Source organism: Emys orbicularis, chromosome 12, assembly GCF_028017835.1.
Source record: "Emys orbicularis isolate rEmyOrb1 chromosome 12, rEmyOrb1.hap1, whole genome shotgun sequence".
Lineage (NCBI taxonomy): Eukaryota > Metazoa > Chordata > Testudines > Emydidae > Emys > Emys orbicularis.
In genome coordinates, this window is record NC_088694.1 from 10,750,311 (window position 1) to 10,821,230 (window position 70,920).

Below are 70,920 nucleotides of genomic sequence, written 5' to 3' on the forward strand. Positions count from 1 at the left end.
TTCCAGACAAAGGTCTCCGCATACTTCACACACATCAATTACTATAGCCTCACAATACTTCTGTGAGATAAGCATTCTGCCCATTTTACAAGTGAGGAAATGACACTCCAGAGAGGTTGTGTGATTTGGGAAAGCCACTCAAGAAGTCGGTGACAGAGCTGAGAACAGAAACCATGTCTCCTGACTCCTGGTCCTGTGCCTTAGTCACCAGATCATTCTACCTAATCGAGACTGCAAGCTCTAATTTAAACTATTTGCTCTTTGAGGCAGAGAGAGTGCTTTTACGTGTGGGTTTGTTTGGTTGTGTGTGGGGGGAGAGGGGGTTTGAGGTACCCACTCCTAGCATATTTTGGGGGAGCACCCAAAGAATTGGTACTAAAAATCCAACCTCTGTTGGGACATTCCGCTGGGTTTTTAACTTCAGACAGTGAGGCTGAAGTATCTGCTTGTGGCTCACTCTGAACTCGTTGAGTAGAACTGGAGCTAGTAGTAAATCCTTAATACCTTCATGGGCCCCTTATGGTTTGAGATTAACTGGAAGGTGACCTAAAGCCAATTTCTGTCTTCACATACTATTGAACAATTTCCATTAGCTTATTTTATTTTATTTTACTTATATTTCTGTGATACTCATCACAATTGGATCTAAATGTCAGTGAAAATTTCCTACAATTATAGATACGGTGGTCAAATTTAGCCCTGCGCTGGAAAATCTGTTTGTTGAGTAACAGCAGAGAAACCAAGTTTCCTAAAGCTTTAACAATCAGCTTGAGACTGGATGATGGAAGGAAGAGAGTATTAGTATACATAAGTCACATGACATTGTGATTTCTACCGCAGTGAGACATGGGCTGTGAGGTGACATCCATTATGATTTTCCCTGTGGATTTTATGCAGTTTGTGGCCAGTGAAGCTGTGCAGGTCACAGAACCATTACTTGTGCCCCTGTCAGTTCTGCAGTTCACCTACAACTCTCCCTACATGACGCTGCAAAATGGAGCATTCTGCAGTACATGGGCCCATATGGCTCCTTTCCATGTCCCTTCTACATTTTGGCTTTGCGGTGTTAACAGAACATGGCAATTCCATTGCACTTTGGCCATTTTGCTGCCAGAAAAGGGAAGGGGACAGGATTTCATCCAGTATACGCAGGTAAAGTAAAGGCTTCTGATTGCATAGTAGCTCTGACCTGCAAATCCACTTATTTGCAAGTCCTGACTCTTGTCTGAGCAGAGACTGACAGTCATACTATTTTTTTTGTGGTTTGGTGATGTGCATAAAAGAGATCTAAAAAGGAGACCACCGTCCTTTTCATGTGTGTCCTAAGGCAGCATTCAAGATCAGGTCTTTATGGGTGGACACCGACTAGTGCCAGATAAAGGGCAAGCTGCTCGTGGGGGCAGTACGCTGAATCGAGGGATAAAAGGGGACGATCCAGTAGGGCACGTGCGACCTGTCCGGTTTTGGATGGACTGGGCTGGGTTCTACACGTATGCCCCGTTCAAGGCACTGTTTGGAGACTGCTGCCCACACTCTCCCTCACACCCAGGATCAGGCTGGACCCATCAGCGGATGAGCAGGAGGATCCCAGAGAGGGGCTGCCCCCCAGAGGGCCGGGATCTTTTTGGGACTCAGCTGATGACAGCCAGCTGAAAAGTCAGCTCCAGTCCTGCCCTCTTACAATGGACCCCGATTTCTGCCCTATGTTGCTGAGCCCAAGTCTCACCATAAACCCAGGCCTGGACTAAAGAGTCAGATCCCCATGGAGGGAACTTGGGCACATAAGTACTTGTCTTTACAATTTATTATTTATTGGTGGTGGTGGTGGATGTCAGCTACGAGCCCCCTACTCCCTCCCACCCATCCCCCTTTTGCTGCTCCAGAAAGGTGTCCGCCAGGATGATGCAGTCACAATCTGTGCCCACCCCCCTCCTGCAGCAGATTTGAATAATGAAAATTCAACAGTTTAGATAGTGCTTATAGGAAAAGAAATGTGGTTAGTTTCCATAAGATATAAATGCACAGTGCGTGCCAGGTTAAGGCACAAACAATAATGCTGCCCATTGAAGTAAATGGCTGTAACATGCATTGTAGTTGACAGTGTAGTTTTAGCTGTCAGTCAAAGGAAGAAGAGCTCTGTGTGGCTCGAAAGCTTGTCTCTCTCACCAACAGATGTTGGTCCCATAAAAGGTATTACCCCACACACCATGCTCCCCACTATATCTTGCAAAGGCCTTCCACTCCTGCAGTGCTTCTGGGGAGACCATCCTGGTGAATAACTTCAAAGAATATCTCTGGGGTCTCCCCTTTGCCTTTCTGAGTAAGAGCATTCTTTGCCTCCTAATGATCCACCTCAGTGTAATGTCATGGAGAGCGAGGACCACCCAAAGGAAATCAGGAGTAAGCTGGGTCTTCCAGAATAAATGGACCAACCTCCACACCGTTAATGTCCACAATGACCCTGGGGCTAAACAGTCCTTTTCCCATTATTGTAAATAGCACTACGTTTTTTGAAAGATCCTAGTATCATGGACCTTCTCAGAACACCATTTAGGTCTGTACATTTGCCACAGTGTTCCACGGGTCCTTTCAGCACCATGGAGATCTAACCCTTTCTGGTTATAAATTGCGCACCATGGGGAGAGGGGGGTGGATGGGCGATAAGCACACGGGTTCCATCAATTGCCCCAACCAGCTTGGGAACCACATGCATACAAATCCATCAATAATCTCCTGAGCATTACCCAGCTTGGTGACCTAGTTAGCACCTTATCCATACCGTAGCAGATCTGCATGAGAATGGGCCCCAACAGTTGATCTCCCCATGCCAAATTGGTGGGCTACGGACCAATAACATTCTGGGGTGTCCAGCTTCCAGATAGCAATGGTGGCCCACTTCTCCATGGGTAGAAGGCACCACATATTGGTATGCTGTTGTTGAAGCTCCAGGGTCAGTTCTACCCAGATCTCAAAAAAGATAACCAGTTCTCTCACCAATGCTCGTCATCCCACCTTTGCAGAACGATCATCTCCCACCAATCCACACTAGTTTCCTGGGCCCAAAAACAGTTCTGTCTGCTGTGTAGGTGTTCCAGGAACTGGGCCTTTTGTTCCCACAGCTCGGCATCCTACTGGTTTTACGTCTTGTCCTGCTGCACCACCTCAGAGTATCCTCCTGCTGCCAGAGGAGCTGCTGCTCTTGTCATAGAATAGTCTGCTCCAGCATCATCTGCTCAATGGTGCAATAGGCAAAGTCCAAACTGGCTCCAAGTGTGATAATACAGCCCGTGTGTATTCGTGCTTGTCGCCATAGCAGTGCGGAGCATTGTGGGGCAATGCTGGCCGACAAACATTCAAAAATGGCACAAGCCAGCTCAGAAAGGAAGTATGGGGTGGAGACAGTGGTTACAAAGGGTTTTGGCTTTTTTTAATTGAATCCTCCTGGCTTCCACATAGCAAAAACAATACCAGGATGCAAGCTGCTCAGTAGCAAAGCAAAGGACCATGGGACACCTCCAAAAAGCACCAAATTGCTTTTTGGAGGTGTCCCAAATTGCAGCAAACTGCTGCTGTGTGTTTACACACTGCAAACTGGAAACAGACCAGGAGTTCTGTGTGCACACTGTTGGTGCAACTCGTGTACCGCGGGTTACCAGGCGCGCAACAAAAAGCTTCGGCTTAAACCCTGCTACAGACACCCCCTAAGTGACAACCTTTTGTATTTATTTTGCATCAGAGTAATTTTTGTCAGCTAATAACAAGGTTGATATGTTGTTAACTGTCCTGGCTTATCAGTAAATAAATTAAGTGAAAGCATCAGATCAGAGACATACCTGTTCCGAATTCCTTCCTTTCCACAAATAAATCCCAGGGGTCTTACAAAGATCACATGCCATCTTTGAGCTCAGTGATGTTGTGGGGAATTGTACTGCTTGAATATGACCTAAAAAGAAAAATGTCATTTTTGGAACAAAAAATATTGTAATAATAGAGTGTGGGGGGGTTTCAGTATCACATGAGATTACTATACATGAAAGCAGAGTTTTGGCTGCTGCCTTGATATTACAAGCTCTTGGTAATAGAAAAATCATGCTACCATACAAGGCTTATGGGATGATCAGCATACAACACTTTACTGCAATCCCTACTGGAACTCTGCCATCAACCGCAGAAAAAGACCCATTATGCCTTGTTACGCATGGGGGGAAATATCTAGCCCTCCCCCCCAGTGAAGCGGTCAGAGAAACAAGAAAAACCATAGCTTAGAATGAATAGTGATACACTCCCTCTTCTTTTGTGTTTTTAAAAGGCAAGAAGTGAAGCGGGAGGGGAAGGTCATATTATATTGCTTGAGCTCCAATGCAGTCTGTTACTTTAGTAAGTTAATAATGCATATGAAGCTATATGTGAAGCAGAGCATCAAACTGTGTAAGCCATAAGTATGGTACTGTCCAATGAGCAACAGGCTTTTGTGCGCTTTGTTTCCATTCTACATTTGTACATGAAAATTAAAGGAAAATATCTGGAAAATAAATCTATAGCATCTGTCCAGAGTGTCCCCAAATCACATATTCTGAGTAATGCTTACTCACGGGAGTCCTACTGTATGTTCCATAGCTCCACATACCCACTGTGATCAAGGCAGATGCAGGGTTGAGGCTGTACAAATTTTAGGAGATTGTTATTTTACTTGAAGCTCTTCTATTTCTTTTAATCTCTTCAGCAAGACATTGGCGGGATTAAACTGTAGAAGATCAGGCAATGGATTTATTTTTCTTTGTGTTACGCATTCATTGCACATTACCAGCATAAGGAGCCAGATTCTCAGTTACTCTGCATCCTCTGTAGTCATTTACGCCAGTGCAAGGTGAGTGCAAAGTGGATGTGAATCGTTGCCATTCTGATTTGTACTCATTTTATTCTAACGTAAAGGGTCAGGGCAATTAAGAATCAGGCCTAGGGTTTTCAGCATGAATTACATGCTACCACTGCCTTGCACCTTGTGTAGTCATTTACACCTCGTCAAAGTGATGTGTAATGCTACCACTATGATTTGGTACTGTTTTATGCCCATTTTGCAGAGATGTAATTGTGCAGGGCAGTGGAGAATCAGGCATACTTAATATATACACTCTGTAAAAAATAATGTGTACGTCCCATGTACGTCTATACTTTTTCTAGTTAAATAGCTGAAAGGCTGATTAGGCCTCAACTGGAGCATTGTGTCCAGTTCTGGGTGCCACATTTCAGGAAAGATGTGGACAAATTGGAGAAAGTCCATAGAAGAGCAACAAAAATGATTAAAGTGCTAGAAACATGACCTATGAGGGAAGATTTAAAAAAATTGGGTTTGTTTAGTCTGGAGAAGAGAAGACTTAGAGGGGACGTAACAGTTTTCAAGTACATAAAAGGTTGTTACAAGGAGGAGGGAGAAAAATTGTTCTTCTTAACCTCTGAGGATACGACAAGAAGCAATGGGCTTAAATTGCAGCAAGGGCAGTTTAGATTGGATATTAGGAAAAACTTCCTGTCAGTATGGTTAAGCACTGGAATAAATTACCTAGGGAGGTTGTGGAATCTCCATCATTGGGGATTTTTAAGAACAAATTGGACAAACACCTGTCAGGGAAGGTCTAGATCAGGGATCGGCAACCTTTGGCACGCGGCCCACCAGGGTAAGGACCCTGGCGGGCCAGGCCAGTTTGTTTACCTGCCGCATCCGCAGGTTTGGCCAATCGCGGCTCCCACTGGCCGCGGTTCGCCGCTCCAGGTGAATGGGGGCTGTGGGAAGCAGCACGGGCCGAAGGATGTGCTGGCCGCCGCTTCCCTCCGCCCCCATTGGCCTGGAGCGGCGAACTGCGGCCAGTGGGAGCCGCGATCGGCCGAACCTGCGGACGCGGCAAGTAAATAAACCGGCCCGGCCCGCCAGGGTGCTTACCCCGGCAGGCCATGTGCCAAAGGTTGCCGATCCCTGATTTAGATAATACTTAGTCCTGCCTTGAGTGCAGGGGACTTGACTAGATGACTGGACTCGAGGTCCCTTCGAGTTCTATGATTCTATGAAAGTGTTGTATGTGAAATGCCTTGTAAAATTGGGATGATCAAGTTTACCTGGTACTCGGACGCACTGAGGTGCTTTGCAGATAATTAATATGAAGTCAGGAATCTAAACAAGATAGAACATGCACAGCAGGGAGCATTTATTATTTTTAAAGGGACGTATTAAGCTCTGATGCTGCAGCCCTTCCTTGTAGGAGTAAAGATTACTTGCATGAATAGTTTTCTTGAAGTAGATGTGGGAACTGACATGACTAAGGATCATTCCAGGGCTTGGTTCCTTATTTTGGTGGATTCTGGTTATTTTTATCGTCTTATTATTTCCTGTTATGAACTATTAACAAAAAGCCTAATTGTATCTCCCTGGTCCACTTACAGAGGGGACCCTCTATCTGTGGATATCACACACACACACACGCACAGATGGAAGTAAGGACTCACCCACCTCTAGAGGAAAACCTCCTGTAGACTCTGTGGACAGGCTACCTTGGGGCAGCTGTTGGCTGTGGGAGCCCTGGAAGGGTAGCACCAATACAGCTGTGATGCCATTAGGGTCACAGAGCCAGTGTGGAGACACAGGACTTCCTTCAGCTGACCCTGTGCCGACTGATCCCCTGGGATACACAGGGTTTGGAGTGAGTCCTGTAGCCTGTTTTATGAGGGCAAGTCCTGTCCTTTTCCTTGTGGAATGACTAGCAACAATTCTCGATGAGAAGAACTTCATCGAGATTTCCTCCTCCTTCTCCCACTCCCCCCACCATGGATTTTCCACACAAGAGCCGTGAATGGACTAAGAGCTATTACACATACTTTTGAATAACCACAAAGCCACCTTCTGAAGCATGTGTGCAGCTCTGGTTCACCTCTATGTTCAGACCACATACCTGCATTCCAGCACAGAATTTGGCTCCCTGGAACAGTTTTGACATGTATTTCATTGCAACCTGGTGCTCACTTCGAGCAAGGAAAATGAGGCAGCTTGAGTGAAATGTCACGTTGAATAAAACGTGATGGTTGCGGGGGGAAGGAGGGTGAGAATTATAATTTGAATTGCCTGAAATGGAAAGGGAAAAAAAAGGAAGAAAAGTAAACCAATCACTTATAAACAAAAAAAATCTGAGAAATGTAATAAACAAAATTTACAAGTGAGTGGATGGAACAGATTAAACATGCTGCTTTTTTTTTTTTCAAATCAAATGTCTTTGGAGGATCCTCTGGAACAATTTAAAATTCAACCAGAGATGTTTCATAAGACATTCTGAATCATTTTTTCTTCTCTTGACTTGATGGTATATAATGATTTTAATCTGTTCTACTTTTCTTTAGTCCCTCTGCCAATCTTCAAACTAAACTGATATAATTGTGAAGACCAGGGCCGGCTCCAGGCACCAGGCAACCAAGCACATGCTTGGGGCAGCACCTGGTAAGGGGCGGCCAATCTTGGGGTGGCGGGGGGGCAGCGGTCCGGCGGCGTGGCATTCCGCAGGGGGGGGCGCGCAGGGGGGGCGCTCCGGCGGCGCGGCACTCGGCGGGGGGGCGGCATTGGGCGCGGTGCTCGGGGGGGGTTCCGGCGGCGCGGCGCTCGGGGGGGGGGCGGGCTCCGGCGGCGCGGTGCTCGGTGGGGGGGCGGCGCGGGGCGCGGCGCTGGGGGGGGGTTCCGGCGGCGCGGCGCTCGGCGGGGGGGCAGCGCTTTTTTTTGCTGCTTGGGGCAGCAAAAAAGTTAGAGCCGGCCCTGGTGAAGACTACCATTTTCTTTCACTTTCATTTAGCAACATATGCAAATATGCACATGGAATTGCTAAGGCTCACAAATGCTTCTAGGCAGAAGTTTTTGAAGAAGCTTTTAAAGTACAGTTTTGCTCTGAAAAATAACAATAAATAAGTATAGCTCTTTACTCAACAGATCTGCCCCCTGAGTGCATTCAGCATCAGATCTACTGGCTTCAATGACAAAAATAAGTTTTCACTACTTTTACTCCTCTTAGCTGTATTGGCTCCACCAAGCTAACAGAGAAGGAACTGGGCTCTTGTGCATCATCCACAGAATTGTTTACAAAGTTCCAGTCATCTCTGTGCAACGCCATTGAAGACAATGGATTTACACATGCATCAGAGGGCATCATTCGAAGGCAGTAGATTTATTTGGGGGGAGGGATAGCTCAGTGGTTTGAGCATTGGCCTGCTAAACCCAGGGTTTGTGAGTTCAATCCTTGAGGGGGGCTATTTAGGGATCTGGGGCACAATCAGTAATCAGTACTTGGTCCTGCTAGTGAAGGCAGGGGGCTGGACTCAATGACCTTTCAAGGTCCCTTCCAGTTATAGGAGATCTCCATTTATTTATGCAGAGGTAACTGAGAGCCCAGTGTGGTTTGCACACCCTTCATTATTGATGAAGATAAAAGAAGGAAAGAGACCCACTTTATGCTGAGAGCCCAGGCTGAATTTGCAAGGCTGGCAGTTAGGAAAAACATTATTGTCACTTGTAAACTGAGCACATGTGATACAGAAATCATTGACATACAGGAAACGTGGAGCCCCACAATGTCATTTTTACAGAACGGTTTTTCAGACTAGACCTGCACTTTAAGAAGATACCAGGCCAGAATCTTGAAGTCTGTGGACCTATCCTGACTTATACCAGCTAGGACTCTGACCCAATCTCCAAATCAGTTTTAAACTGTTATCAAGTTTCTCCCATTCAGGGTAATATCATAGGGTTGTCAAGCCTTTAGGATTGTCCTGGAGTCTCCAGGAATTAAAGATTCATCTTCAATTAAAGATTACGTCATGTGATGAACCCTCCAGGAATACGTCCAACCAAAATTGGCAACCCTATAATATCTCTTCTGAAATAAGAGATTAATTCTATAGTGCTTCAACGCTGTTTAAAGGCTGGATTGCAGCATAAGTAAGGCAATATATGTCCCTAATGACACAGGAAGAAGGGAGGAATTAGGTTAGAGGTAGGGCCAGATCATCTGCTGGTATAAATCTATCGAGCTTTATTGATTTCATTGGAGCTATGCTGAGTCTCACCAGCTGCTGATTGGGCTCAGCGTTCTAACTCAGGGCAGTAGGGGTGGTGTTCGAAAGACCAAGAGAGGTCAGACCTGCAGTTAGCCTGGTAACTCTGACACTTAACACCTCACAGAATCAGGCTCTAAGAAAATATGTTTTGACAGGAACTAGTTTTTTTGTCTGGACATAGCAAAAGTGTGTTAAATCCAATCCCTCTATCCCTACCTAGCCTTTAGCAAAAAATGAGGTCCTGTAAACTATGTAACTGTGTATTAAACGGTATAACTAGGTCCCTAGTCAATTTAGAGCACCTTTTAAAGTGAATTTAATTTAGTCCCTATTGAGTAGGGAAAGCATTTTTAAATGGCGTTAGCGAAGTCCATTTTTAAATATGGGTCCGTCTATAATCGGTATTTTCTTAGGGCCAAACCAGGCAGTCCCCAAACTCCACTCACCTTGAATTCAATGGTAATTTTCTGAGTAAGGACTGTTGTATTTGACCCTTACTGTGAACAGGACCATAGCAAATAAGAAGCCAGCTTAATAACTGGATATGAGACTCCCAACAGAATGGCCAGTATCAGATGCTTCAGAAGAACGTGCTAGAAACTTCATGTCGGACAATTCTGAAATAACCAGTCCATGCGGAATTTCCTTCCTAAACCGTGTCAACTAGTGGTAAGTCATCAGCGCTGCACAGGTTAGTAGTTATCAATCAGTTCCTAGTTGAGGGTTGGCCATGTAAAACAACCACCATCTCAGTTGGCACTGCTTGGCCCTTATGTGGCAGTCTCAGCAGAGAAGCCAGGGACACTGAGCCATTGAGACTGAAATATCCTTTCTTCCCTAATGCAGCTTTGAGACATATTGGCTCATTGTTGTGGGGAAGCTTGCACTGCTGCTGCCCATGCTACATATACTCTGGGGAGAAAGAACTTCACTCTCCAGACAGTATTTTGCCGCCCCAAGCATGGCAGTCAGGCAGCCTTCGGCCGAATTGCAGCTTGGCGCACTGGTGCCTGGAGACGCCCCTGTCTCCAGAGCTCTAAGTCTGGCTCCTTTCAAGAATTGTAAGAGCCCCATGCTGTCACTTACTCTTGTCTATTAACACCTTGCACTATGAATAGTCCCATTGAAATGATGGATGAAGTTATTACTCAGCGTAAGTCAGGGTGGCAGAATCTGTCCCAGAACAATTAAAGATGAGATCCTCTTGTTTTTTGTTGTTTTTTATTTTTTTCATATGATTTCTATTTAAAACCCAAAGTCTGAGAAATGAAAACAGCCAGTGACATACATTTAGATCTCTTATCTCGGCCATTTAGAGAGTGCACTATAATAATGGCCTGTAATATTCTTCCCTTTTAAAAAAATATTGGATTCATTTTTGCACAAATCAAGTCACTTCCTACTTCATGTGATATTTATAACTGAAGGGAAATGCTGATTAAAGCACATGTCAACAATCTTTAGGAGACCTTTTTTGTGGCTACAGCTGGATTTTTGTGTGTGTGAGTGTGTTTTATTATGCTTATAAATCACTTCTGTTTCACTCCAGAAATATATAGGAATGACCGGCCAGAAAAGACAACAGAAAGCAATTATCTTCTGGAATAGGTGCTCTGTAACAAGAGGAAAATGCCAGAGAAGGCAATGAAAGAAGCTGTTTTATAACTACTAGTTATAAAACAACTCCCAGCCAGCAGGGTTACAAAACAATTTGGCTAACACCAAAAAAATTGCTGTGGGTAGAGTCTGGGATGATCATGAATAAACCAGTATAAATAATGTTTATACATGTTATCACCTCTCCAAAGGCATCATTCTAGCTCTATCAATGGGATTCACAGCATCCCTGTGCCCTCTAGTGGCTGATAGGCAAATAGATCTGTTTTCAAATACTGTACAGTAAAAATTAAATGAAGTACACCTAGTTAACATGACATGACATGAGTTATGTCGGAGGATAGTGAATAAGCATAGATTTCAGGCAATATTGGCCTCATAGCATTGACTAAGGAGGATTTACAGAGAATAACTTACAAGGCAGACTGGGAAGGCAGAAAATTCAGACTGAAGATCAGTGTGGCAAAGACAAAAGTCTGTGGCAATAGGAAGACGGGGAAGAGGCATAGATAAAAGTCGGAGACAAAGAACTAGAACAGTGGAAAAATTTGTGTCCATTGGAGGTTTAGTATCGAAGAATGGGAATTGTGAAGATGACATAAAAAGGAACCTTGGACTAGCTGCTGTTGCATTTAGAAAACTCTGTAAGATTTGAAAATCTAAAGACATTTAGATAAAAATCAAAATCAGTGTATATGAAACAATTGTCATGGCAGAATGTTGGAGTATGAGGAAAGCTGATGAATATAAGATGTTGACTGTAAAAATGAACTGGCTGAAGGGAATATTGAGACTTTCAACACTGCAGAAAATAAAATGTAGTGATAAGAAAATGGCTATGGCAAGAAATTGATTTAAGAAAGATAACTGCAATGGTTTGGACACATGTCAAGATTGGACTCAGAAAGGATGCCATACATGGTGATATACTGGAGTACAAGGAACTTGAAATAGGGAATCATAGAATCTTAGTACTGAAAAGGACCTCGAGAGACCTTCTAGTCAAAGCAGGACTAAATATTATCTAGACCACCCCTGACAGGTGTTTGTCTAACCTGCTTTTAAAAATCTCCAATGACGAGATTCCATGACCTCCCCAGGCAATTTACTCCAGTGCTTATCTACCCTGACAGCTAGGAAGTTTTTCCTAATGTCCAACCTAAACCGCCCTTGCTGCAATTTAAGCACATTGCTTCTTGTCCTATCCTCAGAGGTTAATGAGGAAAAAATGTTCTCCCTCCTACTTGTAACAACCTTTTATGTACTTGAAAACTGTTATCATGTCCCCTCTCAATCTTCACTTCTCCAGACTAAACAAATCCAATTTTTTCAATCTTCCCTAATAGGTCATGTTTTCTACATCTTTAATCATTTTTGTTGCTCTTCTCTGGACTTTCTTCAATTTGTCCACATTTTTCCGGAAATGTGGGGCCCAGAACTGGACACAATACTCCAGTGGAGGCCTAATCAGCGCGGAGTAGAGCGGAAGAATTACTTCTCCTGTCTTGCTTACAACACTCCTGCTAATACAGCCCAGAATGATGTTCGCTTTTTTTGCAACAGTGTTTACACTGATGACTCATATTTAGCTTGTGATTCTCTGTGACCCCCAGATCCTTTTCCACAGTACTCCTTCCTCAGTCATTTCCCGTTTTGTATGTGTGCAACTGATTGTTCCTTCCTATGTGGAGTACCTTGCATTTGTCCTTATTGAATTTCAACCTGTTTCCTTCAGACCATTTCTCCAGTTTGTCCTGATCATTTTGAATTTTAATTCCATCCTCCAAAGCACTTGCAACCCCTCCCAGCTTGGTCTCATTTGCAAACTTTATAAGTGTACTCTCTATACCGTTAGGAAGACCGAACGTCTAGTTAACTGTAACATGAAACCATTTTAGATTGGGGGAAGATTCAGTAGTTAATATCTGTACAGTGCTTTGGATATGTAAAGCACTATTAAAGTGCTAAGTGATACTTAGTTTCAGTTTATTAAAAAATATATTTAACAATGTCAATAAAACAAAGTCCTCAATGACTGAGTAATGATTGAGGTTTTGTATGTGTTTACGTGTGCAAAACCGACATCAGACATTCAAGCCAGTAAAGAGCAATAAACAGGAACAGCATAAGAAACAGTAATGACAATTATCAGAGGGGTAGCCGTGTTAGTCTGAATCTGTAAAAAGCAACAGAGGGTCCTGTGGCACCTTTAAGAGTAACAGAAGTATTGGAGCATAAGCTTTCGTGGGTGAATGCGTCTGATGAAGTGGGCATTCACCCACGAAAGCTTATGCTCCAATACTTCTGTTAGTCTTAAAGGTGCCACAGGACCCTCTGTTTCTTAGTAATGACAATACGTTCTATAGCATGTTTTAATTGTAGTGTGCTTCAGAAACTAAATTAAGCCTTAACACCTGTGTATAACCTTTGTTCGGCCCTGCTATGCATTTACATTATGATGCTGTTGTCAATGACATGATCATATACTGTTTTTTTCCCCATGGGACTCCTGCCTCATCAGTGCACAGGATGGACACAATCAAGAGGCAGAGGCAATACTAAATCTGGCATTTCCTAACTTTTGAATTCTTGACATTGAAACCTAAATAACATTCTTTTAGTATAGTTTTTAATGAAATGTATATCTATATATCTGTTCAGAATCCAGCATTTGTAGCACCACAGATACCTGACATGGAAGTCAAGTATCAGAGGGGTAGCTGTGTTAGTCTGGATCTGTAAAAAGCAAGAGAGAGTCCTGTGGCACCTTTAAGACTAACAGATGTATTGGAGCATAAGCTTTCGTGGGTGAATACCTACTTCGTCAGACGCAGAAAGCTTATGCTCCAATACATCTGTTAGCCTTAAAGGTGCCACAGGACTCTCTGTTGCTTCTAACATGGAAGGCATCTATCACTCAGTTGATCAATATCCATTTAATATATGTCCGCTACCTAACTCCTGTACTCTCTCCCGTTTCCAGTACCTTTCTAGTAGCTCTTCCATTTGTGAAGAGCAAATAACAAAACCCACTGCTGAGTGCTGGAACTCTAGTGCCAACTGCTTAATGCCAGGTGGAGACAGAGGACAACTCTTCAGGAAACCCTCCCCTGTCACGAATGAAAAATACAATTCTGCAGTGAGACAGGCTGTTTGCTTGGTGACCCCATCCCAAAATAGAGAACAAAGCTTTATGAATTACACGAGTGACCCTGTAGTTGACTATGTTCCTCTGAGTAAATATGGGCCATGAACCAGGACACAGTGCATTGTTTCAGAAAACAATACTGTGCTACAAGCTGAAGAAGATCCAGCCCTCTACAATCCTCTTGTCTAGGGAAGGTTTCAGAGTAGCAGCCGTGTTAGTCTGTATCCGCAAAAAGAACAGGAGTACTTGTGGCACCTTAGAGACTAACAAATTTATTAGAGCATAAGCTTTCGTGGGCTACAGCCCACTTCTTTGGAGCCTCTCTCCTCCACAGAATGTTTTGGCTTGGCATTCAGGCTCCCTCAACATAGAATGCAAATACAAAGAACAGCAGTGCTCAGTGTCAGGGCCAGCACCATGGGTTTGAAGAAGTGAAGGATTTTCCATGCAAAATTCCAGCTCAGCTGAAGAGCTGAGAAGATTCCTTGCAACTGTGATGATTTTCACTCAGTATTAACTCTGCTGCTCATAAAGGTAATGTGCAATCAAGAGCAAGGACCCTAATATAGACTCTCTTATTAAACTTACTTTTAATGTTCTCACTTGTTAGAAGCTTATATTTGATAGGAAAGATTTAGCTTCCAACAGTCTGCAGGCTCCATACAGGTGCTTAAATGCTATGAGGATAGGTGCTCAACAATGCTGGAAATAGATGGCTTGATTACATAGCAATGGATTGGTATCTGTATTGATTTATATGTACCAAATACAACTACAATTGCCCATCCAGTGCTCTGGGCACCTATTCCATACATTAAAAATGAGCTCACATAAACAAAGGACTGCCCATACATATCTCCATCTCACCCCACACCCTACTTAACGTCCTTATGAAAAGATGGGCTTTGTCGCCCAGGTGTAAGCCATTTCAAGTTGAAAGGAAATATTGTTTTGGTGTTTTCAGTTCCTGGTAGCCTTACAAATGTTGTTCTTCGAATGCATTTTTAAAAACTGTTTTGCCAATATTTAGTATGTTATGTGGAGCAATTTCTGTACTGCTAACCCAGGCAGGCAAAAATCATGAATTAGGGCCAGAAGAATCATGAGATAGTCTTAGAAATCATGGGATTTTTAACAAATGATAAATGTGACATTCTTTTGATTTCTGAGCTTTAGAGTGCATTTGGGTTATATTTTCTGGCCTTTCTCTGCAACTGTGAAGAACAGAAACTTGCTTAAACAAAACAAAGCCCACCCCTGAGCTTCTCATGAAATAACATCTCCAGAAGTTGGAGCTTTGAGAAAAAAATATTAAATATCACAAGGTTGGTGATAAAATCATGAAGATTGTTAATACTGCAATTAATTTGCCCAGGACTGAAAAATAATATTTTAAAAAATATATTATATAAAATTACAGCACTTAGATCCTGGCCCTGCAAAAACTTAAGCACATTCTTCATTTTATGCTTAGGAGCAGTCTCATTGATTTCAACTGGACTATTCAAGTGTGTGCACAAGTGTTTGCAGGGCCATGGCCTTAACATGTATACAAGGTAGTCTGTAACTGGCCCCTGGAGAAGTGTCTTTCCCCAGGTAATTCCGGTTTGTCATATTTCCCAGTTATGACCACTTGGAGAAACCACTAAATTTAATTATAATCATAACACTTATTTCACCTGTAGATCTCAAAGCATTTTGCAAAGATGGGTAAGAATCATTATCCCCATTTTGCACGTGGAAAAACTGAGGCACAAAGAAAGAAAATTAGTTGACAAAAGTTGCACCATGAATCAGTATCAGAGACAGGAACAGCCCCAAGGTCTCCTCACTCCCAGGCAGTTGCTGCCTAACATTGATATATAAATATAATTGTGATTAGAAATGTGCACAGGCATCAACAGATACTGGGATTTTCAGTTTTGATGTCATGGGTTTGCCTGTCCTAGAGTGAGGGATGAACTGTGACATTCAAGTCCAGGATTGGATTCTGATTCCTTAAAATTTAGAATTGGGATTTGAGACTGTAGAACTCAGGACTGGCCTCAAAACTGAGAACTAGTTCTGGGTTCAGATTCCAACCCTACCCCTACACTGTTTGAGATGCTGAGATTCAGGGGTTTGGTCCATTGCTAATAATAATGAGTAGTACAATAGCTTTTAACCTGTCGCACTGATTCCCAAACACTTTGCAAAATATTAATTCATTCATCAGAAAAGGAATTTCTCTGCCTTTATGTAGGTTTATATAGTGCATTAAGTTGTGCGTTGATTCAAAGCATGTGTGTAAAGATCTGTAATTTATTGCTCTGTAATAAATCAAAGCAATCTTCCCTAAAGCGCTGTTCATTCCTTGGCCTATTTCTAAATCTAATTATATTATATTAACATTAGGCACAGGCCTGGAACAAGATTTGGATCCTTTTTCTGGCTCTGTGATTGACTTACTGTGTGACCCTGGGCAAGTCACTGTTTCCCTCTGTGCCTCAGTTTCACAATTTAGAAATCAGATGTGGGGAGTCTGACTTTAAGGCCTAAGGTCATATGACCCTGGCCTTCTATATAAAGGGAGCTTTTAGAACTAATTTGTGTTTCCAATGCTAACTGGTGAGGGGAGAGAGAGAGTGAGTGAGTAGAATCTACTGAAGGTCAGAACTGAGATCCAGACATATCTCTAGATCTACAGCCTTATTGTAGTGCCCTGAGCCAGTGGAGTGCTGCCAATCTGGTCTATTTATTTTATTTTAGCTGGTTTCATTAGAAAGTTATCAGGGGTCCTGGAACACACAAAAACCCTTAATTGTGGACATCCATGTTTTAATATAGGTATATTTTGCTATTGTATTAGAAATAAAACTTAGTACTCACTTAGTACATATGTTAATGAATCCTAAAATACTCGTTTAGAAGGTTTTAATGCCTTTGGGCAATCTCTTACAAAATGTTCTTAAATAATAACTTGTCTACCTAAAACTACAGAAGTGCAGCTTAGTTTCTGGCCAAGCTTTGGTCTGTTTGATATCTATAAAGTACTTGTTAGAGCAGGTTTATGTGTGACTGGTGTGCCTATTTTCTTGTTAAAGCCTCAGCTCTTGTGAAATGCATGTGTCTGATTAAATGAGATCTGGTCTAACTATCTTACCAGGTGTAAGTGATTGGGTAAAATTGCTACATGCTCATGATGACTAATGGAGGAACATAGCAGCTTGCAAAGGATAGCCTGAGATTTCAATGTGATTATAGATATCCAACTTGGGACACTTTAAAAGGGCCTGATTTTTCAGAGGGAGGGTGCTGAAAAATTGGGGCTGTTCTAAAATTAGGCACCCAAAATCAGTAACCACTTCTGAGAACAGCATGGAGGCCAAAGAATTCTAGTTTCATCCTCTTACCCCCTTATATCCATGCTAATAGGAAACTTCCTGAAAGTGAGATGTTAGGGTGGGGGTTGGGCTGTGGCAGGCATTTAAATCAGAGGGGCAATGGAGAACAGTCAGGTGAAGAGAGCAGTGGACTATACAGACACAGAAGAAAAAGATAGTCCCTGCCCCAAAGAATTTTTAATCTAACCTTGTCTCTTGGATTTTCACTGTTGAAGTTGTCTCCAAAGCCAATGACTGTAAGCAGCTCAGATGTGGACCAGAAGAACATGAGAAAATATTTGAGTAGTTCCTGCATTTCAGTGTTTGCCTGCAAGGGGCCGTCTTCTCCAACAATCAAGAATATCATAAGCAAAGCCAAAGCAGGATCAGAGTCTAAGGGTATGTTACTTACTCAAACCATAGCTGGACCCATCCCACAGGTTATGTGGAGTTGGGAATTTTCCAGTTCCCAGACATCCTGAAGGGGTCACCCACTTGCCAAAGAACTGCTTACAGTCTCAACCATAACTTCAAAAAATATAGAGTCAAGGTAGTGGAGCTGAAATTGGTCAAGGAGTAATCCAGCAGTTATTTGGCCAGTGACTTCTTTGGTGGTGTGAGGGTGAAATAGGATTCTCTACTTTCATTAAAAATCTGGTTGAGACTTGACTGGCTCTGAAAGCTTCAAATGTAGGCACTAGTCCTATAACTTCCACTGTTAAGGAGTTTATGTGCACCAAGAAGCTTATGAAATACTTTCATTGCTTAAAAAAACCTGTAAGCTAGGTGACAACAGCAGAAGTAACTGAAATAAGGGTGCTTTTTCACCTGGTCAAAAGTAACCTAGCTGAGCTCCAACAAACCGGGCAAGGATAAGCTGCTCCACCCTGTCAATAACTCAGTTTCAGTGGGTTCCTGAGCAAAGAAGTGTTGCTTCCCAGTTCATGGTCTCTTATTTGATAAAGAAATGCAGAAACAATACAAATGTCAGTAATACATAAAGGGCAGTTCAGCCTTAAAAAGAACTCTCCGTATTTAATGGTACAAAAGACATAGGACCTTCTACAAAGATACAAATGAGCCTTTGAAACTTTTTTTTAATGGTGTGTTTATTCCTAGTCAGCTGGAGCTCCATGTACCAAGGGGCAGAAATTGGCCCAGAGATAATTGATGCTTATTGTACTCCACACACCTTTAGACTGATTAATAAAATTAGGTGCAATTTTCCTTTAAGGACAGTCTGATATTCCCCTTGACTCTTACGTTAAACATGCTGGTAGTTTCAGTGATCATCTTCCTATTCAAGGATGCAAGAGTTGCCTGGGCATGCCAGCTTCTTCAGTCCCTTTCCATCATGAGATAGCAATAACTGTTTTTCCTCTGGGCTCTGGTCATTACTCACCCACCCCTTCCATCTTCATCCTATTGTTTTAAATTGCACTTTATTGCCACCACAATTAATGGGTGACATGATGTCTAACACTATGTCCAAACATTCCTAGGGCTGTCTGTTTTCACTGTAGAATTCCTATTCAGTGAAGACTTCCTTCCCCCATTCATCCATCCAAAAGCTCTCAGATCCACTCTACAAGCTACAGCATAAAAAGACACAATTTCTGTTCTAAAGCTGATGCATTTGTTTTACAGACAAGGAAGATGGTTCAAAAATGGACACCAAACGTACCTCTGTTTCTCAGCTGCCCAGGTAACTATTCAGAAAATATCTCAATATGCTGTTTCTGGAGCATTAATATTGTTGCTGTATAAGTCTCCAGATCATCCCAAACCTCTAGATACTACAAAACTACTAGCTTTTTTCTGTGTAAGAATTGTCTTGCCGATTTCCTGAGTTGGGTTTAAAAGATACAGATATTTAAAGGGCCTTTCCCCTAAGATATTTAGAACTCTCTATATCTTACATTGTAGAGAATAGTATCTAAGGCCTAGATTTTTCAGAAATGTGCATATGCAAAAGTGCAGACACGTATATGTGAAATCATGGCAGATGTGAGCATGAATGGGCAGTCAAGTATCCAACTCTGCATTTGCATATGCAAATTAAGCACAACTGAATATACAGGTGCATGTATGACCTTGATAACCTGAGCCCTATTTTTTCAAGTAACTTGGTGATTAGAATTGAGTCTACCAAGACTTTATTTATACACCTTTACTTTGCTAAAATAGTAGGACTGTTTTAGCATGGAGGGCTTATACTGGGGAAAGGCTCTGTTTTAGGCTGTGTTGACTGTCTTCAGTAACTTTGTCTACCCATTCACTTATATTCTATCGAATAGCTAAATGTAGTCAATAGGAAACATAACAGGTTGAAATATACTGACACCTTCATGATAGGGCTAAGCAGGTGCAGTGACATCTGTTTTACACTAAGATTGAATTTGACTGATATTTCTCCATTTACTGGGAATTACTAATGTTATAACTTTAATACTGACTCTTGTACTGCATGCAGGAAAATGTGGGGCATTGATGACTTTGAAATTGGGCGGCCACTTGGGAAAGGTAGATTTGGAACCGTTTATTTGGCTCGTGAACAAAATACCCACTTCATCCTAGCCCTAAAAGTCATCTTCAAGTCTGCCCTGGAGAAATCACAATTGGAGCACCAGCTCCGAAGAGAAATAGAAATTCTGAGTCATCTCAGGTAAGAACCTGTGCTGAAAGTAAATAAAATAACCATGGTTTCAGAGTAGGAGCCGTGTTAGTCTGTATCCGCAAAAAGAACAGGAGTACTTGTGGCACCTTAGAGACTAACAAATTTATTAGAGCATAAGCTTTCGTGGACTACAACCCACTTCTTCGGATGCATATAGAGTGAAACATATATTGAGGAGATCTATATACACACCCATACAGAGAGCATGAACAGGTGGGAGTTGTCTTACCAACTCTGAGAGGCCAATTAAGTAAGAGGAAAAAAAACTTTTGAAGTGATAATCAAGATGGCTCAGTACAGACAGTTTGATAAGAAGCAAGTGTGAAAATACTTACAAGGGGAGATAGATTCAATGTTTGTAATGGCTCAGCCATTCCCAGTCTTTATTTAATCCTGTGTTGATTGTGTCTAGTTTGCATATCAATTCCAGCTCAGCAGTCTCTCGGAGTCTGTTTTTGAAGTTTTTCTGTTAGCCACCTGCAGGTCTGTCATAGAATGGCCAGACAGGTTAAAGTGTTCTCCCACTGGTTTTTGAGTATTATGATTCCTGATGTCAGATTTGTGTCCATTAATTCTTTTGCGTAGAGACTGTCCGGTTTGGCCAATGTACATGGCAGAGGGGCATTGCTGGCACATGATGGCATATATCACATTGGTAGATGTGCAGGTGAACGAGCCCCTGATGGTATGGCTGATGTGATTAGGCCCTATGATGATGTCACTTGAATAGATATGTGGACAGAGTTGGCATCGGGCTTTGTTACAAGGATAGGTTCCTGGGTCAGTGTTTTTGTTCAGTGATGTGTGGTTGCTGGTGAGTATTTGCTTTAGGTTGGGGGGTTGTCTGTAAGCGAGGACAGGTCTGTCTCCCAAGATCTGTGAGAGTAAAGGATCATCTTTCAGGATAGGTTGTAGATCTCTGATGATGCGCTGGAGAGGTTTTAGTTGGGGGCTGAAGGTGACAGCTAGTGGTGTTCTGTTATTTTCTTGGTTGGCCCTGTCTTGTAGGTGGTGACTTCTGGGTACTCGTCTGGCTCTGTCAATCTGTTTTTTCACTTCAGCAGGTGGGTATTGTAGTTTTAAGAATGCTTGATAGAGATCTTGTAGGTGCTTGCCTCTATCTGAGGGATTGGAGCAAATGCGGTTATATCTTAGAGCTTGGCTGTAGACAATGGATCGTGTGGTGTGTCCTGGATGGAAGCTGGAGGCATGTAGGTAAGTGTAGCGGTCAGTAGGTTTCCGGTATAGGGTGGTATTTATGTGACCATCGCTTATTAGCACAGTAGTGTCCAGGAAATGGACCGCTTGTGTGGATTGATCTAGGCTGAGGTTGATGGTGGGATGGAAATTATTGAAATCATGGTGGAATTCCTCAAGGGCTTCTTTTCCATGGGTCCAGATGATGAAGATGTCATCAATGTAGCGCAAGTAGAGGAGGGGCGTTAGGGGACGAGAGCTAAGGAAGCGTTGTTCTAAGTCAGCCATAAAAATGTTGGCATACTGTGGGGCCATGCGGGTACCCATAGCAGTGCCGCTGACTTGAAGGTATATATTGTCCCCAAATGTGAAATAGTTGTGGGTGAGGACAAAGTCACAGAGTTCAGCCACCAGGTTAGCTGTGACATTATCGGGGATACTGTTCCTGATAGCTTGTAGTCCATCTTTGTGTGGAATATTGGTGTAGAGGGCTTCTACGTCCATAGTGGCCAGGATGGTGTTTTCTGGAAGATCACCGATGGATTGTAGTTTCCTCAGGAAGTCAGTGGTGTCTCGAAGATAGCTAGGAGTGCTGGTAGCGTAGGGTCTGAGGAGAGAGTCCACATAAATAACCATGGAGTGGGACTTACAGCCTGAGGAATGCTGGTATCCCTGGCTGACTTAGTCTTTGCACCCTCCACTTTAGCAAAAGCCAGACTGCAGTTCATTCTAGACCACCCTAGTGGCAAGCTCAACAAACTGGAGCCAGTCTTCTGGGTTGCCTTTTTGGTGATACAGAGAAGTGGAAAACGTGATTACCTTACTTCAAAAACAACTTAACCTGAATTGGTGAACTTGAGAGGTGGGAAAGAAGGTAGTCCTGCTCATTAGTTTGTCATATGGGTGAGGAAAATCTCTGAGATCTATCCCTACAAACTAATTGCTATCCTCTAAGAAATATACGGCAAACAAAATGGTGTGCTGCTGGTGGGCCTCACTCTCCCCCCACGCCCTCAAGAAATTGTTCCTTTGCCTTTTTCAGTTGTCTACTTAAGGCTAGAATCTTGAGGGTCCTAATTCTGATCACGGTTCAGTTGTGAACTAAAGATCTCATTGGGAAAGCTGAGATGCTGAGCTTGCTGTCTTGATTTCTAACGTGGTTCAGTTGTGCCAATCTCAGCATGCTTCTGACTAACCTAATTCCTGACTGTCGCAGTTACAAGGCTAACTGTGCCTCTGAGCCCTTCTCTGAGCTGAGTGCACCCCCTCAGGTGTTAGGCCTTGTGCCCTTCTCCCACCAACTCCTAGGCGACAATACCCTGTGTATTGTCTGTGCTCACCCCAACAGGTCCAAGTAGGTTTAGGTACCTGTGGTTCTTCCCTTTTGGGAGCTTGTGACTAGTGGAAAGAATTTAATCTTAAGAGCATGAACAAAGCATAAGACAAAGGTTTGTTAAAGCAATAAAAGGGCTACCTACATATCTGTCTTGCCTTAAAGGCTTGCTGTCCCTTAGCAGAGACCTACCCAGACACTCAACTTCTGGAGCCTGGCTTCACCCTCCCTCTCTTGAGTGACTCTTTATCCAGCCCCAAGTCTTATTGTTCTCCTGTGTTTTCTGAGCCTAGTTAAACCAATTCAGATAGCTCAAGAAGAGTGGGGGTAGTGACATTAAAGTCCATATTCCTGGGTGCTTGCTGAAAGTCTGTTATCTGGGCAATTGTCCTGGCTTCCTGCATTTCCTGACAATCCTATTATCAAATAAACTCAGTGCAGTAAACATGCCAAAAGGCAGGTCACATACAGCATTCATAAATTGTCACATAGCCGCTCCAAATCCATCACACTAACCCTGGGAGGAATTTTCTAGCCTTCCTCCGCCAGACCTCTGAAATAACAAGCACCATTTCTACAGCATGGCTTCTACTCCTGTTAAATCAGCAGCCAATGCTACTTAACGTCAGTTGTCCTATTGTCCTTCTGTTAGTAATGTATCGTCTGTTTTTTACGTACCTGATCCATTTAGTCACTAGACCAACTAAACTATGGGATTATTATTTTCCCACATGTGCAAGCTTTCATAACACTCCTGATCCAACTGAATAGGAATGTGGTGGCGTGAATCAAGAAACTAGCTTAACATCTGGCTTCAGTGTTGTAATACTTGTTTGATTTTCAGCTACCAAACGTGACCTTTCTGGCTTTTTTAGGCATCCAAATATTTTGAGATTTTATAACTACTTTCACGACAGAACTCGGATCTACTTGATGTTGGAATATGCTCCAGGAGGGGAGCTGTACAAAGAGTTGCAAAAACATGAGCATTTTGAGGAGACTAGAACTGCCACGGTGAGTAAAGTGTTGATGCTCCTTATGTTTTGTGAAGGGGAATGGAATCTCATCTTGGAACTACTATAATGTATGCACTGTAGGCATACGCTCTGGGTTTGTATGCAGAACAAATCATCTTGCCTAAGTAAAACTAGTTGGAAATACCTTGCTCACAAAGTGTCTCGTGTGACTGCCAACGTTCCAGTTCCTGGATTGAGCCAGGAATTGCCAAGATGTGGCAAGGCTTCTTTCTAATCTTCAAAGGTTCAGTACATCCATCCCTGGTTTTATATAGTACTACCATTAGCTTTCTACGCAACTCTTACAAGCAATATCAAAACAAACATGGTAAATATCAAACCAAATCACTCACTGCTGAGCCACAACAAGGTTTGTATTTAACTTACTAAATGGCTAAATCATATTTCCTATAGAAAACCACTACATAAACTGTGTTTGACTGTATAATTCTCTTGGGTGTGGCACATTCTGCAGTATGTAGAAGAAATATCTGATGCTCTGATATACTGCCATGCTCAGAAAGTGATCCACCGAGATATTAAGCCTGAAAACCTCCTGCTAGGACTTAAAGGGGAACTGAAGTTAGCAGACTTTGGCTGGTCCGTGCATGCTCCGTCACTCAGGTGAGTCTGACTCCTCTTTTCAGTTGTAAGACCACTACTATATGGACTCAGTCTCTATTCGACTGTCCTGTATTTACAGCTCCTCCACTGACAACATTTTGGTAAAAATCTGTCTAATATCCTAATCCTCTCATCTTGATTCACTGATGCCACATAATTGTCTCCAAAGAAATGAACTGTGGACAATCATTGGATTGTGACACCACTGATGCTGAGCAAGGAGGAGCAGGATTGGTTCAAGGTTGTGTGGTCCCTTGAACACTGAAATGAATCCTCCTGGCTTCTACAAAGGCATGAAAAGTATAGTCCTTGTGCCCTGCTTTGCTTCCCCTACATGGTCCTTGAGACAGCATGAGCAGAGAGGTCTGTCGGCAGCCCCAGGACCAACAGCTGAGAGAAGCTCTCCTTCAAGGCTGGCTATCTCTACACCTTGACTGGCACTTTGAGGAAAGAAAGCAAAACCGTGCATATGGCTTTTCTTAGATATTAGAATCTTTATTTTTTTCCAAAGATTCTTGCGACACAGACTATAGTCTGTAATATTACTGTCATGGAGCCATATAAGTGCCTCTTGTCTGTCTTGAAGCACTAAGAGAATGTTTTTGACTCTGCAGCCCAACCCCTCATGTAGCTTCTGTTTGACCTAATCTAGATCTCTGGCTTCAGGAGTTATGTCTAGTCCCCAATCAAAACTACTCCTTTAGACTGAAACTTAAGAAATTGTATGCACGGAGTCACCCAGCTTGCATACACAATTTTGAAAGTTTGGGCCTTAATTGGTCAAAAGGTTAATTGCTGGGTAAGTAAAGCACTTCCTAGGATTGAGACAGAAGCTAATCTACTTTCCCCACACCTAGGCCACAAAGCTGACATCCTACCTCTAGGGCAAAATCTTCAAAACAGCTCAGATTCTAGTCGGTCCAAATCCGGCCCGTAAAGTTCTAAATTGGGTGTGGATGTGCGTAGTAAATCAGTTATTGATAAATTTACTCTACCTTATTTTAATGCAACAAAATGACTGGTGATTTTATTTTTTAAATAGGAGGACAACATTTTGTGGCACGACAGATTACCTTGCCCCAGAAATGATTGATGGGAGAACCCATGATGAAAATGTTGATGTCTGGTGTGTTGGTGTTCTATGTTTTGAGTGTCTTGTGGGGTATGCGCCATTTGAAGCACCCACCCGCAATGAAACATACAAAAGAATTGCAGAGGTAAGCTTTCCTAAATCCATGGAAGAGGTTACTTGGTTTTGAGAGCAAAGAAAACCACCTCCCACAGGCAAACAAATAATTAGGCTCGGAAGGATTTTTTTTTTTTTTTTTTTAATCAGGGAAAGCTGATTTCATGGTACGCACAAACTAATGAAATAATAGCTTAATTGATGACAATCAAAGTTTACAGATAGGCAAAGTACGAAAAATGCTGCTTGAGAACTTTGTGTTTTAAGGATATTTACTTTGTATATTTTGACTGATGTTGACAACTTGTGTTTTAATGGTTATAACACTTTAACTTTTTGAATCTCGCCATCTGTCATTAAATAATTGTCTGATTTCCCCTCCCCCCCCAATTTTCTGCAACTGTGAAAATTTAAATTGATAAAAATGGAAAAAAGCTTAAACATTTGATACTTATTGAATTATATAAAAAATCAAATTCTGGCAAGCCTACAAATAACCTAATCATATAAAAGATTAGACTAGGAACCCACAACTGTCAGCACCACTGATAACCAGGCCAATAAATTCTCTTCTTTAGAATCAGACACTGCTTGGGTTTTGATTTTGTTGGCCTCAAACATGACTGGTTAAAGCACTGTCAGAGTGCATTACAGAGAACTGGGCATCCTGTTTGATACCATCTTGTTTGATACCATCTCTGTATTCATTAGGATCCCTGACATTCCCAGTTAAAATCTTCAGAACAATGTCAAAATAACATTGTTTATTACGAGAAAATCCTGGTTACTTTTTCTTGCCCTTACCATTTCCCTCTTCAAAGTCTGTAGTTGAGCAGGGTTAGATAAAGATGCCTTCAGAGTACATGGACTCATTCTTAAATCAACAAGAGTCCTTAAATAGTAATGTGAGGCACTCCCTTTTACTGAAGCACTCATCAATTATGCTACCTAGTTACTAAAAATAGCACGAACACATACTATGGCACTTCAACTGGCAATACATATGGCAAAACTGTTAAATCTAAATTAGTGTTGGATGTGTTTCAGACAGCTGCTCCTTTTTTGTACGGAGTTTGGGGTGAAAAGTGGTGACAAGATTTAAACTACCTAATTTGAAACACTGGATCATCTTGGATATAGATTTGGGGCCTTGTCTTGTACCCATATATCTACTGGAATTTTGCCATTGATTTGGATGAGAGCAAGACTGAGGCTGTAATTTCTTTTCTATCTGCAAAATTGACATGGTGGAGGGGGATGAACAAATGTAGATAAATATATTGAAGACTAGGGATACAGATACAAAATGTACCAGTTGGTTCTAATACTGGCCTTATTCAATGAAGATTACTCTCCTTCATTAATTCTGTCTTCCACACTGCTCAGTACAAAACGACTCTTTAAAATTAAGCAGCCAACCAACTTATTCCAGTGAACACTATCAGCTAGTGTCCTTGACTGTGTGACTCTAATGTGCACACTGTATCACAGATAATTGGAAGAGTATGTATTATGCCCAGAAACATCGATCTTATTTTGCACATTAATCAGGGTTAAAAGTATATCGGATAAAGTTCTTGTGATTAGATCTATTCTGTGGCTGCTCTGACAATGATCTGGTATAGGAGACGTTACAATGTAATTCTGGAGCACACAAAGAATTTTACTTTGTGAAATTCAGTTGTTGTCATCATAACCCAACTATACGCTATCAGACTTGTATGCATTCCAAATCTTAACTGTCAGTAACAGTCTTGCATTTTCGTAGTCTTTTTGAAGACACTAATTTACTATCATGGAATTACCTGGCTTTGGTAATATTGTTACATCACTCATTACCCATTAAGCAGTACTTTTTGTAGCTGTGAAGACTACAAAAACTTAGCACACTAGACACCGAGCAGTTGTCAAGACCACAGTCTATTGTGCTGACCAGTGCTGTCTCCTGTGTCAGTTTGTCTTATAGTTCGATTGCAAGCTTTCTCGAGCAAAGACTATCTTCCCCAACCCCTTCATTCTGTTTGTACAGCACCTAGTGCATTGGGGTCCTGGTCCATGACGCAGGCTCCTAGGTGGTATTATATTATTCATTGTACTTGCATCATACCTGTTGTTACCTTGTGGAACTAATGTTCTTTTTTTCCTCTCCCCCTCCCCCCAGGTTAAATTCACATTTCCCCCATGGATGCCTGATGGTGCTAAGGACCTTATTTCAAAAACACTTAAGCGCACTCCTTCTTTGAGGCTGTCTCTCAAAGAAATAATAAAACATCCCTGGGTTAAGAAGAACTCAAGGAGGATTTTCCCACCAGTTTATAAAGCAGCTGAACAATAAACTCGTACTTCCAAGAAAAGACATTCTCATTCTGGAATATTGACTACTTGTGCTTTTTTGAGATGGCTGGATTTTTTTTAATCCAATTAGGATTCAGTTTATCAGAATGAACAGGAGTGGGGAGTATTAGATTAAGGTAAAGAACTTTTTGTGATGCTGGAAAGAAAAAAACACTAGTGTAGGTCTTATGGCTTAGGGTAGAGAGGTGGTGGGGAAAATAGCTTGTCCTCAATGTAATATTTAAATGGATAGGGGTTAATTCACTTTTAGCAATAAAGCAGGTGCTGTCACTAACTATAGTCGTTTGCTTTTTGTATAAATTTAATTTGATAATTGGGCTTTCCCTCCCCCCGTTCAATCTGATGTTTGAATACAAGCTTTGAGAGCACCTGCCACCTTCATGCTTAGGAGCAATTACGATGCAGGAGGTTCCTTTTTTTAACCTATGCGTCATGTGTGGAGTCCATTAACTTTGCAGTAGGTAACCCCCCCCCCCCTTTGCCTCTAGTTTGCACATAACGCTGCCGCGAGAGGACAGGGGGGGTTGGCTGTATAAGAGAGCGAGTGAGCGAGCTGTGCTGCAAAGCGCGGACTGGACAAGTGCTGCCTGCCCGCCTCTGCAGCGCAGGGCCCGAGCTGGTGGTAAACAGCGAGTCCCTTACACTGCAGCGTGCACCCCCTCCCGCTTCAGTGCAATGCTGAAGGTACTTGTCTCCCCTTCCACGCTGGGCCCCGCGTGCCTGCAGGCCAGAGGATGCCCACTCGCCTCCCTCCGCCCCCAGCCAGGCCAGCGTGGGAGCAACACTCTCTGTGACTCAGCGGGAGTCAGTTCCAAGACTGCGCAGCCGCAAACGCGAGAAACACCCACGATGGCGGCGCGGAGGGGGGGGGGGTCTTGCAGGGTTAGCCGGCCTATAGGTACGCATGCGTCCTGAGTGCAATTATGGCACGAGACAGTCGCCGGCGCGCGCGTCTGCCTGGGGAGGGGCGCCAGCGCAGCACGTGGCCAGCTGCGTGTCCTCCCGACGAGTGGCGCTTCCCTTCTGATGTCACACTGACGCAAGAGCGTAAGATTGGAGACGGGAGTCTCCCACCCACCCCCGTCCCCCACCAGCGCCTAACTCTCCTCACGGCGCAGGCGCCGCCGCCGGCTCTGGCTTCCATTCCATTCGCAGGGACGGCAGGGGCGCCGCGTAAGGGGGAGACGCGCGGCCGCAGCACCGCCCGCCCGCCCCGGGCCGGTCACCGCCGGCACCATGAAGTTCTGGACCTCGGAGCATGTCTTCGAGTAAGGGCTGAGCGAAGGGGGGCAACGGCCGCGGGGCCACGCGCGCGCTGTGCGGGGGGTGAGCGACCCCGGTCGGGCCTGGGCCCGCGTGGAGAGGCTTGTTCCCCAGCCGGGGCGGTGTGAAGAGCGACCCGCGGGCGTTGGGACGGGGGGGGCGCCGCCGGCACAGCAGCTGCCGCTCTGCGGAGGCAAAGCCCCTGCCCAGGGCGCTCCCTCAGCGCCGCGGCCCGGAGACCCAGGGCCCGGGGAAGCGCTTGTCAGAGCAGCGCTAGCAGCCTGTGGCGGGGGATCCGCGAGGCCGGGGGGCCCGTAGCTAATTGTGGGTGCGGGCTAGAGCGCCAGACTCCGATGAATGAGGCGGGCCGGGGGATCTCGCTTATTGGCCCAGCGTCTCTTGGGGGAAGCGAAGAGCCTCGAGCTCGGCGGAGCTGCAGACGAGCTCTGGTGCTGGAAAGCTTGTCCCTTCCGCCAACAGCCGTCAGTCCAACGAAAGAGATCCCCTGGCCCGCTTTGTCTGCCTCCGGAAGTGTTTAGGCGCAGGACACTCGTGTCTGGCAAACGCTGTAGAGTCATAGGAAGACATATCTCCCCCCGCCGCTCGGCGTTGTTAACGTCTCAATGCAAGCGCCTTGAAACTTTCTCAACGGTTTGGGACAGCCGTGAAATTATCATGGTCTTACATAGTTGTTAATTCAGGTGGGGCAGTGGTTCTCAAACTCCATTGCCCTGCGACCCCCTTCTGACAACAAAAATTGCTACACGACCCCAGGAGGGGGGACCGAAGCCTGAGTCCGCGTCAGTCCCACTGCCCCAGGTGGAGTGGGGGCGCAAAGCCTGAGCCTCACCACCCCGGGCAAGGAAGGGGTCAAAACCCACACCCAGGGGCTTCATTTCCAGCCAGGGGGCCTGTAACCTGTGCCCCGCTGCCTAGGGTTGTGGGGCTCTGGCTTCCCCAAGCCCCAGCAAGTCTAAGCCAGCCCTGGTGACCCCATTAAAATGGGGTCATGACCCACAGTTTGAGAACTGCTGTGTTACAATAAAGCCAATAATTAAGAAATCTACGATACTCTGGTATTTCACAAATAATTGTTTGGTTTGTTTATGTATTGTTTCAACTGAATATGTTTTGTACCTGTATTTTTAAAGCAAACTGTAAACTGCATCTTTTTCATGATGTAATAGAAAGTATGACAAACTAATGTATGTAATTTATAAATGTGTTAATTTTGATTTATTTTGTCAGCCACCCCTGGGAAACAGTTACAACAGCTGCTATGCAGAAATACCCAAATCCCATGAACCCTAGTGTGATTGGAGTTGACGTACTAGACAGACACATAGACCCCAGTGGAAAGTTGCATAGCCATAGACTGCTCAGTACAGAATGGGGGATGCCTTCTATCGTAAAATCAGTAAGTACATTATTACAAGACTTGAGAGAGTACGTATGAGTTATCTCATTTTTATAAATAATCAAAACCGTAGATAATTTACAATCCAGCTCTTTTTGGGACAACACAGGGCCTGGGGGATCATACGTACTGCACAATTCCTTAGTGCCATCCCACGTCCCTATCTCCTTTACAATTATTTATGTCCTTGTGACACTAGGAGGGAGCAGTAACTTTACCCACCCTCAAGCACAGAAGCTGCTCTTCTATCTAATTCTTGCTTTGTGTAGGCAGGTGGAGGTAAAGCCCAATATGACCTTTCATGTCTTTGCTTGCAGCAACAACTCTTGTATCTTATTGCTTGGTTACTGCTGCTGCTTTTCAAGTAATCTGGTTAACAGCTGTTCTCTTAAGGTGTCCTAGTCCTAAAAATGGCAAATTCGTATTGGATTGTCAGGTACACTGACATTCTTGTACTATGGTTTGATCCTTGAAGAAGTTTTGTAGTATACTTTGGTCCTGAAAGGTACATAAATCATTCCTAATGTATTACCATGGCTTTCCTCATGATGTTTCTTTATTAGCTTGGTGGAAGAACCACATGCTTCCTTATTATCAGTTTTAAATACCCCGTAAATCAAGATTGGATCCCATTGTTGCACTTTACATACACATTGTCAGAGACTGTTCTTGCCCCAAATTCAGTCTGACTAGACAAGGCAGACAAAGGTTGGGAGTAAGGGAGTAGTATTATTTCCTTTTAATACCTAGTGCTCCTATTTTATGTTCTGGAAGAATGAGGTTGGACGTGGGAAACCATGCCACTTATTTCTCATCTAGTTGAGAAAATAGCATTCTTTTTTTTTGTGATATTACTTTTAAATGTTGAACAGAATTCTGTTTTGTAAGCAGTAGATAATATAATATAGTTTAGACTGTTGCATACTTTTCCAAAGTTTAAAAGGATGTTAACTTAAATCACATTTCAGTATAAACTGTTTTACCTGCAGTTGTTAAAAGTAACACAGTTGCAATAACTGAAAAGAATTATAGACAAATTATTTTATTTTTCCCTGCACATTTGACAACTGTCTATGGACAAATTCACCCTTTCCCCTGCATAATCATTTTTTACAGCATAATGGGTGAGAAGTTTTTTTAATAAGAGCATGTGGTTTTAAAACTGTCAGAGGGAAGAACAGTGGGACTTCTAGCTTTTTTTTTAATTGATAGATTTCAAACTGATGGTCTCCTTTTAAATAAATTGAATTAAATTATACCTATTATTTTAAGCAGGAAATAAATACCAACTTTGTCATTTTAAGGCTAGTTGCATTTCTTACCCTTTATTCAGTATAGTAATGTTTACTTTGATATTCCATAGTACACCTCTACCTCGATATAATGCTGTACTTGGGAGCCAAAAAATCTTACCGCGTTATATCGAACTTGCTTTCATCTGCCGGAGTGCGCAGCCCCGCCCCCCTGGAGCACTGCTTTACTGCGTTATATCAGAATTCGTGTTATATCAGGGTAGAGGTGTATGTTGAAATGAAAGGAAAAAAGTAAATACAAATCTTTAAACTTTTCAGAATAGTTATTGCAGTGTGTTTGTGTGTATAATCTTGGGTGTCTTTTTTGTAGCTCATCGGTGCTTGCAGAACAAAGACATATGTTCAGGAACACTCTGTAGTTGACCCTGTGAAAAAAACAATGGAACTTAAGTCAAGTAACGTAAGTATTGTAATTTCTTTAATCAATAATGCTAAGAAGTCATTAGTTGACTAACATGTTTAAATTGTATAAACAGTTTGAAAGAGAGAGTTTTATCTTGAAAATAGCATACCTCATATTCTCAACAGCCTATTGTAGTAAAGGAACTTTTTTGCCAGCTTTGTTATGAAACACCTGCACTAGAAATGATTAGTGATTAGCATATACAAAGCATCCCACTTGGTTTCAAAAATTATTTTGTAGTATTGCTGCTACCTTAATGTGTAGTATTTTGCTCAGTACTGTATATCGTTTGTACATGGTCATTGTTAAACCCTGGGTTTAGCAGGCCAATGCTCAAACCACTGAGCTATCCCTCCCTCCCCCCCCCCCCCCCCCCCGACACTCCTTGACAGTCCATGTTGAAGGACATAAGAAGAAAAAGTAGTTTAGCAAGCTTGAACTTTAGGATTTATTTCTTTTGTGTATGTGTATGCCATTTTTGTTAAATAGTATTTCAGCTGTAATTTTAGAATAATAAATTAGAATACCACATTGAAGGATGGTGTTTAAAATCAGATATTTGAATGTTAAGGTCTTAGGTTGTTCTAGTTGTGTTTATTTCATCTTCTTAATGAATTTTTTTTTTTTTTATGTGATGACAATCTAACTCATTTTATTCCATAGATTTCATTTACAAATCTGGTATCAGTAGATGAGAGGCTTATCTATAAACCACATCCTCAAGAGCCAGAAAAGTAAGCACATGTATATTTGTCTTCAAGATTGCACCTTAGAAGTGTAAAATAAATTTACATTATCCTTAATGGCATTGCTTCCGCAAATCCCCACTGTGAGATTGCATGTCCTTCCATATGACAGTGGAGTCCATTTCAAAGCAGCTGTTCAGGGAGTGAGCATATGCCCCTCTGTATCAGCATTTTAAAATGAAGGGTATAAAAATCCCCGGTCTCCCAACTGTGTCTCATTTCCAGAGTCCTGTGTCTTTTACAAATATGAAATAAAATGAAAAACAACATATAAAGCAAAAAACTCACCCTGCAGCTATGGCTTCTGTCCCATGGGGCTGGGCCCAGCTTCTTGCTCTGGGGTGTTGCGACTTGGTGCATGGTTTCTCAGTGCCATTTCAGGTTTGGCCCGGCCGCCCCTCTGTCGTCGTGATGCCACTGCCAGGTGAGTGCAGGGTAGGCTTGCTCTGTGACTTCCCTCGGCAAGACCCATCACCCCTCCCCCCATGTTGATAAAATGGATAAAATTAAATAACAAAAAATTGAAGGAAAATAAAATGAAAAACTGTTTAATAAAATAAAAGGAATTTCATGGGTCTCTACTCCTTTTTTTTTTTTTTTTCTTTCCCCCCCTCTTTCCATCAACCTGAGTGCACACAGACCATACACCTCTGTCTGCATCTGGATTTCTTTTAGAATGACTAAAGTAATTGTAGATCAGATTAGCTGCTCCTATTGGGAGAGCTGTGTTATCATTTTGTAGCTAGTAATATTCCACAGCCCCCTCCTGGAAAATTGTTGCTGCTAGTTAGTCGCTCTCAGTGGGAATATGTCCTGGCAATGTCATAAGGGAGAAAGAGAGGTGACTTCTGTTCTTTGAATGTATTCCCTCTGCAGATCCATGTTGACCCTCCCTTTTACCCTTTACTATGGAGAATTAAAGGATTCGAGAAGAAGTAAGGGACATTTGTGGGTGGGTGGGAATTACTGTATCTTATTTCTGGAATGCTGGAACAGAGAATCATGCACACCCAGCCTCACAGCAACATAGTCCATTTCAAAACAATTAGCCATTGGGGGGAGTATGTATATGCTTTTCTGTTCCAGCATTCTAGAAGCAAGAGAGAGAAACAATTTTGCCAGGTAGATCTGTGGAAGCAGGGCATTGGGGGGGGGGGAGGGGGGAGCTATTTTTATAAATAATACTCGTTTTTATAATGTGAAAAAATAGTCATTTTTTTTCTTTACTCAGAACCATTTTGACTCAAGAAGCAATAATCTCTGTGAAAGGTGTCAGTGTCAGCAGTTATCTAGAAGGATTAATGGAAAACACTATCTCTTCCAATGCGAATAAAGTAAGTATGACTCCTACATATATGTTCTTTATGATTTCTGGCTTCTTGATTTGTGATTCGTATTACATTTATAAAAAGCAACAGAGGGTCCTGTGGCACCTTTAAGACTAACAGAAGTATTGGGAGCATAAGCTTTCGTGGGTAAGAACCTCACTTCTTCAGATGCAAGTAATGGAAATCTCCAGAGGCAGGTATAAATCAGTGTGGAGATAACGAGGTTAGTTCAATCAGGGAGGGTGAGGTGCTCTGCTAGCAGTAGAGGTGTGAACACCAAGGGAGGAGAAACTGCTTCTGTAGTTGGATAGCCATTCACAGTCTTTGTTTAATCCTGATCTGATGGTGTCAAATTTGCAAATGAACTGGAGCTCAGCAGTTTCTCTTTGGAGTTTGGTCCTGAAGTTTTTTTGCTGTAAGATGGCTACCTTAACATCTGCTATTGTGTGGCCAGGGAGGTTAAAGTGTTCTCCTACAGGTTTTTGTATATTGCCATTCCTGATATCTGACTTGTGTCCATTTATCCTCTTGCGTAGTGACTGTCCAGTTTGGCCAATGTACATAGCAGAGGGGCATTGCTGGCACATGATGGCATATATAACATTGGTGGACGTGCAGGTGAATGAGCCGGTGATGTTGTAGCTGATCTGGTTAGGTCCTGTGATAGTGCTGCTGGTGTAGATATGTGGGCAGAGTTGGCATCGAGGTTTGTTGCATGGGTTGGTTCCTGAGTTAGAGTTGTTATGGTGCGGTGAGTGGTTGCTGGTGAGAATATGCTTAAGGTTGGCGGGTTGTCTGTGGGCGAGGACTGGCCTGCCTCCCAAGGTCTGTGAAAGTGAGGGGTCATTGTCCAGGATGTGTTGTAGATCACTGATGATGCGTTGGAGAGGTTTAAGCTGAGGGCTGTAGGTGATGGCCAGTGGAGTTCTGTTGGTTTCTTTTTTGGGCCTGTCTTGTAGCAGGAGGCTTCTGGGTACACGTCTGGCTCTGTTGATTTGTTCCTTTATTTCCTTGTGTGGGTATCGTAGTTTTGAGAATGCTTGGTGAAGATCTTGCAGGTGTTGGTCTCTGTCTGAGGGGTTGGAGCAGATGCGGTTGTACCTCAGTGCTTGGCTGTAGACGATGGATCGTGTGGTGTGTCCGGGGTGGAAGCTGGAGGCATGAAGGTAGGCATAGCGGTCGGTGGGTTTTCGGTATAGGGTGGTGTTAACGTGGCCATTGCTTATTTGTACTGTGGTGTCCAGGAAGTGGACCTCCCGTGTAGATTGGTCCAGGCTGAGGTTGATGGTGGGGTGGAAGCTGTTGAAATCATGGTGGAATTCTTCCAGGGTCTCCTTCCCATGGGTCCAGATGATGATGATGTCATCAATGTAGCGTAGGTAGAGAAGGGGCGTGAGTGGATGAGAGCTGAGGAAAGTATTACATTTAGTTTACTTTTGAAAAAGATACAGCAGGGCTTCTCAAAAGGGATCATAGTGTGAATCACTTCTTAAAATGCAGATCCTGTCATAGGCATCTCCACACTCAACCTCTCAATCCTGATTCTGCACCTTCCCTAGCATAACAATAGCACTTTGTTAATATTGTCCTAACATTTAAGATGACAAAAGGAAAATAAGCACGTTTTAGCATGATGGGTGTGGCTGCTTGATCACATCTCTCTGTGAACCTTTAGGGTTTTTTCCTCTCATTGACTGTATATTTATTAGTACCAAATATCCCCATGCTGCCTGGGCTAGCATCTCCAGGTCACTTTGAACTTTGGTTCTGTTCTATATGTTTACTATTCCTCCAGTTCAAGTGCCATCCAAAATTTTACATCCGGCAGATGTGAAGCAGATGCAAAAAGTTGCTTCTTTTTAGTGCAACTGGTCAGCTAGCCTCTGGAAATCCAAACAGGTCATGGACTGCGCTACAGCAGTTGGGAAGCATAGGCTTGACAGAAGCAACTTTGCAGATCATAATTTAAGCACCGCTAAACTAAAGAAAATCTTTTTTAAAAAAATGAAAAGCTGCACTTATTTCCTTGGTACTTTGGTTGTTTGCTTTATTTGTTGAAACAGTGTGTGTTGAGGTCTCATTTAATTTACATCTTGAGTTTTATAGAAAATAAATTCTTCAACTTTGGTTTGCTAAAACTTAATTTATTAGTTATATGAATGGTCTTCGTCACCCCAGCTTTTGATATTGTCATAGAATACAGAACTTTGGGACAGACAAAATGAAAAGGCAGTAAATATAAACCTAATTAAAGAAAATACTACTTCACATAGTATTCACCTCAGTGCAAAGATGCTCTGCGCATTGTTTCATGTGACAACTTAGGTATAGTTTGTTTTTTAAAATGGGGAATAAGGGACTTGTAAGGCTTTGTGTGGGCCTCCTGCATGGGGATAAATTTCAGCCATAAAATATAATCCATTATATTTGCTGGTGCCAGAGACAAGAAGACAAAACTGGATAATTTTATTGCCATTTATAACAATTTTATCTATGGCCCCTCTAATATTTCTCTTATGGTTTTTATAATAGTGCCCATCATTTTAGTTATGGGTGTCTCCCAAAGAATGTGAAATCAAATCTATGAACAGATAGAGACCTAATTTTCCTCCTTGCCTTCCCATCTGTCAGTCACGTGAATTTTTTTAAACTGTTTTTATGTGAATGTTCTCTTTTCTCATTGTTGTACTATTCATTTTCTGATTTTTCTCTTCCTTTTTTCTATACCTTTTTCCTTGTCTTCTTCCTTGTGGTTTTTATTGCAGCTGTAGGAGAGAGAAACTGAAGTGAGTTTTCACTTAATTCTGAAGGCTGTAATATTTGTGATAATTTTAATCTCCTGTGGCGTAAACTCTGAAGCCTTGGTCCTGTTCTTGAGAATGCCCTGTTTCCTCTTTCTCAGTAGCTTCGTCCTTGATGTTGACAGCATCATAGTTTCTAAGGACTGTCATTGTACAGAGAATTTCTCTCTTAAAAAAAAAAAAAAAAAAAACTAGGGCCAGTTTCAACTGTTTTGTTCTAGAAAATATGATGCCTGGCCATTTACTTACAAACCTTTCCTTTCTTCATAAATATTTGAATAAGTGTTGTTGTTTTTTTTAATTGCAGGGCCGTGAAGCATTGGAATGGGTAATCAGTAAATTGAATGCTGAAATTGAGGAGTTCACAGCTTCAGCAAGAGGAAGCATGAGGACTTCTATGGCAGCAGCAGCATTTGTAGAGAAATAATAGTGAATACAGTTATATCAATTAATAGGTCTAAGTGAAATAAGCAAACTAAAACTTCTCTCCAAGTTGAAATATATTTATTCTTATATTTGTTATTTAAAGGCATATTTGTATATTAGGTAGTTTTTAAATTAAAACTTGGAGAGAAGTTACAAATTCTTGTGACTGAAGGTTATGTGCTGGGGCTTCACTAACATGTTAGTTCCATTGGACTGAACGTTTGTTTCAAATGAAATAACCTCCTAACATTCAGAGCTCATTCCTGTATTTAATGAACACTTATATAAAATAGTTTTTATCCTAGGTAAGGTTGCAGATGTTGCGGGAGATTGACATGTTAGTGAATCCTACTTGGGTGGAATTTAGTGGTTTGATTCATGGACTCTACCTCTTTTGGGACCAAGCCCATAATTAAGCAAAATGGCTTGTTCTAGCAAAGTTGGTGTTATGTTTGTCTTGGGCAGTTGAATGATATAACTTGATTTAGATGGAAGTTTTATTACTTGAAGTCTGAAGTATAAATGAATGTTTGTATAAAAATACTTGTTTTGATAAACTGCTGTTAAAAAGTTATTGGATAGCTGAGCTAAAACGGTACTTTTAAAGTTAACTATATCCATCAAACAGCATCTTAAAACTCACAATAAAAGTCATAGTTTTGAATAGTGTACTTACCTGCTGAGGCCCAAGTTCTGTCCTTAAATATGAAATTGAGTGTTACATGCCAATAACTGAGGGAAGAATTTAGCCCTATGTGCTTATTTATTTTTCATCCACCATCACAATACAAAGGAAAACAACCTCTATGTAGAAGGGTACTGTAACCACATGTGCATTTTAACATGTAATGTTGTAGACCATTAAAGCTTCATAGAAAAGTAGAAATGTATTTTGAAATTCAGAAGAAAAACTTCCTTGATGATGATAGAGGAACTTTATAGAATTGTAGAAGTGAGACTGAGATACTTCCTCATATGTTTACAGGAGTTGTTACATTGCTAAACATGTTTAAAATGTTGCCTAATCATGCTTCAAAAATACTCATTAAGCATGGCATCATGGACTATTTGGCTGTCCTTTAATTTAAACACAGTATTTTGCATTTAATTTTCTATGTAATGTTTTGTGTGCCTCTTTTATATCTTATTGAAATAATTGTCTGCTTACAAACAAGGCTTTTAAATGAAAGACAGGAATCAGAATTTAGAAGAGGGTTCGATAATCTTGTCTCTTGGTACTGGCCACAGATTCTTGGTGCTGTCTCATTCTTGAGTTCCCACAGCTTATCGTTAACTGTCAGATTTTTGCCAACTGTACTGAAGTCAAGTGCCATATTACTCTGCAGATAATTCCATTGGAATCAGTGAATCAATCTCATAAAATAAGGTCTTGTCTACACTAGCTTGCCTACATGGCTTGTGTAATCATGGCACAGCTAAAAAACTCACCTCCACGAGGGGCGTAGCTACCAGCACTGGTGCACTGTCTGTACTGGCACGTTACAGTCTGAAACTTGCAGTGCTCAGGGGTGTGTTTTTTCACACCCCTGAGCTAGAAAGTTGCAGCACTGTAAAGTGCCAGTGTAGACAAATCCTAACGCACCCTTCAGTGTGGGGGAAAAGTGCAAAATGTAGCATTAAAGAAACTGCACTGATGATTTACTGGTCGGAAATCCTGACTTCTGGTGCCATAAGGGTCCATTTGGCATTTCAGACCTAATCCTAATCATATGTTGTTTTGTGTCATTTTTCAGAATATAAGATGTCACCTGTTTAGTATTTTCTGTTATGCCATTTTTCTGTGATACTAAAGTTGCATATTGAATATTGTGTGTTAGTGACACAAAACTAGATCTTTTCTTAGTTTAGCAGTGCTCAATATAGTGGGAACACAAACTTCACTAAGATTTTATATAGAAGTATGTGTGTGTATAATGCAACAAGAAAATTTAATATTTTTTCTACTTAAAACCTATGAAATTTTAATTAGAGACTTTGTTAGTACATTTGTAAAAGCAACTCAAATCCGTTAGGGTTTGTGGCTTTTTTTACACATGGAGATTGTTCATACAACTGAAATTATATTTCAACTAAAGATTAGTAAACCTTGCTACTTGATAAAATTTCTGTAGTCATACTGTATCTTGTGATAAAAGTTGCAATGCTCAAATTAGTGATTAGAAACTTTTTAAACTTGTACCTTTTCTCTTAAACCTAGCTTAATTCTGTGCTTTTTAAACTCAGTATACATTTTCCTCATTTTGCTGCGCTGTGGACCAACTAACTTGAACTGGCTATATTTAGTAGGCACTTGAAGGATTTTGATTTGTTTCGTATTTATTCAGGCTTTTGTGCTCTTCCTGAGCAGGGTAGTGCTTTTGTGTGTGAATTTTTTTATTTTAAATAAAATTGTGTCTGAGTGTTGGCTAGTTTGTAAGAAATCAGTCAGGTCATGAGATCCTATATGCCCTTTAGAGTAACAGGCAATTTGAAGGCTACTGATTCTTTTCATCACTGTTCTGTAGCGGAGGGAGAGCACTGAATGCAGGGGAAGAGACACTCTGCTTTTTAATTTACTCATTAAATAGCATATCCCCAAATTTACAGAGGCACTAATAAGTTAAGCACAAACAGTTCCTATAACCTTTCTGTACTGCCAAGTTTCTTTTCTGTAAGACCACCATGCATTAACCTGCAGCCCAGTTCCAAGTCCAATGGAGTCAGTGCATGTTTCTTTGCAATATCTGCTCACCTTTCTTGGGGTTAACGGAGGGAACTGAGGCCATAGGGGCAGTGCAGCCCTTTCTGCTCTGAGCTTGTTGTGACCTCCACCAAGAACTACTTTCCAGAAATTTCCCAAAGCTCTGTGGCACTGGGGGTAACATCCTGCAAGTGTGACTAGGGAGCGGCAACACTATGAACCACAGTTACCATAGTAACCTGGTTCTTTTTTTTTATACCTGTTTGCTTTCTCTATCACCGTGGCATTAAACCCTTGGGTTATAGAAAGCTGGCCTGGGACCCAGTTTCTTAGTTCCTAACCAGTCTAGGAACGTGTTTTTAAAAAATGTTTTAACTAGTAGGCTGGCCAGACTTAGAAATAGGTTTAGGTGAAACCATTTTTAACTGCTTTGAAAGGTTGGCTTATTCACATGGTAAGGCCATTCATGGGAGAGGGAGCAAGGAAGGAGGTTGGTAGACTTTTCACCATTTTCAGTGGTTTGCTTTGGATCTAATGGGCCCATTTCTGTCCTGTGGTAAAGCTGTTTTTGTGCCATGCCAACTGTGCAAAGCAGTCCTAAATAGTTTACCCAGCTAATGGATGATTTCCTTTGCTTAGGAGAAATACTGGTTGGTGCAGAGTCTCCAGAGTGGCTCCTGTGCCACTTCTATCCAGCCCCCAAGGTAGAGAGCAGACAGGGCACCCCTGTATCTAGCTGACCCACAGCTATTTGAATAGCCTCTGGGGGATGTCAGCAGCTGTCTTAATTTACAGCAACCCTGAAGCTGGTTTATGCTGGATACTGCGACTGGCACACAAATGACTTTAGGCACAAAAGTGACTTAAAGCCACTAGGCTGACTAGGGTTTGCTTTGAGCATAGCGAGGAGGATCTGGTCCAGAGTTTAAAATTCCTAATTTGAACCAGGAAATCAGGTATCCTTAATAAAGAGCCATATTGTGCTATCAGTTTTTAAGCAGATCACCATTATTGAGTTCAGTAGGAGTTCTGCTTCAACGTTGCTGCATTATGGATTCAGAGTAAATTTTTAATGTAGGAGTTGCCAGATCCTAGGGACGTAGTGGTCAAATTTATCATCCTAGATAGGCCCCAAATCACTTTTCTCCTACTCAAAACTATACACTACAAGTCTACACTGTTACAAGGGAATAATAGTTCAATAGCAATATTGTATGTATACAACAAGCAAAAATATACCGAGTCACTCAAAGCCTGCCAGACAACTGTACACTGGCTGTGTGAGTTTTATAGACAGGCCCTCAGAAGGCAGCCAGAAAGAAATTAAGATAGGCCAGAGCCCATTCTGCTTGTTGTTGGTTCCTCAGTGTTGTGTGCTCACTGTCTGCTTTGCAAGTACATAACCAAGCCTAGCATACTATTATTGCCACTTTATATTTGTCTTCTCTGCTATTTTGGATGCAATACTGTCAGATTTTTCCTGTTCTGTTTCCATAGCATACCTTCTAGCACAGGGGTTCTCCAACTGGGGGTTGGGACCCCACGGGATCATGAGCTGTCAGCCTCCACCCCAAACCCCAGTATTTATAATAGTATTAAATATATAAAAATGTGTTTTTAATTTATACGGGGGGTGGCACTCAGAGGCTTGCTATGTGAAGGGTGACCAGTAAAAAAAGTTTGAGAACCACTGCGGCCTGTACTGAGGATTCCTGTTTAGAGAGACCCAATAGAGTTCTAGTGGATTCTTTAATGTGAGTGAAGCCCACTAGTGCTGCTGTAGTTAATCTTATTTGAAATTTACATTTTAAATTAAATTTGGGAATATGATACATTGGCCAGTTTAATCTCAGGTCCTACTGAAATTTACTATCTAGGTTGTTATCCCACTGCTATTATTTTCAACAGAATTTTATAATCTGTTCAATGAGTTTTAGTCCCCACAATAGGTTAGTGCACAGTACTTATAGAGCAGTGTTGTGGGGAATGTTGCTGAGGTTGAGAGTTCAAGCCTTGCTTGGTGCATCAGTTTTTTTAAGTAAATGGCTTCTGCTATTAATTTGGGGGGGAGGGATAGCCTACTAAACCCAGGGTTGTGAGTTCAATCCTTGAGGGGGCCATTTAGGGATTGTGGGCAAAAATCTGTCTGGGGATTGGTCCTGCTTTGAGCAGGGGGTTGGACTAGATGACCTCCTGAGGTCCCTTCCAATGCTGATATTCTATGAATACCTTTAACTGGTCATACTAGCTAATCAAGGATATTGCCTTTTAAAATCATGCTCCTACTGTATGGCTGAAGGCTGCAATGTGTATTTAAAAAAATAATAAAAGAGCAAAACGGTATTTTTCTTTGGGTTTAGTGGGATAGTTAATCTAGTGTTTTGGGGGTTTTTGTTTTAGTAAACAATTTCACCGTGGATGATGTTTTCTCTTTCCCCCCCCCCTGCATCATTTACATAGGCTTTAGGGTGGGTATCTAATCCAGGGTTCCCGTGATGGAGTTTGCCCGCCTCAACTTTTGGGGTTTCCACATAAGGGTGGCTCTAGCAAACCCTCAACCCTGCCGCACCCTCCAACATGGAGCCCCCTTCCATGGCATGCATGCAGCAGCTGTGTGCAGCTGTCTGCCCACCCACCCATTTGGGTCTTAAATGGTGCAGAAAACTTTGCATTTGTCCTCTGCACTGGGGTATAATTCATCCTGCATTAAAATCTTTCTAACCGAGTGAAAATACTGCTCTTCTGAAAGAAGTACAGTACATATCAATTCACTATCTGAACAGCTAAAAGTAAAGCTATCTAGCCTACCACAATGCAAATGACTGAACTTGCTATGACAGCAAAGTCAGTTGTATTTGTCAGTACAAATATTAAAATACACCCTTAATTGGTTCATAGACACTGATGGAAATGAAATACTTGCAAAACTAAATCCTAGTTTACTTAGGAAATATTATCCATTGCTGACAGTGGGTGTTGGCATCAGTTCAGCTATACACAATTTAACTGCAAGTGGAGACCAGAACAAGCTGTGTTCAGGCTATTTTGGAAGATCTGCTCTGAGCAAGTTTCAACCACCATTTCCTAAAAGAGTGCTAAATAACTTGTCCTGTCTAGGCTTGCCATTAAACAGTGTATAGCTTAACCCATTCCTGAGAACAGTCTAATGTACAGAAAGTCTAAGAGTCTAAATACCTAATTGCATCCTTTGAAAACTACCAAACACTGATGGGTATCCCATTCAGAGGAAAGATCAACCTGCTGCCAACGTTCAGAACCAGGTTTATGACTGAGTGGAGGAAGTGCATGCAAGGAGGTCTCGTGAAAGCTGTCATTTCAGAGCTCCTCAACTTCACAGTTAGAGGCTGCTCTTTCATTGGGAAGGAGTTGTCTTTTTCCCTCTCTCAAAGCACTTTGGGTTAGAGCCACAAAAGGACGTATGTCCTTAACTGCCATTTTAGGCACCTAAGTCCAACATTTAGGTGCCACTGAGATTCTCAAAAGCTCCCTAACACCTAAATTCTCTAAGCACCAGCTGTTTTTGCCAGTAAAGTTTCCTAGGAGCCTGTGTTTCCACTGGTGGGTATGTGCAAAGCTGCCCAAGTCCTCAAACTGTTGAACTGCTTGATGCCCTAGCTCACAGATAAGCCCTAGTGGGATGCTCACACAAAGGTTTTCCAGTGGGGCCCAATTTGGTAGGTATGCTCAGACCATACCTAATCTGTACAAAAGGCAGCCTTAGGGCAACCAGATCAGGATTTTTTAGGGGCTGAGGCTATGTCCCAGAATACCCAATAGCTCAATGGTTAGGGCCCTCACCTAAAGGGTGCGAGGCTGTTTTCAAATCTGATTTGGAGCAGGGACGTGGGTCACCTACAGTCCAGGTGAATGCCCTAACCAGCAAGCTATTGGGTTGTCTGGAGTGGGGCTCGCTCAATCTTTCCTGTTGAAGCTCTTCCCTTTGTACAAATAATATTCATTGAGACAGAACGAAAAGAACACTCCACGGGATGTAGGAAACCCCAGTTCAAAACAGGCAGATTAGGAACTTGAACCTGATTCACCTACATCCCGGGTGAGTGTCCTAACCACTAGTTGTAACTATTAGTTGTAATAATTGGGGAGTGGCTGGGGCAAGGGTCAGGCTCTCTCTGGTTTTTCATAATAAAGGGCTGTCCTGATTTAGGCATCAATCCAGGAGAGGGTTCACAGCTGTAAATCCCAAGTGGTGATGTGCATCTAGCTGCTGTAGAGGGGTAGGGCTTAGGCCACTCCCCTCTTGGCATTTCCTACTTACTAGCTTAAGTGGCTCCCCGCTCATCTTGCTGGCTTCTGTGAACCCCTTGGTGCCTAACATTCCCCATGCATTGTATAAGGAATCTAATTCAGGGCTGTGGATTCCATTGGGTGGCAGGGTACCTAAAAGCTACATCACGCCTAAGTCCCTTCATTGATCTAGCCCTGGTAGCTTCTTTCTACATTGTGGGTATGTCTACACTGTAATAAAAAGCCCAAGGCAACAAGTCTCAGAGCCCAGGCTGATTTGAGCTCTATCTGCAGGCCTAAAAATAACAATGTAGCCATTCAGGCTTGGTCTGGAGTCTGGATTCTGAGACCCTCTCCTATTGGGTTTCAAAGCCCCAGCTCCAGGATGAGCCAGAATAACTACACTGCTATTTTTAGTCCCATGACTCCAAGTCTGTTGACCGGGGCTCTGAGACTTGATGCCACGGGTCTTTTATTGCAGTGTAGATGTACCCTTTCACATAAAACCTAATGCTTCTAACTGAGTGTAAATTTGTGATACTCTCTCTGATATATGCAATATACCAATACGTGATGCTGCACAGAGAAAAGGCTAGCTTGGGAACGCTTAGTAGCCCATCAGAGTTCTTCCTTTATTATTATGCTATCAACTAGAGGTCATAAACTCAATCATATGAGTATAGTAAATAATTTTTCCCGCAAACAATGGGCCAAATCTTGTTCTCACTGAAGTAAATTGGAGCAGGATTGAGCCCAGTGTGAACTTTAAAGAAATTCCTAGAACTTTGTAGATTTCAAAGACAGAGAAAGAAACTTGTTTTGTTTTATGGCCCTGATCCTGCAAGCAGCTCCACTGGGCAAATCTCCGTCAATGTGGGTTCTATGCAGGTATAGTGGTCTGCTCCAATGGAGAGGCTTGCAGGATCAGGGCCTATGTTTGTAATGTAAACATATGGGGCTACATATACAGTTGTTAATCTTCGTAAAATTCCAGTGAAAAGGGGAGACATCTGATTCGCTGGCAGCCTTGGGATTTTTTGGCTTGTTTTTTGTCTTATTTTTCAATTTATTTAAAATAAATATGAAGTAATGTAAAGATTGTACAGCCTTTGTTGCTTTCCTATCAGCTGGCAGGTTCGCTTCAAGCTGAGCCAGTGCATGTTTGCTGCTTCTCCTGTTGCTGTGGTTTGTGCTGAAATTATTCTTTTAAACAAACCAAACATTGAGGAAACTAATGGAAGTGGTGTTTAGTCACAGGGGAGTTGCACAATAAAATGTTCAGCTGGGGTGTGAATTTTATTTGGGGCTAGACTAGTGTTTTGTGGGCAGTGAGGTGGGGAAATTTCAGCTTTGGGCAGCGGCTTCTTTTCTGTGGAGTAAGTTTATGAGCTTGTTGCTGCTGTTTGTGTCTTCACTGGATTGCATTCATCATCCCTTGTCAAAGATGTCTGGACTCTGGGATTGATGTTTTTATATTCCCTGCATTGAAATTGAGATGAATAAGTAACCTGCTTCTGACTTAAGAATTTTTAAAACCCTTTTCCTCTTCAAAAGCAGCTATGTCCCAAACCACTAAGAGAATGTAAAATATAGAAGCAGTAGCATGGCTTGAGGTGAAGAGCTCAGTTTACAGCAACTTGAAGAGTATCGGGTCCTAAAGCCATTTACATTCTGGAGCATCAAAAGAGCCTGGCTTGAGTACAACCATATTTGAAAACAAGCACTGTTCTGCTTAACTCAGAGCTGTGTTACAATTATGCTTGGGCATAACCATGTTTGCAGACAGTTTTAAACTTATTTACAACTAGTAGTAGCAGCAGCATGGTCTAATATATAGGACGTCGGATTGGGAGTCAGGGGACCTGGGTTATAATTCTGATTTTGCCACTGTCTGATTTTAGACAAGCAGCTTTATTTCTCTGTGCCTCAATTTCCCCATCTGTAAAATGGGTAACATTTTCAAAAGTGTCTAAGTGGCTTAGCAGCCTAAGTCTCACTGACTTTCACTGGAACTTAGGGCTTGTCTACATGGTGCCTTAGTCCGCACTAGAGAGGTGTGAATTCTAGCATGTTGCACACTAACTGGCTCGTGTGGACCCTGCTGGCATGCACTAAAAAGTTCCCTAATGCATATTAATGTAGTCCAGTTTTCAAACAGTACTACGTTAATACACACTAGCGAATTTTTAATGCACACCAACGGGGTCCATATGGGCCAGTTAGTGCACATAGCATTTACACCCCTCTAGTGTGGACTAATGCACTGCGTAGCAAACACTTAGTCTTCTAAGGTTTGGATTCACAAAGGTATTTAGTGATTTCAAGGGCAGTTAGGTGCCTAAGTACCTTTGTGAATCCACACCTAAGTGTCTTAGCTGCTTTTGATGAGGCTCTTAAGTCACTTAGGTGCTTTAGAAAATTGTACCCAGTGTTATTTACTATCTTCTGTTAGACACTTTGACATTTACGGAAACCCCCCCCCCTATATTACTATGTTATATTACAACAGACAGGGCATAAGACCGTTAAATATATTTTAAATTAAAAGAACAAGAAAAAGTCATTAACATAATTTACAATAGTTATTTGTAACTAGTAAATGTGGACTGAATCCTGACCCACAATTTCCTTATTATGCCAAACCTACGGCTCTCTAGACTGAGAATAGTCAGCCAAGCCTGCCAAATTGTGTCTAATTTGCAGAGTGGGCAACTGAAAATTAGAATTTCACTGCCAAAGTCATTTTTACTTACAGTCTAAACCAGGCGTTGAATCCAAATGTCCAAAAGTTAAAAAACACCTAATGGGTTCATCCACATCACCAGCTCATCTCCAACATCTACATTAAAATTGTAGATAATTTCAGAATACAGAATACAGAATACAGTATTATGTACTAGTGCTCCATGCTGAGTGCTTCATTGAGGCAGTAAGGGATTTACCAGAAGATTACCTGTATTTTAATCAGCATGGCATGATTTCCAGTAGCTGTTGAACAGATTAGGGTCATTTTCAGGAAGCACAGCAGAGCTTTAACAGCAGGGCCCAATATAGCTCACACTAGGGAAGAAAGGTGACAAATCCACAACTAGAGAAGGTATGAAGTATTATTAAAGCTCTCTGTATGTTCTGTGCAGTAATGACTATGCGTCCATGTTTCTCCAATGTGTGTCATTTCACAGGAAAAGCAGAGTAGCTTTGCCACTCTAAACAAATGCAGAAGAGACACAGTGAAGGGACACTGGAATCTGTAGTGTGTTGGAAATCATGTCAACATTGGCTTTTCATTGTGTTGCGATTAGCTGAGTTATAATTATTTGTTTTCTATTGTAATGTGCATGCGTGAAACTTTTTAATCTGAAGAGAGATAGTCACAGAATGATGGATCCTTATTCATTAGATGGGAAAGGATTTCTCAGAGATGGTTCATAATTTTTGTTGTTTCATCAAAGTGTGCAAGGGAAGAAGGAGAGTGAGCATATTTATATGCTCATCATAAACACTACTGAAACCTGTGTGGCAAGAGATTTTCATGTATTTTGCCATCCTGATCCATATACTGTGTACACTTGATAAAATGACAATTATATTGGATGACCTCTAAAATCACAGGTTTATTAAAAATAAATGTAAAGTTTATTTGGTAATTCAGTATTGTTTAGGCCTTGTATTGTTGCATATGTGGATTTTATTTTGTAGAATGAAATATTTTTCATATTGTGCCAAATTCCTGTGGTTCTTAGTCTGTACATGCTGCGACTAAACTCCTGTTGACTTCTCTTCACTAAGAAGCAACCTTAGTGGGAGTGATGATGTTAAATCAATTATGCGTGTGTCTGCACCTCCGTCAGACGATGATACAGACAAAGTTCAGTTGTGTTCCTAACCACCTGAGAAACTGCAGCCTTGCATCATGAGTGCATGCTTTACCTGTCCTGGCCCATTATACTGTGTTTGAACACAACTGTGAGTGAATATATGTTTGTAATGATGGTTTTTAAAATACATCTGTTGCCATGTGTCCCATCATGACAACTGGTGTCAGTAAGATTGGAACTGCTGACTGTATTGCGTGAAGTCTTGAGGGGCTAGGAGTAGGGCCTGCACCTGTAGAATTTCCATCTTGTGATCTATCCCAAACTATATTAAAGGCACCATTCTGAACTAGAATCTGAAGTTTTCAGTTCCCTTTTCAGCTATACATTGCTTATGTTCTGTGGCTTTGCTGAGCATTTGCCAAACTTTGTTCTCACTCTAGGATTAAAATGGATGTATTGTCTTTTTATCATAATTGATCTCTTCAGTAGTTTATTAAGGCAGCCAGAGTGCCCACAAATTAAAGATCATTATTTTATTAAGAATTACACCCAAAGAAAAAAATAACAAGTGATCAGATGGGACCACTATATAAAATAAATAAAAGAGCATAATAGAAGCTGCCAGACCTTTTCAATACGTTTCTTAATTAGTTGTGAAGGCAATTTGGAATGACATTGCCCCCCAAAATAAATCAACACTTATTGCTGAGAGAATTACTATTTTCTTTTCCATCTCTATTAATGTCCTCAAGGAGATGCACTTTGCTGAAGTATGCTGCCTCTCTCAGCATTGATTCAGATGAGAAAGAAATGATCCATCATATCTTTATAGTGATAGGCCAAGTAGGACTCACACTTGCCATTTACAACTACATATTTGTTTTAACTGTAAGCCATTAAAAACCTATCTATCTGTCTGCAATGGCATTTATTCCACTCTAATCACTATGGCATCTGAATGCCCTCTGGTATCTGGAGACCAGAAGTTGAAAAGAAGGTTTAGTAACTTTCATTCTCTTATTTAATTATTATTTTATTTTAAATCATCAGGCCAGGTGATGAGCTTGTGTATGTAACAGGAGGGTATTTGGAGGGTCCTGTGCTAAGATTTTGCACATACTATGGTCTAGAGACATAGATACACTTAGAAAGACAGATACATACTGATGCACAAATGCTTCTATGCATTTACTTGTCTGGGATTCTGGGAAATGCTAGTATTCTAAGGCAGTGGTCTCCAAACTTTTTTGATCACGCACCCCTATCAGTAAAAAAATTTTGAGCACGCACCCCTTGCCACGCCGGCTCTACCATTTTTGCCGAAGCAAAAAAAGAAAAAGGAAAAAAAAAGCCGCTCGGACTCCCGCCCGAACTGACAAAGCAAAAAAGCACAAAAACAAACAAAACAAACAAACAAAAATAGCGCTCCTCCTGCCGCGCACCCCAAGGATCCTCTTGCGCACCCCACTTTGGAGACCACTGTTCTAAGGGATAATGTTGTGAGCTTATAATATTAGAATTTAATTGATTAAAATCCCAGAGTGAAATCTGTGTTTAGTTACTTTCAGTAGTAATATTAATTGGTTTTCATGTTCTCATTGTTTTATATTTTCTTAGCATTTTAATTGTTGGAGAGTGTTAGCTGAACCTGCCTACGATCGTATAAAACACCAATCATTTTGTGGATTTACTTGGCTTTTCAGTCTCTTCAGCCTCCCTGGATCTCCGTGGTCTCACCTTTTTGGCCTCCCAGGACCCCTCCATTTTTGAGTCTTCAGCCTCCTTAGAACTTTCCAAACTCACCTTTTCAGATTCATTGGACCTCTCCAGTCTCAGCTCCTCAGATTCTTTGGACCTCTCGAGCAACACTTCTTCATCCTCCCTGGACCTCTCTGATCTCACCTCTTCATCTTCTCTGGACCTCTCTAGTTGCAGCTCTTTGGCCTCTCTGGATGTCTCCAGCATCACCACTTCACTTTCCTTGGAGCTCTCCAGTCTCACATCTTCAGATTCCTTGCAACTCTCCAGTCTCACTTCTTCAATTTCGTTGGACCTTTCCAGTCTCACCTTTTCGGGCTCTCTGGACCTTTCTAATCTCAGCTCTTCAGTATCTTTGGACCTCTCCAGTCCCACTTCTTCTGCCTCCTTGGATCTCTCCAGTCTCTCATCTTCACCCTCCCTAGACTTCTCCAGTCATACCTCTTCAACTTCCTTGGACCTTCCTTATGGAGTCTCTTCACCCTCTCTGAATGTATCTGATCTCACCTCTTCGACCTCTTCACCCTCACTAGACCTCACTAATTTTAACACTTTAACATCTCAGCGTTCCTCTGATTTATCCTTATCAACCTCTCTGGATGTTTCTAATCTCATCTCTTCACCCTTTCTGGACCTCTCTGACCTCACCTTTCAGGATGCCGCTTCTCTCACCTCTTCAGTTTCTCTGGACCTTTCCAGTCTCACCTCTTTAGCATCTCAGGACCTCTCTGTCAGAGCTCTCTAAATTAGTTCCTGTTTGGGAGAGTTCTATAAATTGTACTCAACCCTGGGTATGAAAACAGTTTGTACAGATCTGTAGTGGTGCCTTGTTTATGGCTGCAGAAAAGTCAGTCATCTATGTTATAGAGTTTTTGTAGAGCTCTGCTTTTATGTTCATACACTAAGCCTCATTCTGTCTCAGCCTGCTACCTCTCTCAGAGCCTGCTTCTTTTTAAAAGCTCATATTGAATTTTCATCTTCTACCCAAGATCAACAGATGACACAAGGGCTAAATGATCAAATAATTGCACTCAGTTTGCATGTCTGCAAAACTTGAGCAAAGTGTGCACAATTCGAGGCAGGTAGTATGTCACACTGACGTACAGTGAGAGGAAAGACATGGACAAAAGCCCAAAGCAGGATGAAAAAAAGAAAGACCAAAGAGGAAGAGGGAGAGACAGAGCTAGAAAGACAGGCACGGGATGGTGTGGGGAAGACAGAGAAAAGTAGAGGAACATTTAGTGGGATAAAGGTGCCCAGGGCTTCTAATATCCTAATAAATTGTCTTGGTGGTTTGGGCAACACATGAGGCATCAAATGACCTTGCTTGGAGCTATGGTATTTATCAAATAAAATCACCAGCTGTAACAAATCAAAGCAACCCTAGTTTAAAAATAACCCTTCCTTCTCTCCCACCAATACTAAAATGACTTGGATTTAGCAAATAGAACAGTTAGCTGTGCAACACCTAATTTGTTGGCAGGATTGTCACAAACATAATATAATGGAGATATCCTATCTCCTAGAACTGGAAGGAACCTTGAAAGGTCATTGAGTCCAGCCCCCTGCCTTCACTAGCAGGACCAAGTACTGATTTGCCCCAGATCCCTAAGTGGCCCCCTCAAGGATTGAACTCACAACCCTGGGTTTAGCAGGCCAATGCTCAAACCACTGAGCTATCCCTCCCCCCAACATAATGGAGGTGAGCATATTTCAATGCTTCCTGCTATCCTGCTCTTTTTAGTTTTGTCACGGATACTACCTGTGCTTTCAGGCTGTTGGTTCAGTTTGTTGGGTTTGATATTGACTGATTGACACTCCCTTTGGCTGCTGTGCCCAAAGTGCTGTGTGTTCGGTAGAAATAATTTGTATTTCTGTAGTAATAGGTTACTTTTTACATGCTGGAAAACTATTCCAACATGCCATGTATGCCTCATAAGTAAGAGAGCAAAAATGACTTGCAAAAAACCAAGCAAGAAAATAAACACATCAAAGAAGATTGTTGTCTTCTTTTATAATAATTTTTGTGGAATTATTATAGGAGAAATTGTGAGATGTTTTTATTTTATAAAAGCTTTTAAAAATTAAGTTTGACTTCAACTGCTGCATTTGACGTCAAGCAGTTGAGTAGACCCTTAAAAATCAGCAAATTAGTGGCTGAGGTGAAATGAGCTGGTCAAGTTCAGTTCCATATATATGTGTCCACCTTAAACATGTACAATAATCACTAGTGGCACTAATTGGAACCTTTGCTAGCAATCTCAATGGAAAAGTGAAGTAGGGAATGTGCAGGGAGAGTGAACTCACCCTTCCAGACTTACAGGGTTTTCAGGCACACTGGTGTGGCAAAATGGACACGTTTTCACTTTTACTGCCTTTGCTGTACATGCTGTGTAACAGACTGTATCTGTGCATGAATAGATGTCTCTAGGATTGTGAATCTCACATCTTTCATCAGCGTTATCCACCAAGCTCAGGTTTGGATTCTGGGGAAGCTATGTTGTCATTCTTATCATGTATGGATTTTTTATTGTCATGGTTTTTAGACCAAGTGGAAACTCTAGTGCATTTGGAAATGACCTGTTCTTTGCCATGTAGAGGCTTCTGTGTGTGAGACAGACACACTAATAAGTGTTTGATATGTTTACTGGAGGGATTTGCCTAGTGGTGGTGTCCTGCTTCTCTCTGATGGAACGAAATAGGCTTTGCTTCCAACATGGACCATTCAAATGCTGCTTTTCTGGCAACAGCTCTGAAAGGATGAGAGAAAGAGGCTGGTTTTCAGATCATGCCCAGTTTAAATCCACCTCCACAGCACCGTCTCTGCCCCTTCCCAGGACTCCTGCACCGGGAGCAGGCCAGCATGAATATATCATCTCGGAAGGCAACCAGCAGTAAATCTGCTTGAGGCTTCACGTCATAGTGGAGCCACTTCACATTTGAGAAGTTTCCTTTAAAGGCATTCCAAGGGGCAGTCTCTGCTGAGGAAATTTTTGCAGTGTAGCTTCTATGGAGACAGACTGCAGCATAGCTCAGAATAGCCATGGAAGAACAGCGCATCTGCATGGATGGCACAGGTCTTCAGGGATTCCTTACACCCATGTTGATCCAAGAGGATCCATAATTTTTTGTTTTGTTTTTGGGGTGGGAGACTCACATGCACATACCTCAGTGGAACAATTCCATGGGTCTGATCCAAGGCCATTGAAGTAAATGAAATGACTCCCATTGATTTACATGAGCTTTGGCTCAGGCTCCATAAGGGAGGCTCAGAGATTCATCCTCAAACTTCTGACCTTCAATTTGCAGGAGGGCATGCTTGGGTCCATCATTTTTTTAATTATTGTTGTTATATATGTAAAGTAACCCACTATTTTCAGGCCACTGTAGAAAATTATTAGATTGGGTTTCTGGTTAGTGATATATATTTTCCCTCCTTTTCCATGTCTCCGTTTAGGCAAATTATGGGTATAGTTTTCAGGAGTATACAAATATAAAAAAGACAGTTTTCTTTCGTTGTATCTAAAGGAGGACCCTTTTAAAGCCTCACTTTCCCAAGGATGAGGTCTCAGTGATTGTGGGAGAATTTTAGGGTCTGCAGACACCTTTGCTAACAATTTTCAGCTCTTCAAATATGATTATCTTGGTATGGGTTATGTGCATTTTATAAAAGCATATTCTCAGATGTTTGCTTCAGCTATGTTTTAGTCAGTTGTAACCTAAAACCTACTGAAAGGTGTTATATAAATGTAAGATGTCATTATGTGATGATGAATAAGACCATCCACTGTTCTCCAGCCTTGTAGAAAATAATTAGGGTTTCCTTTCTGTTTATTTTGTCCTAATTTTTGGTGATTTTCAGGCAAGTTATTGGCAGTGGTTTTAGAAATGAAAAACCAAAGCCCTGATCCTGAAACTGGTTGAACACATGTAGCACCCCATTAGTGTTTGGAACATTATGCAGGTCAGAGGTCTGCCAGTCCAGAGACAGTTGCCAGGATTGGGGCTGTGGTGTCTAGGGTTAACAACAACCCCAGATTGTTGAACATTAAACAACATTTTCATAAAAATATAATCTTCAGTGAACACAGTCAACTTGAAACCCAGTCAGTTTCAAGAGAGTTCTGGAAACCACACCTCCCCTTACACCCCCTTCCCCAATTTTAGTGGTTTATCTCTCTCTGTCTCTCTGGTTGCTGTGTTAAAGACCCACACAAAGCAACAGGGGGGTATTCACAAAGGCCCAGATCCTGTGCTGTTCCTTGTAGGTGGGCCTCTTATGTCTCTATGGAACCCTGAATCAGGTGCTAATTGGCTATCGATCAGGAAGAGTGCAGCTGCCCACAAAGCATTCTTGAATGCACCAAGAAACAGAAAGGGAGGCATGTTCTCCAATCTCGTTCAGCCATAGAGATCTTGGGTGTCACCTGGGGCAGCAGTAGGTGAGGCAGATTTCAGACAGAAGGGTGGGGGGTTAGGTTAACGATGCCCACGCGGGGGTTATCATGCTCCCACAACCTAGTCAGGGCTGTGGAGGTGGATTGAGCGGGACTGGGCGGGGCCCACTCGGGGCTAGCGCTGGGTGCAAACCCCGGGCTGCTTTGGCAGCCCCGCCGTGACTGGCTCAGCCTGGGTGAGATTTCAGCCCCCAAGGCAAGGGGCTGCCTGCAGGGGCCCGGGACGCGCCATGGACCCGTGGTGGGTGGGCGGGGGCACAGGGGCCGCAGGTTGCCTATAAGCGCGAACCCATCGCTTCCCCGCACCGCTGCGCTGCCAAACCCTGCAGCAAATGGGGTGGGGGACGGCGCCAGGTCACTCCGCACTCTGATTGGCGGCACAGAGGAATCCGGTTGTGATTGGTGGGAACAGTTAGTTGGCTGCGATTGGCCGAGTTCCTTGAGGGGATGTAAACGTTGATTGGCGAAATGGGGCAGCTTCTGATTGGTTACCAGCGAGTTCCTTGGCCTTTTCTGTTCCGGTGCGCGCTGACCTTGGGGTCCCGGCTATTTGTTCCCTGAGGCCCCGGAACCGCAGCCATGGTGGCGTACTGGAGACAGGCCGGGCTCAGGTACCGGCTGCTCGCGGCCAGCCCGCGCCTGCCTCATACCCCCGTCTCCTGCCGGGGAGCGGCCGCAGGGGGAGCGCTGAGGCGCCTCAGTGACCCTGAGCGGGGGGTCTCTATAGCCCGGGCGAAGGTGTGCGGTGAGGCCCTGGGCTGTAGCCGCCTGGGGTCCAGGCACGGCCGGGAGGAGGCCCCTGGGGAGCCGAGGTTGGGAGCCCAGCCTGGCCACTGCCAAGCTGGGGAGCGGTCCCGGCTCGTGGCAGTGGAACAAATTCTATAGTGAGGTGCTGGAAGCCATTGAACGAAACTAAACCCTGTATATGATGGAAGCAATTTCAAGCAAGGAGGTGCTGCCACACCCCTAGTTTCAGCACCCGTGGGGCCAAGGGCGAGAGCCTGTTCCCCCGTGCGATCGCACCCACTGACTGGCTCACTAGGCAGAGGAGGGCGCCTCGCTGGGAAGGGTGCTCTGCTGCAGGCCCTCACGTAGGGAACTGCCTAAAAACATGGCAGTGCAGTTGTTGGCAGCACCTTCGCCTGCTCCCAGCAGAGCTAGAGTCCCTGGAACTGATTATGTTAATTCTTGGGGCCCCACCCGATTTTCATCCCGTTTATTTCCTCTTTTCAGCTACATCCGCTATTCCCAGATCTGTGCCAATGCTGTCAGAGCAGCGATGAAACCACAATACAAAGCTGAGGCAGAAAAAGCTGCTGTGGCCACTATAAAAATAGCGAAGCCTAAAAAGGAGTAAGATGTAAGTAAATAGTATGGGAAGGGTTTTTTGGATCCCTTATTATAGGTTCCTAACTTCTTCTCACGGTGAGTGATATTGAGGAATCCTCTCGTATTACCTTTGTGGTTAACAACAATCTAAAACCTGCAGGTAGCTTGTACACTGTGCAGGAAGTGTAGCCCAGATCTTGGTGCATAAGACTGGTTGCATAGGCTGTTGAGTAGCATGTTGAGTGTAGATTTCTCAGACTACCGGTTGGCTCAGGGATAGGAGGAAACTATTTAATTTCAGCTCAGTAAAATGAGATCCTCTCAGCCTTCAAACAAGAGCTTAGGTTGTGTGGACTTTGAGTTCTATATGTGTCTGGTTGGGTCAAACTGTTACAGGCAGCTTAAAAGCTTTTAGCTAGAATAGCTGTCTTTTTTTTTTTTTTTTTTTTTTTTCCTTTTTTAGAGTTCCTCCACTTCATTTGAACAAGACCAAGCGATTGATTTGGTCCCTGAACTGTGCCGCCCCACCCAGTCACCCAACCTAGCACACAGAGCCAAAGTTCATTCCTAAATAACTCTTCCCCAGATGGTTAACAGGCAACTTAATCTCATCTACATTGTTTTTCTGCTGAGCAAATGTTTTGTGCTTGTGAAAGGTGGATACTATTTGTCCCTTCACTTGTAAGGACATGTACACTGCAAGCAATTAAAGAGGAGTTTTTCCCGATATCTATGGACTGGAATGATTATGGATGAGAAAACTAGTGTGTATCTGTTGGTTTAGCCTGGCTAGTCAAAACAGACCAAAGACTATATGAAGTCATGTGACTAGAACTGCAGTCTAGTGGAGATATCTATCTTTCTCAGGAAAGGGTGCCATGTTTTTCTTCAGCATCATGGCCAAAACTCCCATTGTATTTATGTTGATAGGAACCATGTCTGCATAGTGTCACTCTTCAAGAAGTTGGAGCAATATTATCTAAAAATTTGCAGATAAAGGTAAAAACTGAAATACAAACTGAACTAGGATCATCTGTTACAAATGTTGACAAAGTAAATAACTTCAGTCTTCTTAGTGTTTTTCTGTCCTCTGAACACACAGGGCTAGATTTACAAATGGGGGCACTCACTTGGGAGGTGGGAGCTCCTAGTTTGAATTCCTGAGTTGGAGTGGGATTTGAACAGGTGAGTGTCCTAACCACTCAGCTGTCAGATATTCATGGGTGGGTCTCTTTATGTTGAAGCTGTTCCATGTTGAATAAATCATTGTTCATTGAGCTAGTGAGAGAGAAAGTAACTCTCTCTAATTCAGTGGTTAGGGCATTTAATGGGATGTGGGAGAGTCATGTTCAAGTCCCTGCTCCAAATCAGGGATTCAAACCTGGATCTCACCTCCCAGGTGAGAGGATTTACCAGCCAGCCCCCAAAATTGCTGTCCCTTTGTGAATGTAGCCCAAAGTAATTAATTTCTCAGGGGCCCTTTGGTGTCTAGTCTTCCTCTACCACAAGGTTGACCACTGGATGAGGAGGCTTAGCAGTTCTAAAAATACAGGGCAGAACTTTTGCACTTGAACTGAGACAACTCTTTTCCCACCCCCATTATGAATAAATACTACTCTTTTGTTTAGAAACACACTGCAAAAGCTAACATCCTGTCTCCTTACAGCAAATGACTTATTACATTCTTTAAATCTCTCATAGGATTGTCCCCGTGATGAACTGTATGGACAAAATATCAAGTGAAGACAAGGTCATGGGTCTGAAGATGTGCAGTGTAGTCTCTTCATGTTAGCTATAAAATCTGTCTGCATGTGTAAGTCAACATGCTAATAAACTGAGCTTCTAGTTCACCATGACCATAGCAGCTATTGTGGTTTCTCTTTGAAAGCATGAGTTACTATCTTTGGCAGGGGCATTTACTTTTACTTTTGTGTGAGAGACAAATCGTTAGACTTTTTCTTAAAGGAAATTTGAGTGGCGTTTATATTGGAAATTCATGCGCCATCTAATCTAGATGGCTTAGTTACCGCAAAACGAGTAAAATGGTGAATTTGAGGCGTTTAATAAAAGCTGAGAGGGGAAGAATTGTTGGGTTTTTTGTTTTTTTTTAAGTCAGACTACTCAACTACTTAACTTCCGTGACTAATGAACATCTTGGAGACTGGTATTCAATCTTTTCAAAAAGGCGTCTATCTCTTTTGAGGCGCTCACAATAAACTTGTTCTGTGATACCCCCTTCACTCCCAACAAGTCTACTACCAAAACCCAGGGATACCAAAGTTGACATTCCTGGTATTTTGAAAGTAAAAAAAAAAACCATGGGGGGAAAAAATAAAGGCACAAATCCAGGTTCTTCACAGGTTACCTTTAGGAGTTGATGTTCCCAATTCATTGCAAGCATTAAACAAACTTCTACATTCAAGAAATGGTAAATTTTTGGACAGATTAACAGTTCTAAAATGTGATATCTAAAGACCAAATTTCCCTCTGAAGATTATAGCTTACTTTAACTTAACACCTGTTACAGCAGGGGTCAGCAACGTTCGGCACGCAGCTCGCCAGGGTAAGCACCCTGGCGGGCCGGGCTAGTTTTATTTACCTGCTGACGTGGCAGGTTCGGCCGATCGCGGCCCCCACTGGCCGCGGTTTGCCGTCCCGGGCCAATCAGGGTGGCGAGAAGCGGCGCGGGCGAGCGATGTGCTGGCCGCGGCTTCCCGCCGCCCCCATTGGCCCGGGACGGCAAACCGCGGCCAGTGGGGGCCGCGATCGGCCGAACCTGCCGCGTCAGCAGGTAAATAAAACTGGCCCGGCCCGCCAGGCTGCTTGCCCTGGCGAGCCGCGTGCCGAACGTTGCCGACCCCTGTGTTACAGTCAAGTGTCATAGCTGTGTATGGAAAGAAATGGAAACTATTCCATTAGGGTACTTTAGCTTCCTCTGAAGGGATTTCATATGTTGAACAATACTCTCATACCTTGGTCTGAAGGGAGCTCCCCTGTTTCTCTGGATTGTCCTAAAGGGTGTTCATAAGTAACAGTAACACCATTACTGTTTCTGAGTTTGGCATCAGCAGGGTGTTCTCTTTCCCAGAATGCCTGCACAGAGCAAGGGGGCAGGGAAAGGGGCCTTTTCTCTGCAAACTACAAGGAAGCCCCTTTCACTCCATAGATATCTACTTCCCAGGTTGTTCAGCAAGTGAGATCAGGATTGAGGTAATGTGTGTGGCCCTAAGAACTGTTCCTTGCTGAAAAGTCCCTTAAAAACCTCTGCAAGGAAGCAGAAAATTCTAGTACTACTTAAAAAGAAAAAATTAAAAATTCCAGGCATGCTATTGAAGACACAAGAATTTTACCAAATTGAATATTTTTTAAAAATAATTGCAGTGTGGAAACAATTCAAGCTCATAGACTTTGAGGTCAGAAGGGATCATCATCATCTAGTGATAGTCTGACCTGCACATTGCAGGCCATAGAGCCTCACCCACCTACCCACCCACTCCTGTAATAGACCCGCAACCTCTGGCTGAGTTACTGAAGTCCTCACATCATGATTTAAAGACTTCAAGTTAGAGAATCCATTTATTCTAGTTTAAATGTGCAAGTGAGCTGTGTCCCATGTTGCAGAGGAAGGCAAAAAAAAAAACCCAGGGTCTCTGCCAATCTGACCCAGGGGAAAATTCCTTCCCTGAGACTATCCCTTTTAAAATAGTCAAAATTGAGGGAATCCATAAACTATCTTTGCTGATAAAAGTCCACTTTGAAATGACATTGTAAAAGTTTTGCCTGGGATTTTCAAAAGAGCCTAAGTGACTATTTAGGTACACTGGGACTTGTGCTTCTAAGACACTCGCTTGCTTTTTAAAATCTCACCCTTTTTTTTTTTTCTTGAAATTTAAGCAACAATCACAGTTAAACTCTAATCAAACACTGGAAAATTATGGGAATCTTGTACATGGTATTTTTCGCCACACTTGCTGAATCTTTCTTCAAGGTTGGTATGTTTTATGGGGCAGTTAGAAAGAGGCTATGGGGAGGAGATTTCCATAGTGGTTGAGTGGCCCTACCATCTATCAGCCAACCTTTTCATTGTAGTTACAGGAAACAGTAAGAACCCACAGTGTTCCAGTAGAAGGTGACAAAACGTGAATTTGACTAATTAAGTGCATCTCATGTTTTTTTTGTTACTGAAATCACAACTCTGACAACCCCAGTACTAAGTACAGTGCCCGAGGGTTTTTTTTTTGTACCATTCAGTTACTATCCCTTCCCCCAGTGTCTAGTTGTGTAGCGTCTAAAGATACAAGTACTGTATATAAATGTAATAACATCTAATGCTCTGATCCTATCTTTAACACTTAAACGTTCGTCAGCACTCACACATTATTGTGTGGGCAGAATAACAGGAAGTTGGGGTATACACCACAATCAATTCTATGGGTCATTTCTTGTAAGTTGACAAAGTGTTACTATTGTCATTACTGTAGGTCAAAGGATAGGATACTCAAATGTGTTCACCAAAAATAGAGCGGTATGGGAGTAGAGGGGAAATAGCAAACAGCAAAGAGGTCTCACAGCTAGAATGTGGCTCTCCCAACTGCTGCAGACTGTATGGCCCACAACTTTGCTAACCTATCTGAATTCAGATGAAGTAGATACAAGCCATCTAAGATTCTGACTTCATTCAGCTATTCCTGTTCGCATCTAATGATAGGAAAATGGAAATAGCATATGCAGTATTTTCACTAAGTCAAACAACTAGTTTTCATGAAATGGCAGCATCTTTAAAAAGAATTCACAGTGTCATTGAGGCTTTCATACTCCTAACTTGTTACTTATCTCTTTGCTACAGGAGTCCTGTCAAAGTTAATCATTCAGCAACAGAATATGTGAGCTATGTAATATTGTCCAAGTTTAGTTATACAGAATAGCTGGGTCACTGGGCGTGTTCACTTGTATGACCAGACTAATGCAACTGAAGTGTCAAGCATTTTGATCTGGACAATAAACAAATCTCGAACAAGTTTTTAATGTTCTTGGCTCCTTGTATTTGAATTTTTTACAGAAGAAAAAGTAACCTTAAAGGCATGTATAAACTTCAGAGTGCTGCTTGGCTTGTAATACAGTTATCTAGACAAAGTTCAAGTTCCATTTCTCAAAACAGAAGGCCAAAGAGTAGAGCTCTAGACGTGACAGAGCAGGTCATTGAACAAATGAACTATTGCAGGAGAATCTGTTCCTTGGAGTCTTTCAGTATAACCTAAGCTGTGGTTCAGAAGAGTAATGCTCCAGATTGGGTTTCTGAGTTGGGAGTGAGTATGAGTGATAAAGCTTAGTGCTCAGAGAGAGACACTTTGGCTGGGATTTTCCAAACAGCCTAAAACCTTTTCTAGATTAGGATGTAAATGTGTGATGTTTGCTAATATGTGCTAGCTAACATGTTTGAAAAGCCTAATGTAGACAAGACACACTGTGTTCAATGTACTGAACAAACTGGGTTAAAGTTGCGATTCCTCCCAAGTCACTGGGACTTGTGCACCTAAATCAGGCTCATTTGAAAATCTCACCTTTTGTTTTTAATGACCCTTTTCTGACAGAGGGAATGCTGTGGACTATGTTGTCTGAATTTGAAGCAAGAGACTCTTATAAATAGGTCAGACCTGGCTCTTCCACAGATAACTGGCTCAATTGCCTTATTTCCCAGATAAGTAGTAACCAAGTTTTGTGGTTTGGGCTGAGAAAAATAAATGTCTCTTTTATCCATTCATGATGGGGCTTACCCTACTCTTAGCATCATAGTGGGGACTGAGTAATCTACATATGTAGTCATAACCCATTTGCATAGCAAGACTTATTTAAGTCACCTTGCCATTCACCTCTCACTGGAAGAGAATGTAGTCAGTTGTGTTGGTACAGACCATAAAAAGATAGATGAAATCACATTTTTTAAAATACTTTCAGAACATACACAACTGAACTATGATTCTATAGTTGACTCTAATATCCAGTGGCTGTAAGATTTTAAAGTGTCCATGTGTTAAGTGGAATTGCATATTAATGGGACTTGCATTCATCTTTTAAGGTTCTACCCTAGAAAAGGTTAATTATTTCATCTCCAAGCAAGTGGCAAAGTTAGAGCTTGAAAGGATGGGAAATAAATGACCTAACAATTTTGTCTTTTCTTTTTATTTTAAATAATGCATAACTTAAAAAAGCTCAAATTTGTCTGGAACATAAACATTTGATTTGTATGAGATTTAACTTTTAATGAACCACATTTGATAGAGAAGGAAAAATATTTTCAAAAAAGTTTTGTGAAGTTATTAGAAATTATTTGAGTAAACTGTTACATATTCGTTTAAAGTGAGGGAATGATTCAGGAAACATCAAAACACCACAGTAATAATTGCTATATTATAGTGTTGAATGGATAACACCACCACAATGGCTAGCAACAGGATCTGTCTTTGAGTGAGATGCATTGTTGTTTTTAACTTTCCTAAATTTTGTAAACTGAATTGTAACGTTGGGGTTACATCTCAAACTAGCTGCAAACCATTCTAATTAGTTCACTTTATGAAACAATAAGAGGGAAAGTTATAAATACCCTATATAAAGGGAGAGGGAGGACACCAAAATAAACTTCTAGATAAAGTTCACAAAACTGAGCTAATATAAACCACTCTAAATATTTAATTGAAGATGAAATATAAAACATTGTGAATACAAAAAAAATCTTCCATAATATAAAACAAAAAGAAAGTGATGCTATTGGTTAATACTCTTTCAGTCTGTTAAGAAAAGTTTTAGAAGGTACCTTAAAACTTTTTTCTACACTCCTTAACAAATACTGATTCAACTTGATGATTGGAGTGCAGAACAAAATAGGTACATACTGTTATAATCTGATGGGTAAATACACATGTATGCTTCTAAAAATCACAAATTCCCAAATGAAAAACATAAATCTGCATTTACCTGAGAATAAATAATTGTTATGACAGTTTAGCGCATATTACACCAACACTCATTGTCATGACTTTTGTCACACACAACACACTGCTACATTCAGAATCTGACTATACCATTCTAAAAGCTAGTAAATTGTGAAGATGGCTGACACAGTACAACTTGCTCTCATGGTTGTTATTTTTGTGGGGTTTGCTGTACCAGACATTGTTTATGAGGAAAAGGCACCATGGGTGTTAATTTCAGCGTCACTATACTTCATACTCATATATACATTGGATATGCTTTGGTTTAATATAGAAAAAAGTAGATACTTTTAAGAGTTCTCCCTTCAGATACGTAGGTGAGTATTACTGCTTTTTTTTTTTATAGAGGACGTACATTCAATAAGTGTTCTTGTATAGTGTTCTGATATTAAAAATCTTTTTCAACTGTTTCTTGTTCTTGGCTAACTTCCACTTCTACCTCTTTATATTCATCTACCTCTACTGTGGCATCCTGATACTGTTGGTACTCAGACACCAAGTCATTGGTGTTGCTTTCTGCTTCAGAAAACTCCATCTCATCCATACCTTCTCCAGTATACCAGTGGAGAAATGCTTTCCGTCTGAACATAGCTGAGAACTGTTCAGAAACTCTAATGAAGAGCTCTTGGATGGCTGTGTTGTTGCCTATAAAGGTGGCTGCCATCTTCAGCCCTCGTGGTGGTATGTCACACACTGCCACTTTCACATTGTTAGGGATCCACTCCACAAAGTAGGCACTATTTTTGGTCTGGATAGCCAGCAACTGTTCATCCACTTCTCTGGTAGACATCTGGCCTCTGAAGATGCATGCCACAGTCAAATAGCGTCCATGACGAGGGTCACAGGCTGCCATCATGTTCCGTGCATCAAACATTTGTTGGGTAAGCTCTGGGACTGAGAGGGCTCTGTATTGCTGACTGCCTCGAGCTGTCAGTGGAGCAAAGCCAGGCATAAAGAAGTGCAGGCGAGGGAAAGGCACCATGTTCACAGCCAGCTTCCTCAGATCTGCATTGAGTTGACCAGGAAAACGGAATGAGGTGGTGACACCACTCATGGTCAGGGACACCAGATGGTTGAGGTCACCATAGGTGGGGCTGGGGAGCTTTAGGGTTCTAAAGCATATGTCGTACAGAGCTTCATTGTCAATACAAAAGGTTTCATCTGTGTTCTCTATCAGCTGGTGGATGGACAGTATTGCATTATATGGCTCTACAACTGTGTCTGATACTTTGGGTGAAGGCACTACACTGAAAGTATTCATAATCCTATCAGGGTATTCTTCTCTGATTTTGTTGATAAGGAGTGTGCCCATACCAGATCCTGTGCCTCCTCCAAGTGAGTGGACGAGCTGAAACCCCTGCAGACAATCACAGCTCTCACACTCATTCCTGACCACATCCATTACACTCTCAATCAGCTCAGCTCCTTCTGTGTAATGGCCTTTAGCCCAGTTGTTGCCAGCACCTGAATTACCTGTGAACGTAATTACAGAAAACCATCCACAAATTTATCAGGCCAAATGTAAAAAGTCATTAATAAGGATGCTGCCAAATATTGACAGATGTAGAAAGGCCATAGGACAAATGATATAGTGGAGAGACATCATAACTGCCCACAAATACAAAAAAAGATGTTCTAAAGAGGCCATTAGCTAAGAAGTAATGTGCATTTGCTGAATCTGGGAAAACTCGGATTGGAAAAACTCGAAATATGCAATTGCACACCTATCTTGCACATTCAGTTTGGGAAAGAGTCAACAAACTTATTTGTTTCCTCCAAAATTGTTATGAAGAAATGGAATTTCCTTATTTTGCTATTTATCTTCTTTTAAATTTTAACACCGTTCTGGTGTTAGTTGCTAAATTCCTAAATTCATACAAAATTACTACCATTTTCAATAGTAACCGCAATTCTTTATTACATGCTGCTTACACACTCAAAGTTTCCAATAGCACTAGAACAAGTTGCTGCATTTCAAATACAGACAAAAAACAATTGGGAATTTATTAAACTTTTTCAGATACAAAATATCTATGGCTCATCCCTTTTGTGAACCTGGAACAGTTCCAGGGTAAAACTCCTGTATCTTGATTTTCAATAACCCTCTAAACCTTTCCTTAATTGTAATACCCTAACTTTCTGTGACTAAAAACATTAAGAATGTTACTTATTCCCCAGTATGTTATATTTTGACTATGGCTTTATTGGCATACTTTCCAATTTTAAAAAAAGGTTTTCTCTTCCACGGTGCTGTGAGAAAAGGAACCTACACACAACAGAGGAAATATGGACACTGACTATATACAAAGGGTTGTCAAATGCAAAAGGTTAACTGAGAAAAACAGAATTTTGTATCCGCTTATCTCTTCCAATCTTTGTAATTTTAAGTGTTAATTGCAACATTTTGCATACTATTTTCTAATTATTTGACTTCTTGACATTAAAAAGACAAATTCTGCCAAGATTTTGAAAAACTTGTTTTGAATAGGATGCGTTGCTTAGCTTGGCAGCTGGGATTTTAAAGACCCACTGGCATTTGTATATGTTTCTAAAACTTAGGTTTTGTATAAACCAGTTTTACAAAATCTGAAGGTACAATAAAAATGAGTCTATGAAATATTTTGTTTTAAATTCCAGTGCAAAGTGTTCTGTATTTTGTTTGTTTGTTTTGTTGTATTTTAACATTCCCAGGCATTTTGGGGAACCCAATCATTGCAGTATTGCACTAGCTGAAGAAGGCTGAAAAGTGAAATTGACTAATTTGTTTTAATTGAATTAAATGCATACAGTAAATCAGAATTAATAGTGAAGAGTGAATCAGATTTGAAAAATTCAGTTTTAACACTTTAAGTTCTTATTACTATCCCAGACACAAACTTAAAAAAATCTATTGTCTATAATCTGTCTCCCTCTAACACTTGTAGCAATTCTGTGTTGAGTGAATACTTTTTTGCTTTATGTAGGGATGCTTTTAAAAACAAGCAAACAAACAAAAACAATATCTTTAAGGGAAACCCTGTGTTTGGGATTCTGGATCTGTCAACCTTCACAGTATCCCCATAATGTCCTATTTATATTATTAACACCATATTGCACATACCATGAATAAAATTGTCAGGTCGAAAGAGTGGGCCTATTTTGCTGGATCGTACACTGTCCATGGTTCCAGGTTCCAGGTCCACCAAGATAGAACGGGGCACAAACTTCTTGGCTGTGGCAAAAGGAAAGTAAGAATAAGTTGACAGGAAGCCAGGCAAAATCTTACCCCCGTCACATCACATCTCCTCAGTTTAGACATTTCAGTCAGCACATTCTACAAAAATTCTACATTCTACAACAGAGCAAAGTGCAATCCATGCTATTGAACTGATAGTCCCTTTAATAATTACAGAAGATCAACTAATGTCACAACCTGGAAAAACCCTCATTGGTCAATCAACATTGGGCCCACTCCTGCAGTGCTTACAGGGAAAACTTTTGTTGCTTTCAGTGGGGGTTTTGATTTGTAAGAGCAAGTTAGGACTACACGACAGGAAGAGAAGATACAGGGTGGTATTTTCTAAAGCACCAAAGTGACTTAGGAGAACAATTCCAATTGGAGGCAATGGAACTTGTGCTCCTAAAACACTGACTTTGAAAATCCCACCCACCCACAGTATTTTTTATTTTAACCCTCCCATGCTGACTTTGTAATCTGCTTAACCAACCCATTAAAGACCCTGAGCGCTTACAATGAGCTTCGTTGAAGTACACATTAATTCTCTCAAGCTGCAGTGGTGAATCACCGTGGTAGTTCCCAGTGACATCAATTCCATGTTCATCACTTATCACTTCCCAGAACTGAAAAAGGAAACAGGACTAAGTACAACCAAGTAAGCACTTCTTGAGTCTCACCATTTACCTATAAACACTGCCACAAGGGGGAAAGCATCTTGCCTAATACAAGCAGTCTAGTATGAAATGCATCAGAGACATTAATAACAAAACCAGTAAGTGCCACACAAAAAGTCAACAGATATGTGTTTACAGTTCTAGGCATCAACTGCGCAAGTTGGATAAAGAAGGGCATTATAGTCAATTGCAAGACTCTCATTGATTTTGAGGGAAGTAGCACCAGGCCCAGCCTGTATGATCATACACAGTAAGGGTCTTTTGAGGATTGGCCAGCACCGAAGTGAGTATGGAGGAATTCTAACTGACTCAGACAGGTTTACACATTACAGCCAGAACTCTGTCACCCTTTCATTAGGTGTAGCTTGCATACTTCACAATGCCAGGCGGATGGGACCAGTTAGCTACATAAGTGATCATTTCCACATGCAGTTGCGCACACAGGCCAAGTAACAGTGCATGTGCATTAGGTCTGCAGTTGTGTTTGGGTTTTTCTGAAGATGAAGACGAGTAGAATAAGGAGTCTGGCATAGAAATTGTCACAGATTCTGGGGATGCAGAGGCAGAAAATGCATTCAAGAGTTCAAGCTTTAGTTTACTTTCTAAGCCATTTCACTTTTCCTAATGAAGCATATTTAATTTTAGTAATGCAGGTTTAGTGATGCACATTTGAGAGTGTTTGGATCTGGAGTGTGCTTCTGACCCATAACTATTCAAAATAAACACGGCTTTCTTGTAAGAGGCAGACTTGAAGGCAACATGTGCAGAGCATACAGGAACAGATCATCAAAAAACAAAATTAGTAAAACTCCTATCTAGACCTCCATTCATAGATCCAGCCCTGGCGTCTCTTATCTAAGCAGCTCACTACAGCAGTGTTAATGCAGTCACACCCTCTGTCATGAGCAGGCTATTTTAATTTTAAAGGTCTCTTGCCTTTAGCACACAACTTCATTTTAAATTTACAAATATAACATATCTAGATGATGGTGCTTATATAGTGTGAGCATTTTGCACCAACATTACTAGAGACCAGCAGTTTGCAGAGCAAAGTTTCTGAGTATGTGTGTATGTGTGAGAGAGAGAGTAAAGTATATACACCTTTAAAAAGCCACATTGACTTTTTCATTCAGAAAATATTTCCTCTCGGGCTAGTCCTGCATTTCCCAGGGAAAGAAGTCAGTGGGCATTGTGGATGGGCGAGAAATCCAGGCCCAGGCTTTCTGTTTTATTCATCTGCTAAAGAGCTTATTTTTCTGAATTGTCCCACGTCATTTTGATAGACTCCTACTAAAGAGAAAAACTCCTGCAAAAGTCATGCAACACAAACAGTATTTCTCCCATCGCCTGTGCACACAATACATAAGCATTTCCATCACAGCCTATGATATAGGTTTATGCTTAAATAATATTTCTTTCTTGACATACAAACAAAATAAGTTACAGTCACAAGCAATGGCAAGAACCCTAACACTAAGTGCTGACAAAATCACCTAAAGCCCCTTGGCAGTAAAACTTCAAGATACGTTGCAACCTCTTCATTAATATCATCCTCATCTGGATTGCTGCGAAGAGGTGTTCCCTGTTTATGCGGTCTACTTTTTATGCCATCTATCACTGCTGCATCTGTGTTAATGCTTGTATTTAATTAGAGGGGTAATTACTGTATAGCATTTTATGTGCAGGATATTGAGACTCAAAGGTCATTGAAAAATTAGCCATCTTATACCCTATAATGTGCTTTAAAGGCAATCTTTATGAAGCTATTTCCAGGGTATGTATCTCTATGTATATATATATATATAATCTCAAAACTAGTTGAAACCGTTTATCTAAGGATTTTTTTTAATTGCTTTTGGTCTGAACTCTGTGGTACTTGATGCAGTTGTTTTTGAGTTATGTAAATATAAATATACATTTATTTGTCTTTTGTAAGGGGAGTTTTAGACTGGACCTTAACTCTGCTTTCTGTCAACCTGGGAAAATTCTACTCACTCATTTAGCCAGGTCAAGTAATTATATTTTTTTATGGTCAAGTAAATCACCTTTTAAAATAAATTATTACGATCAACAGCATATTGAGTGTGGGGGTAATACATTATTTGTCTAGACTAGTACATTTGCATGAGAACTTTGCAAGACTGGTATAAATAAGTTACCTGCACACATTCCAATGTTTATTGGCAGGATTGAGTTCCCTTGAATGCTGATAATCTTCACCTAACCAAATTGTCACATAACTATTGCAGATGTTTTATGCTCAGCCTTGCATTTGCTTGATGAAGAAGCCCGTCGCTATTACATTAAAACCTACACCTTCACTTCACATGCTTCTCAAGCTGCCTATGAACAGAACTCTATGATACCCCACATCAGTCCATATTTAATCACTCCTGTACTGCCCATATTGTCCCAAATCATTTGCCACTAATGATGGTTACTGAAAACAATTCTCACCTTAGCTCCAATTTGGTTTCCACATTGGCCAATCTGAAGATGCACAATTTCACGCATTTTATGTAGACTGGAAAGTTCAGCAGCTACAGCCTGGCTCAGTCTCTGGAAGAAACCCTCTCTCTCCTGCAGTATCAGCTACAGCCACACTGGCCTCATTTCAAAAAGGGCCTTTTTTATACTGGTGACGCCGTCACTCAAACAAGCAGGGGAGTATCCAACTCCACACATTATGCTCATCTCCCTATTAACAAAGCCTGCACACATATAGGCAAAACTTCCATTCACTGGGATTTCTTCCTACGTATGGAATGTAAGATCAGACGTACGTTGCAGAGTATGTGGAGAGGAAGAATGTGCTTCTCCCTCAACTAATGTTAAGTCTGTGTGGCATGTGGAATGTGTCCGTTCAGAAACAGGCACTAAAAGTGCGTATATTCCATATTGAAGGAGTGCGGCTCTCTTATCTTAAGTCTGCTTTAGACACAGAGGCAAACAAATTCAAGCTGAATCCTCATCTGTTTGTGAAATGAAGGTGTGATTGTTAAATGCCACAGCCTCTCATCAGTCTTCAAGCAAAACTCCCATGGATTTCAACGAGAGCTCCATGCATGGATTGATAGTGGGATATTGCCCATAACTCACTAAAATATAGTCCCATCGCTACAATACAAATCCAAATACAATACAATCCTGAGCAGCAATCTAAACATCTGCCAACACCAATGCTATTTACATCCCTAAAATGATGTTCTGAATCAGGGGTAGGCAACCTATGGCACGCGTACCAAAGGCGGCACGCAAGCTGATTTTCAGTGGCACTCACACTGCCCGGGTCCTGGCCACCAGTCTGGTGGGCTCTGCATTTTAATTTAATTTTAAATTAAGCTTCTTAAACATTTTAAAAACCTTATTTACTTTACATACAACAATAGTTTAGTTATAGATTGTAGACTTATAGAAAGAGACCTTCTAAAAACGTTAAAATGTATGACTGGCACGCGAAACCTTAAATGAGAGTGAATAAATGAAGACTCGGCACACCACTTCTGAAAGGTTGCCGACCCCTAATCTGAATAGAACTAGTATCCATGACGTTATAGCAATATTCTGTTTAAGACGTTACACATAGGCTCCATAAAAACCATTGCTAACTTAGAGATGTGTGTGTGTTTCCTCACCATAATTAAGTTAAGGCAACATTCACACCCAATAGTGACCTTCAAGCATTAGGTCACTATCACAACTCAGCCACACCAATTCAATCCAACAACTTTATCAGCCTCAGGGCATAACACAAAGAAATGAAAAACCACTTGGCAGTGCACATCCTTAACTCTGACCTTAATAATGTAATGAAATTATCTTAAAAATTACAGTTTTAGCCTTTTCACCTACTATACCCCAGGCAGGGAAACAACCGAAGCCAATTACATACTCAACACCTCTCTATTTTTGCCTTCATTTCTTTTGCCTGCACCTCACTCTCCCCAGTCCCTGCAACTATTTTATATTTTAACTTTGTAATTGTTAGTCACCCTATGAAGCACTTTGGGTTACAGGCTGAGGCAGAGCATGGGGTGTTTTGTTTTATTGTTATATATTGGCTTACTATAATCCATGTTACACTGCCATGAAGTACCACACAGTTGTACAAGTCTGCTATGAAATCCTCCTTATAACATTAATGCCTCCCACGAGGAATTTGGCTAGAAAGAAAGACTAGTATGTACCATGGAAGCTGCCATCAAAATAGAGGGGAAAAAGCCTGGCCCAATTGCAGTTACTGATAAAAAATAGTGTTCCCAAGGAACACTGGAAATGCTTCATTGCATCAAAGACGTAACATAACTCCAACCAGTCCCATGACATAGGCATGTCCCCTGCAGATAGACACAGGTCTGGTATCTCAGAGCACCAGATGGCCCAGCCAGGACGCTTTTGTGAGTTTAAGATGGCTT

General features: G+C 41.8%; 4 protein-coding genes and 1 long non-coding RNA gene across 6 annotated transcripts; 3 read left to right on the forward strand and 2 right to left on the reverse strand.

Moving 5' to 3' along the window:
* Nucleotides 1–17,462: 17,462 nt before the first annotated feature.
* Nucleotides 17,463–27,579, forward strand: LOC135886652 (aurora kinase C-like). Its single transcript, XM_065414432.1, has 7 exons — nt 17,463–17,610; nt 18,859–18,916; nt 19,685–19,876; nt 23,294–23,432; nt 23,910–24,058; nt 25,101–25,275; nt 27,406–27,579. Exons 1-7 carry the CDS (start codon nt 17,463–17,465, stop codon nt 27,577–27,579), a joined length of 1,035 nt encoding a protein of 344 aa, XP_065270504.1.
* Nucleotides 27,580–29,884: 2,305 nt separating this feature from the next.
* Nucleotides 29,885–39,712, forward strand: PRELID3B (PRELI domain containing 3B). The gene is made up of 5 exons (XM_065414489.1): nt 29,885–30,279; nt 31,903–31,992; nt 32,659–32,729; nt 33,973–34,075; nt 37,178–39,712. Exons 1-5 carry the CDS (start codon nt 30,142–30,144, stop codon nt 37,295–37,297), a joined length of 522 nt encoding a protein of 173 aa, XP_065270561.1. The 5' UTR covers nt 29,885–30,141; the 3' UTR covers nt 37,298–39,712.
* LOC135886701 (uncharacterized) lies at nt 35,357–47,104 on the reverse strand. Its single transcript, XR_010561795.1, has 3 exons — nt 47,017–47,104; nt 36,797–36,834; nt 35,357–35,476 (listed from the first exon to the last, which is right to left on the reverse strand). It is a non-coding gene; the product is annotated as an uncharacterized LOC135886701 (long non-coding RNA).
* A 7,669-nt stretch (nt 47,105–54,773) lies between these two features.
* On the forward strand, nt 54,774–57,486 carry ATP5F1E (ATP synthase F1 subunit epsilon). Its single transcript, XM_065414344.1, has 3 exons — nt 54,774–54,907; nt 55,530–55,656; nt 57,327–57,486. Exons 1-2 carry the CDS (start codon nt 54,876–54,878, stop codon nt 55,651–55,653), a joined length of 156 nt encoding a protein of 51 aa, XP_065270416.1. The 5' UTR covers nt 54,774–54,875; the 3' UTR covers nt 55,654–55,656; nt 57,327–57,486.
* Nucleotides 57,487–62,289: 4,803 nt separating this feature from the next.
* On the reverse strand, nt 62,290–69,319 carry TUBB1 (tubulin beta 1 class VI). Of its 2 annotated transcripts, none has more exons than XM_065414342.1 (4): nt 68,963–69,319; nt 66,346–66,454; nt 65,715–65,825; nt 62,290–64,087 (listed from the first exon to the last, which is right to left on the reverse strand). In XM_065414342.1, exons 1-4 carry the CDS (start codon nt 69,017–69,019, stop codon nt 63,003–63,005), a joined length of 1,362 nt encoding a protein of 453 aa, XP_065270414.1. In that variant the 5' UTR covers nt 69,020–69,319; the 3' UTR covers nt 62,290–63,002. The 2 variants fall into 2 exon arrangements, with proteins under 2 accessions (XP_065270414.1, XP_065270415.1); XM_065414343.1 differs by having other exon boundaries at nt 62,290–63,619; nt 68,963–69,317.
* Between the last annotated feature and the right edge of the window lie 1,601 nt (nt 69,320–70,920).

Bases quoted from the DNA above. Each gene is read 5' to 3' on its own strand.
- TUBB1 (XM_065414342.1), bottom strand. From the start codon at position 69,019: ATGCGTGAAATTGTGCATCTTCAGATTGGCCAATGTGGAAACCAAATT. The intron at 66,455-68,962 runs GTGAGAATTGTT...TTCCTTTTTCAG, and splicing joins GAAACCAAATTGGAGCTAAG to TTCTGGGAAGTGATAAGTGA. The intron at 65,826-66,345 runs GTAAGCGCTCAG...CTTTTGCCACAG, and splicing joins GTACTTCAACGAAGCTCATT to CCAAGAAGTTTGTGCCCCGT.
- LOC135886652 (XM_065414432.1), top strand. From the start codon at position 17,463: ATGACTGTAAGCAGCTCAGATGTGGACCAGAAGAACATGAGAAAATAT. The intron at 18,917-19,684 runs GTAACTATTCAG...TACTGCATGCAG, and splicing joins TCTGTTTCTCAGCTGCCCAG to GAAAATGTGGGGCATTGATG. The intron at 23,433-23,909 runs GTGAGTAAAGTG...CACATTCTGCAG, and splicing joins AGGAGACTAGAACTGCCACG to TATGTAGAAGAAATATCTGA.
- ATP5F1E (XM_065414344.1), top strand. From the start codon at position 54,876: ATGGTGGCGTACTGGAGACAGGCCGGGCTCAG. The intron at 54,908-55,529 runs GTACCGGCTGCT...TCCTCTTTTCAG, and splicing joins TGGAGACAGGCCGGGCTCAG to CTACATCCGCTATTCCCAGA.
- PRELID3B (XM_065414489.1), top strand. From the start codon at position 30,142: ATGCAGAAATACCCAAATCCCATGAACCCTAGTGTGATTGGAGTTGAC. The intron at 31,993-32,658 runs GTAAGTATTGTA...TTTATTCCATAG, and splicing joins TGGAACTTAAGTCAAGTAAC to ATTTCATTTACAAATCTGGT. The intron at 32,730-33,972 runs GTAAGCACATGT...TTCTTTACTCAG, and splicing joins CATCCTCAAGAGCCAGAAAA to AACCATTTTGACTCAAGAAG.